Source organism: Osmia lignaria, unplaced genomic scaffold (assembly GCF_051020975.1).
Source record: "Osmia lignaria lignaria isolate PbOS001 unplaced genomic scaffold, iyOsmLign1 scaffold0006, whole genome shotgun sequence".
Classification (NCBI taxonomy): Eukaryota; Metazoa; Arthropoda; class Insecta; order Hymenoptera; family Megachilidae; genus Osmia; species Osmia lignaria.
The window spans coordinates 20,087,468-20,159,556 of NW_027478163.1; positions in this window are offsets into that span (position 1 = coordinate 20,087,468).

Below are 72,089 nucleotides of genomic sequence, written 5' to 3' on the forward strand. Positions count from 1 at the left end.
TACGCATCTGATCAAAAAATATCATAGAACATAAAACGTAGGACACTTAATTCTCTACAAAAAAGGTCTCTTAACATTTTGCCATAGCGCGCTTCGTTTCCGAGATATTTGCCGATTTATCTCAAGGGAAGGGGCCTGACGGACATATTTCGAGATATTTCTTCTTCTTGTTGTTCTTCTTCTGCACAGCTAAGCTGGAAGTGGCATTTGCAGCTCGCAATAGTGCAGAGTTATCTCAAAGAAAGGGGCCACGGTGTTTCTGTATCTCTATTATGTTGGTGCGGCTTCGGAACTTTTAAATATCTTGATATATCTCGAGAACTACGCATCTGATCAAAAAATATCATAGAAGATAAAAAGTAGGAAACTTAATTCTCTACAAAAGAGGTCTCTTAACATTTTGCCATAGCTCGCTTCGTTTCCGAGATATTTGCAGATTTATCTCAAGGGAAGGGGTCTGACGGACATATTTCGAGATATTTCTTCTTCTTGTTGTTCTTCTTCTGCACAGCTAAGCTGGAAGTGGCATTTGCGGCTCGCACTAGTGCAGAGTTATCTCAAAGAAAGGGGCCACGGTGTTTCTGTATCTCTATTATGTTGGTGCGGCTTCGGAACTTTTAAATATCTCGACATATCTCGAAAACTACGCTTCTGATCAAAAAATATCATAGAACATAAATTGTAGGAAACATAATTCTCTACAAAAAAGGTCTCTTAACATTTTGCCATAGCTCGCTTCGTTTCCGAGATATTTGCAGATTTATCTCAAGGGAAGGGGCCTGACGGACATATTTCGAGATATTTCTTCTTCTTGTTGTTCTTCTTCTGCACAGCTAAGCTGGAAGTGGCATTTGCAGCTCGCAATAGTGCAGAGTTATCTCAAAGAAAGGGGCCACGGTGATTCTGTATCTCTATTATGTTGGTGCGGCTTCGGAACTTTTAAATATCTTGATATATCTCGAGAACTACGCATCTGATCAAAAAATATCATAGAACATAAAAAGTAGGAAACATAATTCTCTACAAAAAAGGTCTCTTAACATTTTGCCATAGCTCGCTTCGTTTCCGAGATATTTGCAGATATATCTCAAGGGAAGGGGCCTGACGGACATATTTCGTGATATTTCTTCTTCTTGTTGTTCTTCTTCTGCACAGCTAACCTGGAAGTGGCATTTGCAGCTCGCAATAGTGCAGAGTTATCTCAAAGAAAGGGGCCACGGTGTTTCTGTATCTCTATTATGTTGGTGCGGCTTCGGAACTTTTAAATATCTTGATATATCTCGAGAACTATGCATCTGATCAAAAAATATCATAGAACATAAAAAGTAGGAAACTTAATTCTCTACAAATAAAGTCTCTTAACATTTTGCCATAGCTCGCTTCGTTTCCGAGATATTTGCAGATATATCTCAAGGGAAGGGGCCTGACGGACATATTTCGAGATATTTCTTCTTCTTGTTGTTCTTCTTCTGCACAGCTAACCTGGAAGTGGCATTTGCAGCTCGCAATAGTGCAGAGTTATCTCAAAGAAAGGGGCCACGGTGTTTCTGTATCTCTATTATGTTGGTGCGGCTTCGGAACTTTTAAATATCTTGATATATCTCGAGAACTATGCATCTGATCAAAAAATATCATAGAACATAAAAAGTAGGAAACTTAATTCTCTACAAATAAAGTCTCTTAACATTTTGCCATAGCTCGCTTCGTTTCCGAGATATTTGCAGATTTATCTCAAGGGAAGGGGCCTGACGGACATATTTCGAGATATTTCTTCTTCTTGTTGCTCTTCTTCTGCACAGCTAAGCTGGAAGTGGCATTTGCAGCTCGCAATAGTGCAGAGTTATCTCAAAGAAAGGGGCCACGGTGTTTCTGTATCTCTATTATGTTGGTGCGGCTTCGGAACTTTTAAATATCTTGGTATATCTCGAGAACTACGCATCTGATCAAAAAATATCATACAACATAAATAGTAGGAAACTTAATTCTCTACAAAAAAGGTCTCTTAACATTTTGCCATAGCTCGCTTCGTTTCCGAGATATTTGCAGATTTATCTCAAGGGAAGGGGCCTGACGGACATATTTCGAGATATTTCTTCTTCGTGTTGTTCTTCTTCTGCACAGCTAAGCTGGAAGTGGCATTTGCAGCTCGCAATAGTGCAGAGTTATCTCAAAGAAAGGGGCCACGGTGATTCTGTATCTCTATTATGTTGGTGCGGCTTCGGAACTTTTAAATATCTTGATATATCTCGAGAACTACGCATCTGACCAAAAAATATCATAGAACATAAAAAGTAGGAAACTTAATTCTCTACAAAAAAGGTCTCTTAACATTTTGCCATAGCTCGCTTCGTTTCCGAGATATTTGCAGATATATCTCAAGGGAAGGGGCCTGACGGACATATTTCGAGATATTTCTTCTTCTTGTCGTTCTTCTTCTGCACAGCTAAACTGGAAGTGGCATTTCCAGCTCGCAATAGTGCAGAGTTATCTCAAAGAAAGGGGCCACGGTGTTTCTGTATCTCTATTATGTTTGTGCGGCTTCGGAACTTTTAAATATCTTGATATATCTCGAGAACTACGCATCTGATCAAAAAATATCATAGAACATAAAAAGTAGGAAACCTAATTCTCTACAAAAAAGGTCTCTTAACATTTTGCCATAGCTCGCTTCGTTTCCGAGATATTTGCAGATTTATCTCAAGGGAAGGGGCCTGACGGACATATTTCGAGATATTTCTTCTTCTTGTTGTTCTTCTTCTGCACAGCTAAGCTGGAAGTGGCATTTGCAGCTCGCAATAGTGCAGAGTTATCTCAAAGAAAGGGGCCACGGTGTTTCTGTATCTCTATTATGTTGGTGCGGCTTCGGAACTTTTAAATATCTTGATATATCTCGAGAACTACGCATCTGATCAAAAAATATCATAGAACATAAAAAGGAGGAAACCTAATTCTCTACAAAAAAGGTCTCTTAACATTTTGCCATAGCTCGCTTCGTTTCCGAGATATTTGCAGATTTATCTCAAGGGAAGGGGCCTGACGGACATATTTCGAGATATTTCTTCTTGTTGTTCTTCTTCTGCACAGCTAAGCTGGAAGTGGCATTTGCGGCTCGCACTAGTGCAGAGTTATCTCAAAGAAAGGGGCCACGGTGTTTCTGTATCTCTATTATGTTGGTGCGGCTTCGGAACTTTTAAATATCTCGATATATCTCGAAAACTACGCTTCTGATCAAAAAATATCATAGAACATAAATTGTAGGAAACATAATTCTCTACAAAAAAGGTCTCTTAACATTTTGCCATAGCTCGCTTCGTTTCCGAGATATTTGCAGATATATCTCAAGGGAAGGGGCCTGACGGACATATTTCGAGATATTCCTTCTTCTTGTTGTTCTTCTTCTGCACAGCTAACCTGGAAGTGGCATTTGCAGCTCGCAATAGTGCAGAGTTATCTCAAGGAAAGGGGCCACGGTGTTTCTGTATCTCTATTATGTTGGTGCGGCTTCGGAACTTTTAAATATCTTGATATATCTCGAGAACTATGCATCTGATCAAAAAATATCATAGAACATAAAAAGTAGGAAACTTAATTCTCTACAAATAAAGTCTCTTAACATTTTGCCATAGCTCGCTTCGTTTCCGAGATATTTGCAGATTTATCTCAAGGGAAGGTGCCTGACGGACATATTTCGAGATATTTCTTCTTCTTGTTGCTCTTCTTCTGCACAGCTAAGCTGGAAGTGGCATTTGCAGCTCGCAATAGTGCAGAGTTATCTCAAAGAAAGGGGCCACGGTGTTTCTGTATTTCTATTATGTTGGTGCGGCTTCGGAAGTTTTAAATATCTTGATATATCTCGAGAACTACGCATCTGATCAAAAAATATCATAGAACATAAAACGTAGGACACTTAATTCTCTACAAAAAAGGTCTCTTAACATTTTGCCATAGCGCGCTTCGTTTCCGAGATATTTGCCGATTTATCTCAAGGGAAGGGGCCTGACGGACATATTTCGAGATATTTCTTCTTCTTGTTGTTCTTCTTCTGCACAGCTAAGCTGGAAGTGGCATTTGCAGCTCGCAATAGTGCAGAGTTATCTCAAAGAAAGGGGCCACGGTGTTTCTGTATCTCTATTATGTTGGTGCGGCTTCGGAACTTTTAAATATCTTGATATATCTCGAGAACTACGCATCTGATCAAAAAATATCATAGAAGATAAAAAGTAGGAAACTTAATTCTCTACAAAAGAGGTCTCTTAACATTTTGCCATAGCTCGCTTCGTTTCCGAGATATTTGCAGATTTATCTCAAGGGAAGGGGTCTGACGGACATATTTCGAGATATTTCTTCTTCTTGTTGTTCTTCTTCTGCACAGCTAAGCTGGAAGTGGCATTTGCGGCTCGCACTAGTGCAGAGTTATCTCAAAGAAAGGGGCCACGGTGTTTCTGTATCTCTATTATGTTGGTGCGGCTTCGGAACTTTTAAATATCTCGACATATCTCGAAAACTACGCTTCTGATCAAAAAATATCATAGAACATAAATTGTAGGAAACATAATTCTCTACAAAAAAGGTCTCTTAACATTTTGCCATAGCTCGCTTCGTTTCCGAGATATTTGCAGATTTATCTCAAGGGAAGGGGCCTGACGGACATATTTCGAGATATTTCTTCTTCTTGTTGTTCTTCTTCTGCACAGCTAAGCTGGAAGTGGCATTTGCAGCTCGCAATAGTGCAGAGTTATCTCAAAGAAAGGGGCCACGGTGATTCTGTATCTCTATTATGTTGGTGCGGCTTCGGAACTTTTAAATATCTTGATATATCTCGAGAACTACGCATCTGATCAAAAAATATCATAGAACATAAAAAGTAGGAAACATAATTCTCTACAAAAAAGGTCTCTTAACATTTTGCCATAGCTCGCTTCGTTTCCGAGATATTTGCAGATATATCTCAAGGGAAGGGGCCTGACGGACATATTTCGTGATATTTCTTCTTCTTGTTGTTCTTCTTCTGCACAGCTAACCTGGAAGTGGCATTTGCAGCTCGCAATAGTGCAGAGTTATCTCAAAGAAAGGGGCCACGGTGTTTCTGTATCTCTATTATGTTGGTGCGGCTTCGGAACTTTTAAATATCTTGATATATCTCGAGAACTATGCATCTGATCAAAAAATATCATAGAACATAAAAAGTAGGAAACTTAATTCTCTACAAATAAAGTCTCTTAACATTTTGCCATAGCTCGCTTCGTTTCCGAGATATTTGCAGATATATCTCAAGGGAAGGGGCCTGACGGACATATTTCGAGATATTTCTTCTTCTTGTTGTTCTTCTTCTGCACAGCTAACCTGGAAGTGGCATTTGCAGCTCGCAATAGTGCAGAGTTATCTCAAAGAAAGGGGCCACGGTGTTTCTGTATCTCTATTATGTTGGTGCGGCTTCGGAACTTTTAAATATCTTGATATATCTCGAGAACTATGCATCTGATCAAAAAATATCATAGAACATAAAAAGTAGGAAACTTAATTCTCTACAAATAAAGTCTCTTAACATTTTGCCATAGCTCGCTTCGTTTCCGAGATATTTGCAGATTTATCTCAAGGGAAGGGGCCTGACGGACATATTTCGAGATATTTCTTCTTCTTGTTGCTCTTCTTCTGCACAGCTAAGCTGGAAGTGGCATTTGCAGCTCGCAATAGTGCAGAGTTATCTCAAAGAAAGGGGCCACGGTGTTTCTGTATCTCTATTATGTTGGTGCGGCTTCGGAACTTTTAAATATCTTGGTATATCTCGAGAACTACGCATCTGATCAAAAAATATCATACAACATAAATAGTAGGAAACTTAATTCTCTACAAAAAAGGTCTCTTAACATTTTGCCATAGCTCGCTTCGTTTCCGAGATATTTGCAGATTTATCTCAAGGGAAGGGGCCTGACGGACATATTTCGAGATATTTCTTCTTCGTGTTGTTCTTCTTCTGCACAGCTAAGCTGGAAGTGGCATTTGCAGCTCGCAATAGTGCAGAGTTATCTCAAAGAAAGGGGCCACGGTGATTCTGTATCTCTATTATGTTGGTGCGGCTTCGGAACTTTTAAATATCTTGATATATCTCGAGAACTACGCATCTGACCAAAAAATATCATAGAACATAAAAAGTAGGAAACTTAATTCTCTACAAAAAAGGTCTCTTAACATTTTCCCATAGCTCGCTTCGTTTCCGAGATATTTGCAGATATATCTCAAGGGAAGGGGCCTGACGGACATATTTCGAGATATTTCTTCTTCTTGTCGTTCTTCTTCTGCACAGCTAAACTGGAAGTGGCATTTCCAGCTCGCAATAGTGCAGAGTTATCTCAAAGAAAGGGGCCACGGTGTTTCTGTATCTCTATTATGTTTGTGCGGCTTCGGAACTTTTAAATATCTTGATATATCTCGAGAACTACGCATCTGATCAAAAAATATCATAGAACATAAAAAGTAGGAAACCTAATTCTCTACAAAAAAGGTCTCTTAACATTTTGCCATAGCTCGCTTCGTTTCCGAGATATTTGCAGATTTATCTCAAGGGAAGGGGCCTGACGGACATATTTCGAGATATTTCTTCTTCTTGTTGTTCTTCTTCTGCACAGCTAAGCTGGAAGTGGCATTTGCAGCTCGCAATAGTGCAGAGTTATCTCAAAGAAAGGGGCCACGGTGTTTCTGTATCTCTATTATGTTGGTGCGGCTTCGGAACTTTTAAATATCTTGATATATCTCGAGAACTACGCATCTGATCAAAAAATATCATAGAACATAAAAAGGAGGAAACCTAATTCTCTACAAAAAAGGTCTCTTAACATTTTGCCATAGCTCGCTTCGTTTCCGAGATATTTGCAGATTTATCTCAAGGGAAGGGGCCTGACGGACATATTTCGAGATATTTCTTCTTGTTGTTCTTCTTCTGCACAGCTAAGCTGGAAGTGGCATTTGCGGCTCGCACTAGTGCAGAGTTATCTCAAAGAAAGGGGCCACGGTGTTTCTGTATCTCTATTATGTTGGTGCGGCTTCGGAACTTTTAAATATCTCGATATATCTCGAAAACTACGCTCCTGATCAAAAAATATCATAGAACATAAATTGTAGGAAACATAATTCTCTACAAAAAACGTCTCTTAACATTTTGCCATAGCTCGCTTCGTTTTCGAGATATTTGCAGATTCAGCTCAAAGTAACGGGCCTGACGGACATATTTCGAGATATTTCTTCTTCTTGTTGTTCTTCTTCTGCACAGCTAAACTGGAAGTGGCATTTCCAGCTCGCAATAGTGCAGAGTTATCTCAAAGAAAGGGGCCACGGTGTTTCTGTATCTCTATTATGTTGGTGCGGCTTCGGAACTTTTAAATATCTTGATATATCTCGAGAACTACGCATCTGATCGAAAAATATCATAGAACATAAAAAGTAGGAAACTTAATTCTCTACAAATAAAGTCTCTTAACATTTTGCCATAGCTCGCTTCGTTTCCGAGATATTTGCAGATTTATCTCAAGGGAAGGGGCGTGACGGACATATTTCGAAATATTTCTTCTTCTTGTTGTTCTTCTTCTGCACAGCTAAGCTGGAAGTGGCATTTGCGGCTCGCAGTAGAGCAGAGTTATCTCAAAGAAAGGGGCCACGGTGTTTCTGTACCTCTATTATGTTGGTGCGGCTTCGGAACTTTTAAATATCTTGATATATCTCGAGAACTACGCATCTGATCAAAAAATATCATAGAACATAAAAAGTGGGAAACTTAATTCTCTACAAAAAAGGTCTCAACATTTTGCCATAGCTCGCTTCGTTTCCGAGATATTTGTAGATTTATCTCAAGGGAAGGGGCCTGACGGACATATTTCGAGATATTTCCTCTTCTTGTTGTTCTTCTTCTGCACAGCTAAACTGGAAGTGGCATTTCCAGCTCGCAATAGCGCAGAGTTATCTCAAAGAAAGGGGCCACGGTGTTTCTGTATCTCTATTATGTTGGTGCGGCTTCGGAACTTTTAAATATCTTAATATATCTCGAGAACTACGCATCTGATCAAAAAATATCATAGAACATAAAAAGTAGGAAACTTAATTCTCTACAAATAAAGTCTCTTACCATTTTGCCATAGCTCGCTTCGTTTCCGAGATATTTGCAGATTTATCTCAAGGGAAGGGGCCTGACGGACATATTTCGAGATATTTCTTCTTCTTGTTGTTCTTCTTCTGCACAGCTAAGCTGGAAGTGGCATTTGCGGCTCGCACTAGTGCAGAGTTATCTCAAAGAAAGGGGCCACGGTGTTTCTGTATCTCTATTATGTTGGTGCGGCTTCCGAACTTTTAAATATCTCGATATATCTCGAAAACTACGCTTCTGATCTAAAAATATCATAGAACATAAATTGTAGGAAACATAATTCTCTACAAAAAACGTCTCTTAACATTTTGCCATAGCTCGCTTCGTTTCCGAGATATTTGCAGATATATCTCAAGGGCATGGGGCCTGACGGACATATTTCGAGATATTTCTTCTTCTTGTTGTTCTTCTTCTGCACAGCTAAGCTGGAAGTGGCATTTACAGCTCGCAATAGGGCAGAGTTATCTCAAAGAAAGGGGCCACGATGTTTCTGTATCTCTATTATATTGGTGCGGCTACGGTACTTTTAAATATCTTGATATATCTCGAGAACTACGCATCTGATCAAAAAATATCATAGAACATAAAAAGTAGGAAACTTAATTCTCTACAAAAAAGGTCTCTTAACGTTTTGCCATAGCTCGCTTCGTTTCCGAGATATTTGCAGATTTATCTCAAGGGAAGGGGCCTGACGGACATATTTCGAGATATTTCTTCTTCTTGTTGTTCTTCTTCTGCACAGCTAAGCTGGAAGTGGCATTTGCGGCTCGCACTAGTGCAGAGTTATCTCAAAGAAAGGGGCCACGGTGTTTCTGTATCTCTATTATGTTGGTGCGGCTTCGTAACTTTTAAATATCTCGATATATCTCGAAAACTACGCTTCTGATCAAAAAATATCATAGAACATAAATTGTAGGAAACATAATTCTCTACAAAAAACGTATCTTAACATTTTGCCATAGCTCGCTTCGTTTCCGAGATATTTGCAGATTCAGCTCAAAGGAACGGGCCTGATGGACATATTTCGAGATATTTCTTCTTCTTGTTGTTCTTCTTCTGCACAGCTAAGCTGGAAGTGGCATTTGCAGCTCGCAATAGTGCAGAGTTATCTCAAAGAAAGGGGCCACGGTGTTTCTGTATCTCTATTATGCTGGTGCGGCTTCGGAACTTTTAAATATCTTGATATATCTCGAGAACTACGCATCTGATCAGTAAATATCATAGAACGTAAAAAGTAGGAAACTTAATTCTCTACAAAAAAGGTCTCTTAACATTTTGCCATAGCTCGCTTCGTTTCCGAGATATTTGCAGATTTATCTCAAGGGAAGGGGCCTGACGGACATATTTCGAGATATTTCTTCTTCTTGTTGTTCTTCTTCTGCACAGCTAAACTGGATGTGGCATTTCCAGCTCGCAATAGTGCAGAGTTATCTCAAAGAAAGGGGCCACGGTGTTTCTGTATCTCTATTATGTTGGTGCGGCTTCGGAACTTTTAAATATCTTGATATATCTCGAGAACTACGCATCTGATCAAAAAATATCATAGAACATAAAAAGTAGGAAACATAATTCGCTACAAAAAACGTCTCTTAACATTTTGCCATAGCTCGCTTCGTTTCCGAGATATTTGCAGATTCAGCTCAAAGGAACGGGCCTGATGGACATATTTCGAGATATTTCTTCTTCTTGTTGTTCTTCTTCTGCACAGCTAAGCTGGAAGTGGCATTTGCAGCTCGCAATAGTGCAGAGTTATCTCAAAGAAAGGGGCCACGGTGTTTCTGTATCTCTATTATGTTGGTGCGGCTTCGGAACTTTTAAATATCTTGATATATCTCGAGAACTACGCATCTGATCAAAAAATATCATAGAACATAAAAAGTAGGAAACTTAATTCTCTACAAATAAAGTCTCTTAACATTTTGCCATAGCTCGCTTCGTTTCCGAGATATTTGCAGATTTATCTCAAGGGAAGGGGCCTGACGGACATATTTCGAGATATTTCTTCTTCTTGTTGTTCTTCTTCTGCACAGCTAAACTGGAAGTGGCATTTCCAGGTCGCAATAGTGCATAGTTATCTCAAAGAAAGGGGCCACGGTGTTTCTGTATCTCTATTATGTTGGTGCGGCTGCGGAACTTTTAAATATCTTGATATATCTCGAGAACTACGCATCTGATCAAAAAATATCATAGAACATAAAAAGTAGGAAACTTAATTCTCTACAAATAAAGTCTCTTAACATTTTGCCATAGCTCGCTTCGTTTCCGAGATATTTGCAGATTTATCTCAAGGGAAGGGGCCTGAGGGACATATTTCGAGATATTTCTTCTTCTTGTTGTTCTTCTTCTGCACAGCTAAGCTGGAAGTGGCATTTGCGGCTCGCACTAGTGCAGAGTTATCTCAAAGAAAGGGGCCACGGTGTTTCTGTATCTCTATTATGTTGGTGCGGCTTCGGAACTTTTAAATATCTCGATATATCTCGAAAACTACACTTCTGATCAAAAATATCATAGAACAAAAATTGTAGGAAACATAATTCTCTACAAAAAAGGTCTCTTAACATTTTGCCATAGCTCGCTTCGTTTCCGAGATATTTGCAGATATATCTCAAGGGCATGGGGCCTGACGGACATATTTCGAGATATTTCTTCTTCTTGTTGTTCTTCTTCTGCACAGCTAAGCTGGAAGTGGCATTTACAGCTCGCAATAGGGCAGAGTTATCTCAAAGAAAGGGGCCACGATGTTTCTGTATCTCTATTATATTGGTGCGGCTACGGTACTTTTAAATATCTTGATATATCTCGAGAACTACGCATCTGATCAAAAAATATCATAGAACATAAAAAGTAGGAAACTTAATTCTCTACAAAAAAGGTCTCTTAACGTTTTGCCATAGCTCGCTTCGTTTCCGAGATATTTGCAGATTTATCTCAAGGGAAGGGGCCTGACGGACATATTTCGAGATATTTCTTCTTCTTGTTGTTCTTCTTCTGCACAGCTAAGCTGGAAGTGGCATTTGCGGCTCGCACTAGTGCAGAGTTATCTCAAAGAAAGGGGCCACGGTGTTTCTGTATCTCTATTATGTTGGTGCGGCTTCGTAACTTTTAAATATCTCGATATATCTCGAAAACTACGCTTCTGATCAAAAAATATCATAGAACATAAATTGTAGGAAACATAATTCTCTACAAAAAACGTATCTTAACATTTTGCCATAGCTCGCTTCGTTTCCGAGATATTTGCAGATTCAGCTCAAAGGAACGGGCCTGATGGACATATTTCGAGATATTTCTTCTTCTTGTTGTTCTTCTTCTGCACAGCTAAGCTGGAAGTGGCATTTGCAGCTCGCAATAGTGCAGAGTTATCTCAAAGAAAGGGGCCACGGTGTTTCTGTATCTCTATTATGCTGGTGCGGCTTCGGAACTTTTAAATATCTTGATATATCTCGAGAACTACGCATCTGATCAGTAAATATCATAGAACGTAAAAAGTAGGAAACTTAATTCTCTACAAAAAAGGTCTCTTAACATTTTGCCATAGCTCGCTTCGTTTCCGAGATATTTGCAGATTTATCTCAAGGGAAGGGGCCTGACGGACATATTTCGAGATATTTCTTCTTCTTGTTGTTCTTCTTCTGCACAGCTAAACTGGATGTGGCATTTCCAGCTCGCAATAGTGCAGAGTTATCTCAAAGAAAGGGGCCACGGTGTTTCTGTATCTCTATTATGTTGGTGCGGCTTCGGAACTTTTAAATATCTTGATATATCTCGAGAACTACGCATCTGATCAAAAAATATCATAGAACATAAAAAGTAGGAAACATAATTCGCTACAAAAAACGTCTCTTAACATTTTGCCATAGCTCGCTTCGTTTCCGAGATATTTGCAGATTCAGCTCAAAGGAACGGGCCTGATGGACATATTTCGAGATATTTCTTCTTCTTGTTGTTCTTCTTCTGCACAGCTAAGCTGGAAGTGGCATTTGCAGCTCGCAATAGTGCAGAGTTATCTCAAAGAAAGGGGCCACGGTGTTTCTGTATCTCTATTATGTTGGTGCGGCTTCGGAACTTTTAAATATCTTGATATATCTCGAGAACTACGCATCTGATCAAAAAATATCATAGAACATAAAAAGTAGGAAACTTAATTCTCTACAAATAAAGTCTCTTAACATTTTGCCATAGCTCGCTTCGTTTCCGAGATATTTGCAGATTTATCTCAAGGGAAGGGGCCTGACGGACATATTTCGAGATATTTCTTCTTCTTGTTGTTCTTCTTCTGCACAGCTAAACTGGAAGTGGCATTTCCAGGTCGCAATAGTGCATAGTTATCTCAAAGAAAGGGGCCACGGTGTTTCTGTATCTCTATTATGTTGGTGCGGCTGCGGAACTTTTAAATATCTTGATATATCTCGAGAACTACGCATCTGATCAAAAAATATCATAGAACATAAAAAGTAGGAAACTTAATTCTCTACAAATAAAGTCTCTTAACATTTTGCCATAGCTCGCTTCGTTTCCGAGATATTTGCAGATTTATCTCAAGGGAAGGGGCCTGAGGGACATATTTCGAGATATTTCTTCTTCTTGTTGTTCTTCTTCTGCACAGCTAAGCTGGAAGTGGCATTTGCGGCTCGCACTAGTGCAGACTTATCTCAAAGAAAGGGGCCACGGTGTTTCTGTATCTCTTTTATGTTGGTGCGGCTTCGGAACTTTTAAATATCTCGATATATCTCGAAAACTACGCTTCTGATCAAAAAATATCATAGAACATAAATTGTAGGAAACATAATTCGCTACAAAAAACGTCTCTTAACATTTTGCCATAGCTCGCTTCGTTTCCGAGATATTTGCAGATTCAGCTCAAAGGAACGGGCCTGATGGACATATTTCGAGATATTTCTTCTTCTTGTTGTTCTTCTTCTGCACAGCTAAGCTGGAAGTGGCATTTGCAGCTCGCAATAGTGCGGAGTTATCTCAAAGAAAGGGGCCACGGTGTTTCTGTATCTCTATTATGTTGGTGCGGCTTCGGAACTTTTGAATATCTTGATATATCTCGAGAACTACGCATCTGATCAAAAAATATCATAGAACATAAAAAGTAGGAAACTTAATTCTCTACAAATAAAGTCTCTTAACATTTTGCCATAGCTCGCTTCGTTTCCGAGATATTTGCAGATTTATCTCAAGGGAAGGGGCCTGACGGACATATTTCGAGATATTTCTTCTTCCTGTTGTTCTTCTTCTGCACAGCTAAGCTGGAAGTGGCATTTGCGGCTCGCAGTAGTGCAGAGTTATCTCAAAGAAAGGGGCCACGGTGTTTCTGTATCTCTATTATGTTGGAGCGGCTTCGGAACTTTTAAATATCTCGATATATCTCGAAAACTACGCTTCTGATCAAAAAATATCATAGAACGTAAATTTTAGGAAACATAATTCTCTACAAAAAAGGTCTCTTAACATTTTGCCATTGCTCGCTTCGTTTCCGAGATATTTGCAGATTTATCTCAAGGGAAGGGGTCTGACGGACATATTTCGAGATATTTCTTCTTCTTGTTGTTCTTCTTCTGCACAGCTAAGCTGGAAGTGGCATTTGCAGCTCGCAATTGTGCAGAGTTATCTCAAAGAGAGGGGCCACGGTGTTTCCGTATCTCTATTATGCTGGTGCGGCTTCGGAACTTTTAAATATCTTGATATATCTCGAGAACTACGCTTCTGATCAAAAAATATCATAGAAGATAAAAAGTAGGAAACTTAATTCTCTACAAAAAAGGTCTCTTAACATTTTCCCATAGCTAGCATCGTTTCCGAGATATTTGCAGATGTAGCTCAAGGGAAGGGGCCTGACGGACATATTCCGAGATATTTCTTCTTGTTGTTGTTCCTCTTCTGCACAGCTAAGCTGGAAGTGGCATTTGCAGCTCGCAATAGTGCAGAGTTATCCCAAAGAAAGGGGCCACGGTGTTTCTGTATCTCCATTATGTTGGTGCGGCTTCGGAACTTTTAAATATCTCGATATATCTCGAAAACTACGCTTCTGATCAAAAAATATCATAGAACATAAAAAGTAGGAAACTTAATTCTCTACAAAAAAGGTCTCTTAACATTTTGCCATAGCTCGCTTCGTTTCCGAGATATTTGCAGATTTATCTCAAGGGAAGGGGCCTAACGGACATATTTCGAGATATTTCTTCTTCTTGTTGTTCTTCTTCTGCACAGCTAAGCTGGAAGTGGCATTTGCAGCTCGCAATAGTGCAGAGTTATCTCAAAGAAAGAGGCAACGGTGTTTCTGTACCTGTATTATGTTGGTGCAGCTTCGGAACTTTTAAATATCTTGATATATCTCGGGAACTACGCATCTGATCAAAAAATATCATAGAACATAAAAAGTAGGAAACTTAATTCTCTACAAAAAAGGTCTCTTAACATTTTGCCATAGCTCGCTTCGTTTCCGAGATATTTGCAGATTTATCTCAAGGGAAGGGGCCTGACGGACATATTTCGAGATATTTCTTCTTCTTGTTGTTCTTCTTCTGCACAGCTAAGCTGGAAGTGGCATTTGCAGCTCGCAATAGTGCAGAGTTATCTCAAAGAAAGAGGCAACGGTGTTTCTGTACCTGTATTATGTTGGTGCAGCTTCGGAACTTTTAAATATCTTGATATATCTCGGGAACCACGCATCTGATCAAAAAATATCATAGAACATAAAAAGTAGGAAACTTAATTCTCTACAAAAAACGTCTCTTAACATTTTGCCATAGATCGCTTCGTTTCCGAGATATTTGCAGATTTATCTCAAGGGAAGGGGCCTGACGGACATATTTCGAGATATTTCTTCTTCTTGTTGTTCTTCTTCTGCACAGCTAAGCTGGAAGTGGCATTTGCAGCTCGCAATAGTGCAGAGTTATCTCAAAGAAAGAGGCCACGTCGTTTCTGTACCTCTATTATGTTGGTGCAGCTTCGGAACTTTTAAATATCTTGATATATCTCGAGAACTACGCATCTGATCAAAAAATATCATAGAACATAAAAAGTAGGAAACTTAATTCTCTACAAAAAAGGTCTCTTAACATTTTGCCGTAGCTCGCTTCGTTTCCGAGATATTTGCAGATTTATCTCAAGGGAAGGGGCCTGACGGACATATTTCGAAATATTTCTTATTCTTGTTGTTCTTCTTCTGCACAGCTAAGCTGGAAGTGGCATTTGCAGGTCGCAATAGTGCAGAGTAATCTCAAAGAAAGGGGCCACGGTGTTTCTGTATCTCTATTATGTTGGTGCGGCTTCGGAACTTTTAAATATCTCGATATATCTCGAAAACTACGCTTCTGATCAAAAAATATCATAGAACGTCAATTGTAGGAAACATAATTCTCTATAAAAAAAGGTCTCTTAACATTTTGCCATAGCTCGCTTCGTTTCCGGGATATTTGCAGATTTATCTCAAGGGAAGGGGTCTGACGGACATATTTCGAGATATTTCTTCTTGTTGTTGTTCTTCTTCTGCACAGCTAAGCTCGAAGTGGCATTTGCAGCTCGCAATAGTGCAGAGTTATCTCAAAGAAAGAGGCCACGGTGTTTCTGTACCTCTATTATGTTGGTGCGGCTTCGGAACTTTTAAATATCTCGATATATCTCGGAAACTACGCTTCTGATCAAAAAATATCATAGAACGTAAAAAGTAGGAAACTTAATTCTCTACAAAAAAGGTCTCTTAACATTTTGCCATAGCTCGCTTCGTTTCCGAGATATTTGCAGATTTATCTCAAGGGAAGGGGCCTGACGGACATATTTCGAGATATTTCTTCTTCTTGTTGTTCTTCTTCTGCACAGCTAAGCTGGAAGAGGCATTTGCAGGTCGCAGTAGTGCAGAGGTACCTCAAAGAAAGGGGCCTCGGTGTTTCTGTATCTCTATTATGTTGGTGCGGCTTCGGAACTTTTAAATATCTGGATATATCTCGAGAACTACGCATCTGATCAAAAAATATCATAGAACATAAAAAGTAGGAAACTTAATTCTCTACAAAAAGGGTCTCTTAACATTTTGCCATAGCTCGCTTCGTTTCCGAGATATTTGCAAATTTATCTCAAGGGAAGGGGCCTGACGGACATATTTCGAGATATTTCTTCTTCTTGTTGTTCTTCTTCTGCACAGCTAGGCTGGAAGTGGCATTTGCAGGTCGCAATAGTGCAGAGTTATCTCAAAGAAAGGGGCCACGGTGTTTCTGTATCTCTATTATGTTGGTGCGGCTTCGGAACTTTTAAATATCTTGATATATCTCGAGAACTACGCATCTGATCAAAAAATATCATACAACATAAAAAGTAGGAAACTTAATTCTCTACAAAAAAGGTCTCTTAACATTTTGCCATAGCTCGCTTCGTTTCCGAGATATTTGCAGATTTATCTCAAGGGAAGGTGCCTGACGGACATATTTCGAGATATTTCTTCTTCTTGTTGTTCTTCTTCTGCACAGCTAAGCTGGAAGAGGCATTTGCAGCTCGCAGTAGTGCAGAGGTACCTCAAAGAAAGGGGCCACGGTGTTTCTGTATCTCTATTATGTTGGTGCGGCTTCGGAACTTTTAAATATCTGGATATATCTCGAGAACTACGCATCTGATCAAAAAATATCATAGAACATAAAAAGTAGGAAACTTAATTCTCTACAAAAAAGGAATCTTAAGATTTTGCCATAGCTTGCTTGGTTTCCGAGATATTTGCAGATTTATCTCAAGGGAAGGGGCCTGACGGACATATTTCGAGATATTTCTTCTTCTTGTTGTTCTTCTTCTGCACAGCTAAGCTGGAAGTGGCATTTGCAGCTTGCAATAGTGCAGAGTTACCTCAAAGAAAGGGGCCACGGTGTTTCTGTATCTCTATTATGTTGGTGCGGCTTCGGAACTTTTAAATATCTGGATATATCTCGAGAACTACGCATCTGATCAAAAAATATCATAGAACATAAAAAGTAGGAAACTTAATTCTCTACAAAAAGGGTCTCTCAACATTTTGCCATAGCTCGCTTCGTTTCCGAGATATTTGCAGATTTATCTCAAGGGAAGGGGCCTGACGGACATATTTCGAGATATTTCTTCTTCTTGTTGTTCTTCTTCTGCACAGCTAAGCTGGAAGTGGCATTTGCAGCTCGCAATAGTGCAGAGTTATCTCAAAGAAAGGGGCCACGGTGTTTCTGTATATCTATTATGTTGGTGCAGCTTCGGAACTTTTAAATATCTTGATATATCTCGAGAACTACGCATCTGATCAAAAAATATCATAGAACGTAAAAAGTAGGAAACATAATTCTCTACAAAAAAGGTCTCTTAACATTTTGCCATAGCTCGCTTCGTTTCCGAGATATTTGCAGATTTATCTCAAGGGAAGGGGCCTGACGGACATATTTCGAGATATTTCTTCTTCTTGTTGTTCTTCTTCTGCACAGATAAACTGGAAGTGGCATTTCCAGCTCGCAATAGTGCAGAGTTATCTCAAAGAAAGGGGCCACGGTGTTTCTGTATCTCTATTATGTTGGTGCGGCTTCGGAACTTTTAAATATCTTGATATATCTCGAGAACTACGCATCTGATCAAAAAATATCATACAACATAAAAAGTAGGAAACTTAATTCTCTACAAAAAAGGTCTCTTAACATTTTGCCATAGCTCGCTTCGTTTCCGAGATATTTGCAGATTTATCTCAAGGGAAGGTGCCTGACGGACATATTTCGAGATATTTCTTCTTCTTGTTGTTCTTCTTCTGCACAGCTAAGCTGGAAGTGGCACTTGCAGCTCGTAATAGTGCAGAGTTATCTCAAAGAAAGGGGCCACGGTGTTTCTGTACCTCTATTATGTTGGTGCGGCTTCGGAACTTTCAAATGTCTTGATATATCTCGAGAGCTACGCGTCTGATCCAAAAATATCATAGAACATAAAAAGTAGCAAACTTAATTCTCTACAAAAAAGGTCTCTTAACAGTTTGCCATAGCTCGCTTCGTTTCCGAGATATATGCAGATTTATCTCAAGGGAAGGGGCCTGACGGACATATTTCTAGATATTTCTTCTTCTTGTTGTTCTTCTTCTGCACAGCTAAGCTGGAAGTGGCATTTGCGGCTCGCACTAGTGCAGAGTTATCTCAAAGAAAGGGGCCACGGTGTTTCTGTATCTCTATTATGTTGGTGCGGCTTCGGAACTTTTAAATATCTCGATATATCTCGAAAACTACGCTTCTGATCAAAAAATATCATAGAACATAAATTGTAGGAAACATAATTCTCTACAAAAAAGGTCTCTTAACATTTTGCCATAGCTCGCTTCGTTTCCGAGATATTTGCAGATATATCTCAAGGGAAGGGGCCTGACGGACATATTTCGAGATATTTCTTCTTCTTGTTGTTCTTCTTCTGCACAGCTAAGCTGGAAGTGGCATTTGCAGCTCGCAATAGTGCAGAGTTATCTCAAAGAAAGGGGCCACGGTGTTTCTGTATCTCTATTATGTTGGTGCGGCTTCGGAACTTTTAAATATCTTGATATATCTCGAGAAGTACGCATCTGATCAAAGAATATCATAGAACATAGAACGTAGGAAACTTAATTCTCTACAAAAAAGGTCTCTTAACATTTTGCCATAGCTCGCTTCGTTTCCGAGATATTTGCAGATATATCTCAAGGGAAGGGGCCTGACGGACATATTTCGAGATATTTCTTCTTCTTGTTGTTCTTCTTCAGCACAGCTAAGCTGGAAGTGGCATTTGCGGCTCGCACTAGTGCAGAGTTATCTCAAAGAAAGGGGCCACGGTGTTTCTGTATCTCTATTATGTTGGTGCGGTTTCGGAACTTTTAAATATCTCGATATATCTCGAAAACTACGCTTCTGATCAAAAAATATCATAGAACATAAAGTGTAGGAAACATAATTCTCTACAAAAAATGTCTCTTAATATTTTGCCATAGCTCGCTTCGTTTCCGAGATATTTGCAGATATATCTCAAGGGAAGGGGCCTGACGGACATATTTCGAGATATTTCTTCTTCTTGTTGTTCTTCTTCTGCACAGCTAAGCTGGAAGTGGCATTTGCAGCTCGCAATAGTGCAGAGTTATCTCAAAGAAAGGGGCCACGGTGTTTCTGTATCTCTATTATGTTGGTGCAGCTTCGGAACTTTTAAATATCTTGATATATCTCGAGAACTATGCATCTGATCAAAAAATACCATGGAACATAAAAAGTAGAAAACTTAATTCTCTACAAAAAAGGTCTCTTGACATTTTGCCATAGCTCGCTTCGTTTCCGAGATATTTGCAGATTTATCTCAAGGGAAGGGGCCTGACGGACATATTTCGAGATATTTCTTCTTCTTGTTGTTCTTCTTCTGCACAGCTAAGCTGGAAGTGGCATTTGCAGCTCGTAATAGTGCAGAGTTATCTCAGAGAAAGGGGCCACGGTGTTTCTGTATCTCTATTATGTTGGTGCGGCTTCGGAACTTTTAAATATCTTGATATATCTCGAGAACTACGCATCTGATCAAAAAATATCATAGAACATAAAAAGTAGGAAACTTAATTCTCTACAAAAAAGGTCTCTTAACATTTTGCCATAGCTCGCTTCGTTTCCGAGATATTTGCAGATATATCTCAAGGGAAGGGGCCTGACGGACATATTTCGAGATATTTTTTCTTCTTGTTGTTCTTCTTCTGCACAGCTAAGCTGGAAGTGGCATTTGCAGATCGCAACCGTGCAGAGTTATCTCAAAGAAAGGGGCCACGGTGTTTCTGTATCACTATTATGTTGGTGCGGCTTCGGAACTTTTAAATATCTTGATATATCTCGAGAACTACGCATCTGATCAAAAAATATCATAGAACATAAAAAGTAGGAAACTTAATTCTCTACAAAAAAGGTCTCTTAACATTTTGCCATAGCTCGCTTCGTTTCCGAGATATTTGCATATTTATCTCAAGGGAAGGGGCCTGACGGACATATTTCGAGATATTTCTTCTTCTTGTTGTTCTTCTTCTGCACAGCTAAACTGGAAGTGGCATTTCCAGCTCGCAATAGTGCAGAGTTATCTCAAAGAAAGGGGCCACGGTGTTTCTGTATCTCTATTATGTTGGTGCGGCTTCGGAACTTTTAAATATGTTGATATATCTCGAGAACTACGCATCTGATCAAAAAATATCGTAGCACATAAAAAGTAGGAAACTTAATTCTCTACAAATAAAGTCTCATAACATTTTGCCATAGCTCGCTTCGTTTCCGAGATATTTGCAGATTTATCTCAAGGGAAGGGGCCTGACGGACATGTTTCGAGATATTTCTTCTTCTTGTTGTTCTTCTTCTGCACAGCTAAGCTGGAAGTGGCATTTGCAGCTCGCAATAGTGCAGAGTTATCTCAAAGAAAGGGGCCACGGTGTTTCTGTATCTCTATTATGTTGGTGCGGCTTCGGAACTTTTAAATATCTTGATATATCTCGAGAACTACGCATCTGATCAAAAAATGTCCTAGAACATAAAAAGTAGGAAACTTAATTCTCTACAAATAAAGTCTCATAACATTTTGCCATAGCTCGCTTCGTTTCCGAGATATTTGCAGATTTATCTCAAGGGAAGGGGCCTGACGGACATATTTCGAGATATTTTTTCTTCTTGTTGTTCTTCTTCTGCACAGCTAAGCTGGAAGTGGCATTTGCAGCTCGCAATAGTGCAGAGTTATCTCAAAGAAAGGGGCCACGGTGTTTCTGTATCTCTATTATGTTGGTGCGGCTTCGGAACTTTTAAATATCTTGATATATCTCGAGAACTACGCATCTGATCAAAGAATATCATAGAACATAAAAAGTAGGAAACCTAATTCTCTACAAAAAAGGTCTCTTAACATTTTGCCATAGCTCGCTTCGTTTCCGAGATATTTGCAGATTTATCTCAAGGGAAGGGGCCTGACGGACATGTTTCGAGATATTTCTTCTTCTTGTTGTTCTTCTTCTGCACAGCTAAGCTGGAAGGGGCATTTGCAGCTCGCAATAGTGCAGAGTTATCTCAAGGAAAGGGGCCACGGTGTTTCTGTATCTCTATTATGTTGGTGCGGCTTCGGAACTTTTAAATATCTTGATATATCTCGAGAACTACGCATCTGATCAAAAAATATCATAGAACATAAAAAGTAGGAAACTTAATTCTCTACAAAAAAGGTCTCTTAATATTTTGCCATAGCTCGCTTCGTTTCCGAGATATTTGCAGATTTATCTCAAGGGAAGGGGCCTGACGGACATATTTCGAGATATTTCTTCTTCTTGTTGTTCTTCTTCTGCACAGCTAAACTGGAAGTGGCGTTTCCAGCTCGCAATAGTGCAGAGTTATCTCAAAGAAAGGGGCCACGGTGTTTCTGTATCTGTATTATGTTGGTGCGGCTTCGGAACTTTTAAATATCTCGATATATCTCGAAAACTACGCTTCTGATCAAAAAATATCATAGAACATAAATTGTAGGAAACATAATTCTCTACAAAAAACGTCTCTTAACATTTTGCCATAGCTCGCTTCGTATCCGAGATATTTGCAGATTCAGCTCAAAGTAACGGGCCTGACGGACATATTTCGAGATATTTCTTCTTCTTGTTGTTCTTCTTCTGCACAGCTAAACTGGAAGTGGCGTTTCCAGCTCGCAATAGTGCAGAGTTATCTCAAAGAAAGGGGCCACGGTGTTTCTGTATCTCTATTATGTTGGTGCGGCTTCGGAACTTTTAAATATCTCGATATATCTCGAAAACTACGCTTCTGATCAAAAAATATCATAGAACATAAATTGTAGGAAACATAATTCTCTACAAAAAACGTCTCTCAACATTTTGCCATAACTCGCTTCGTTTCCGAGATATTTGCAGATTCAGCTCAAAGTAACGGGCCTGACGGACATATTTCGAGATATTTCTTCTTCTTGTTGTTCTTCTTCTGCACAGCTAAGCTGGAAGTGGCATTTGCGGCTCGCACTAGTGCAGAGTTATCTCAAAGAAAGGGGCCACGGTGTTTCTGTATCTCTATTATGTTGGTGCGGTTTCGGAACTTTTAAATATCTCGATATATCTCGAAAACTACGCTTCTGATCAAAAAATATCATAGAACATAAATTGTAGGAAACATAATTCTCTACAAAAAAGGTCTCTTAACATTTTGCCATAGCTCGCTTCGTTTCCGAGATATTTGCAGATATATCTCAAGGGAAGGGGCCTGACGGACATATTTCGAGATATTTCTTCTTCTTGTTGTTCTTCTTCTGCACAGCTAAGCTGGAAGTGGCATTTGCGGCTCGCACTAGTGCAGAGTTATCTCAAAGAAAGGGGCCACGGTGTTTCTGTATCTCTATTATGTTGGTGCGGCTTCGGAACTTTTAAATATCTCGATATATCTCGAAAACTACGCTTCTGATCAAAAAATATCGTAGAACATAAATTGTAGGAAACATAATTCTCTACAAAAAATGTCTCTTAACATTTTGCCATAGCTCGCTTCGTTTCCGAGATATTTGCAGATATATCTCAAGGGAAGGGGCCTGACGGACATATTTCGAGATATTTCTTCTTCTTGTTGTTCTTCTTCTGCACAGCTAAGCTGGAAGTGGCATTTGCAGCTCGCAATAGTGCAGAGTTATCTCAAAGAAAGGGGCCACGGTGTTTCTGTATCTCTATTATGTTGGTGCAGCTTCGGAACTTTTAAATATCTTGATATATCTCGAGAACTATGCATCTGATCAAAAAATACCATGGAACATAAAAAGTAGAAAACTTAATTCTCTACAAAAAAGGTCTCTTAACATTTTGCCATAGCTCGCTTCGTTTCCGAGATATTTGCAGATTTATCTCAAGGGAAGGGGCCTGACGGACATATTTCGAGATATTTCTTCTTCTTGTTGTTCTTCTTGTGCACAGCTAAGCTGGAAGTGGCATTTGCAGCTCGTAATAGTGCAGAGTTATCTCAGAGAAAGGGGCCACGGTGTTTCTGTATCTCTATTATGTTGGTGCGGCTTCGGAACTTTTAAATATCTTGATATATCTCGAGAACTACGCATCTGATCAAAAAATATCATAGAACATAAAAAGTAGTAAACTTAATTCTCTACAAAAAAGGTCTCTTAACATTTTGCCATAGCTCGCTTCGTTTCCGAGATATTTGCAGATATATCTCAAGGGAAGGGGCCTGACGGACATATTTCGAGATATTTCTTCTTCTTGTTGTTCTTCTTCAGCACAGCTAAGCTGGAAGTGGCATTTGCGGCTCGCACTAGTGCAGAGTTATCTCAAAGAAAGGGGCCACGGTGTTTCTGTATCTCTATTATGTTGGTGCGGTTTCGGAACTTTTAAATATCTCGATATATCTCGAAAACTACGCTTCTGATCAAAAAATATCATAGAACATAAATTGTAGGAAACATAATTCTCTACAAAAAAGGTCTCTTAACATTTTGCCATAGCTCGCTTCGTTTCCGAGATATTTGCAGATATATCTCAAGGGAAGGGGCCTGACGGACATATTTCGAGATATTTCTTCTTCTTGTTGTTCTTCTTCTGCACAGGTAAGCTGGAAGTGGCATTTGCGGCTCGCACTAGTGCAGAGTTATCTCAAAGAAAGGGGCCACGGTGTTTCTGTATCTCTATTATGTTGGTGCGGCTTCGGAACTTTTAAATATGTTGATATATCTCGAGAACTACGCATCTGATCAAAAAATATGATAGAACATAAAAAGTAGGAAACCTAATTCTCTACAAAAAAGGTCTCTTAACATTTTGCCATAGCTCGCTTCGTTTCCGAGATATTTGCAGATTTATCTCAAGGGAAGGGGCCTGACGGACATATTTCGAGATATTTCTTCTTGTTGTTCTTCTTCTGCACAGCTAAGCTGGAAGTGGCATTTGCGGCTCGCACTAGTGCAGAGTTATCTCAAAGAAAGGGGCCACGGTGTTTCTGTATCTCTATTATGTTGGTGCGGCTTCGGAACTTTTAAATATCTCGATATATCTCGAAAACTACGCTTCTGATCAAAAAATATCATAGAACATAAATTGTAGGAAACATAATTCTCTACAAAAAACGTCTCTTAACATTTTGCCATAGCTCGCTTCGTTTCCGAGATATTTGCAGATTTATCTCAAGGGAAGGGGCCTGACGGACATATTTCGAGATATTTTTTCTTCTTGTTGTTCTTCTTCTGCACAGCTAAGCTGGAAGTGGCATTTGCAGATCGCAACCGTGCAGAGTTATTTCAAAGAAAGGGGCCACGGTGTTTCTGTATCACTATTATGTTGGTGCGGCTTCGGAACTTTTAAATATCTTGATATATCTCGAGAACTACGCATCTGATCAAAAAATGTCGTAGAACATAAAAAGTAGGAAACTTAATTCTCTACAAATAAAGTCTCATAACATTTTGCCATAGCTCGCTTCGTTTCCGAGATATTTGCAGATTTATCTCAAGGGAAGGGGCCTGACGGACATATTTCGAGATATTTTTTCTTCTTGTTGTTCTTCTTCTGCACAGCTAAGCTGGAAGGGGCATTTGCAGCTCGCAATAGTGCAGAGTTATCTCAAGGAAAGGGGCCACGGTGTTTCTGTATCTCTATTATGTTGGTGCGGCTTCGGAACTTTTAAATATCTTGATATATCTCGAGAACTACGCATCTGATCAAAAAATATCATAGAACATAAAAAGTAGGAAACCTAATTCTCTACAAAAAAGGTCTCTTAACATTTTGCGATAGCTCGCTTCGTTTCCGAGATATTTGCAGATTTATCTCAAGGGAAGGGGCCTGACGGACATATTTCGAGATATTTCTTCTTGTTGTTCTTCTTCTGCACAGCTAAGCTGGAAGTGGCATTTGCGGCTCGCACTAGTGCAGAGTTATCTCAAAGAAAGGGGCCACGGTGTTTCTGTATCTCTATTATGTTGGTGCGGCTTCGGAACTTTTAAATATCTCGATATATCTCGAAAACTACGCTTCTGATCAAAAAATATCATAGAACATAAATTGTAGGAAACATAATTCTCTACAAAAAACGTCTCTTAACATTTTGCCATAGCTCGCTTCGTTTCCGAGATATTTGCAGATTTATCTAAAGGGAAGGGGCCTGACGGACATATTTCGAGATATTTCTTCTTCTTGTTGTTCTTCTTCTGCACAGCTAAACTGGAAGTGGCATTTCCAGCTCGCAATAGTGCAGAGTTATCTCAAAGAAAGGGGCCACGGTGTTTCTGTATCTCTATTATGTTGGTGCGGCTTCGGAACTTTTAAATATCTTGATATATCTCGAGAACTACGCATCTGATCAAAAAATATCATAGAACATAAAAAGTAGGAAACTTAATTCTCTACAAAAAAGGTCTCTTAATATTTTGCCATAGCTCGCTTCGTTTCCGAGATATTTGCAGATTTATCTCAAGGGAAGGGGCCTGACGGACATATTTCGAGATATTTCTTCTTCTTGTTGTTCTTCTTCTGCACAGCTAAACTGGAAGTGGCGTTTCCAGCTCGCAATAGTGCAGAGTTATCTCAAAGAAAGGGGCCACGGTGTTTCTGTATCTGTATTATGTTGGTGCGGCTTCGGAACTTTTAAATATCTCGATATATCTCGAAAACTACGCTTCTGATCAAAAAATATCATAGAACATAAATTGTAGGAAACATAATTCTCTACAAAAAACGTCTCTTAACATTTTGCCATAGCTCGCTTCGTTTCCGAGATATTTGCAGATTCAGCTCAAAGTAACGGGCCTGACGGACATATTTCGAGATATTTCTTCTTCTTGTTGTTCTTCTTCTGCACAGCTAAACTGGAAGTGGCGTTTCCAGCTCGCAATAGTGCAGAGTTATCTCAAAGAAAGGGGCCACGGTGTTTCTGTATCTCTATTATGTTGGTGCGGCTTCGGAACTTTTAAATATCTCGATATATCACGAAAACTACGCTCCTGATCAAAAAATATCATAGAACATAAATTGTAGGAAACATAATTCTCTACAAAAAACGTCTCTTAACATTTTGCCATAACTCGCTTCGTTTCCGAGATATTTGCAGATTCAGCTCAAAGTAACGGGCCTGACGGACATATTTCGAGATATTTCTTCTTCTTGTTGTTCTTCTTCTGCACAGCTAAGCTGGAAGTGGCATTTGCGGCTCGCACTAGTGCAGAGTTATCTCAAAGAAAGGGGCCACGGTGTTTCTGTATCTCTATTATGTTGGTGCGGTTTCGGAACTTTTAAATATCTCGATATATCTCGAAAACTACGCTTCTGATCAAAAAATATCATAGAACATAAATTGTAGGAAACATAATTCTCTACAAAAAAGGTCTCTTAACATTTTGCCATAGCTCGCTTCGTTTCCGAGATATTTGCAGATATATCTCAAGGGAAGGGGCCTGACGGACATATTTCGAGATATTTCTTCTTCTTGTTGTTCTTCTTCAGCACAGCTAAGCTGGAAGTGGCATTTGCGGCTCGCACTAGTGCAGAGTTATCTCTAAGAAAGGGGCCACGGTGTTTCTGTATCTCTATTATGTTGGTGCGGTTTCGGAACTTTTAAATATCTCGATATATCTCGAAAACTACGCTTCTGATCAAAAAATATCATAGAACATAAATTGTAGGAAACATAATTCTATACAAAAAAGGTCTCTTAACATTTTGCCATAGCTCGCTTCGTTTCCGAGATATTTGCAGATATATCTCAAGGGAAGGGGCCTGACGGACATATTTCGAGATATTTCTTCTTCTTGTTGTTCTTCTTCTGCACAGCTAAGCTGGAAGTGGCATTTGCGGCTCGCACTAGTGCAGAGTTATCTCAAAGAAAGGGGCCACGGTGTTTCTGTATCTCTATTATGTTGGTGCGGCTTCGGAACTTTTAAATATCTCGATATATCTCGAAAACTACGCTTCTGATCAAAAAATATCGTAGAACATAAATTGTAGGAAACATAATTCTCTACAAAAAATGTCTCTTAACATTTTGCCATAGCTCGCTTCGTTTCCGAGATATTTGCAGATATATCTCAAGGGAAGGCGCCTGACGGACATATTTCGAGATATTTCTTCTTCTTGTTGTTCTTCTTCTGCACAGCTAAGCTGGAAGTGGCATTTGCAGCTCGCAATAGTGCAGAGTTATCTCAAAGAAAGAGGCCACGGTGTTTCTGTATCTCTATTATGTTGGTGCAGCTTCGGAACTTTTAAATATCTTGATATATCTCGAGAACTATGCATCTGATCAAAAAATACCGTGGAACATAAAAAGTAGAAAACTTAATTCTCTACAAAAAAGGTCTCTTAACATTTTGCCATAGCTCGCTTCGTTTCCGAGATATTTGCAGATTTATCTCAAGGGAAGGGGCCTGACGGACATATTTCGAGATATTTTTTCTTCTTGTTGTTCTTCTTCTGCACAGCTAAGCTGGAAGTGGCATTTGCAGATCGCAACCGTGCAGAGTTATCTCAAAGAAAGGGGCCACGGTGTTTCTGTATCACTATTATGTTGGTGCGGCTTCGGAACTTTTAAATATCTTGATATATCTCGAGAACTACGCATCTGATCAAAAAATATCATAGAACATAAAAAGTAGGAAACTTAATTCTCTACAAAAAAGGTCTCTTAACATTTTGCCATAGCTCGCTTCGTTTCCGAGATATTTGCAGATTTATCTCAAGGGAAGGGGCCTGACGGACATGTTTCGAGATATTTCTTCTTCTTGTTGTTCTTCTTCTGCACAGCTAAGCTGGAAGTGGCATTTGCAGCTCGCAATAGTGCAGAGTTATCTCAAAGAAAGGGGCCACGGTGTTTCTGTATCTCTATTATGTTGGTGCGGCTTCGGAACTTTTAAATATCTTGATATATCTCGAGAACTACGCATCTGATCAAAAAATGTCGTAGAACATAAAAATAGGAAACTTAATTCTCTACAAATAAAGTCTCATAACATTTTGCCATAGCTCGCTTCGTTTCCGAGATATTTGCAGATTTATCTCAAGGGAAGGGGCCTGACGGACATATTTCGAGATATTTTTTCTTCTTGTTGTTCTTCTTCTGCACAGCTAAGCTGGAAGGGGCATTTGCAGCTCGCAATAGTGCAGAGTTATCTCATGGAAAGGGGCCACGGTGTTTCTGTATCTCTATTATGTTGGTGCGGCTTCGGAACTTTTAAATATCTTGATATATCTCGAGAACTACGCATCTGATCAAAAAATATCATAGAACATAAAAAGTAGGAAACCTAATTCTCTACAAAAAAGGTCTCTTAACATTTTGCCATAGCTCGCTTCGTTTCCGAGATATTTGCAGATTTATCTCAAGGGAAGGGGCCTGACGGACATATTTCGAGATATTTCTTCTTGTTGTTCCTCTTCTGCACAGCTAAGCTGGAAGTGGCATTTGCGGCTCGCACTAGTGCAGAGTTATCTCAAAGAAAGGGGCCACGGTGTTTCTGTATCTGTATTATGTTGGTGCGGCTTCGGAACTTTTAAATATCTCGATATATCTCGAAAACTACGCTTCTGATCAAAAAATATCATAGAACATAAATTGTAGGAAACATAATTCTCTACAAAAAACGTCTCTTAACATTTTGCCATAGCTCGCTTCGTTTCCGAGATATTTGCAGATTCAGCTCAAAGTAACGGGCCTGACGGACATATTTCGAGATATTTCTTCTTCTTGTTGTTCTTCTTCTGCACAGCTAAACTGGAAGTGGCGTTTCCAGCTCGCAATAGTGCAGAGTTATCTCAAAGAAAGGGGCCACGGTGTTTCTGTATCTCTATTATGTTGGTGCGGCTTCGGAACTTTTAAATATCTCGATATATCTCGAAAACTACGCTTCTGATCAAAAAATATCATAGAACATAAATTGTAGGAAACATAATTCTCTACAAAAAACGTCTCTTAACATTTTGCCATAACTCGCTTCGTTTCCGAGATATTTGCAGATTCAGCTCAAAGTAACGGGCCTGACGGACATATTTCGAGATATTTCTTCTTCTTGTTGTTCTTCTTCTGCACAGCTAAGCTGGAAGTGGCATTTGCGGCTCGCACTAGTGCAGAGTTATCTCAAAGAAAGGGGCCACGGTGTTTCTGTATCTCTATTATGTTGGTGCGGTTTCGGAACTTTTAAATATCTCGATATATCTCGAAAACTACGCTTCTGATCAAAAAATATCATAGAACATAAATTGTAGGAAACATAATTCTCTACAAAAAAGGTCTCTTAACATTTTGCCATAGCTCGCTTCGTTTCCGAGATATTTGCAGATATATCTCAAGGGAAGGGGCCTGACGGACATATTTCGAGATATTTCTTCTTCTTGTTGTTCTTCTTCTGCACAGCTAAGCTGGAAGTGGCATTTGCGGCTCGCACTAGTGCAGAGTTATCTCAAAGAAAGGGGCCACGGTGTTTCTGTATCTCTATTATGTTGGTGCGGCTTCGGAACTTTTAAATATCTCGATATATCTCGAAAACTACGCTTCTGATCAAAAAATATCGTAGAACATAAATTGTAGGAAACATAATTCTCTACAAAAAATGTCTCTTAACATTTTGCCATAGCTCGCTTCGTTTCCGAGATATTTGCAGATATATCTCAAGGGAAGGGGCCTGACGGACATATTTCGAGATATTTCTTCTTCTTGTTGTTCTTCTTCTGCACAGCTAAGCTGGAAGTGGCATTTGCAGCTCGCAATAGTGCAGAGTTATCTCAAAGAAAGGGGCCACGGTGTTTCTGTATCTCTATTATGTTGGTGCAGCTTCGGAACTTTTAAATATCTTGATATATCTCGAGAACTATGCATCTGATCAAAAAATATCGTAGAACATAAATTGTAGGAAACATAATTCTCTACAAAAAATGTCTCTTAACATTTTGCCATAGCTCGCTTCGTTTCCGAGATATTTGCAGATATATCTCAAGGGAAGGGGCCTGACGGACATATTTCGAGATATTTCTTCTTCTTGTTGTTCTTCTTCTGCACAGCTAAGCTGGAAGTGGCATTTGCAGCTCGCAATAGTGCAGAGTTATCTCAAAGAAAGGGGCCACGGTGTTTCTGTATCTCTATTATGTTGGTGCAGCTTCGGAACTTTTAAATATCTTGATATATCTCGAGAACTATGCATCTGATCAAAAAATATCATAGAACATAAAAAGTAGGAAACTGAATTCTCTACAAAAAAGGTCTCTTAACATTTTGCCATAGCTCGCTTCGTTTCCGAGATATTTGCAGATATATCTCAAGGGAAGGGGCCTGACGGACATATTTCGAGATATTTCTTCTTCTTGTTGTTCTTCCTCAGCACAGCTAAGCTGGAAGTGGCATTTGCGGCTCGCACTAGTGCAGAGTTATCTCAAAGAAAGGGGCCACGGTGTTTCTGTATCTCTATTATGTTGGTGCGGTTTCGGAACTTTTAAATATCTCGATATATCTCGAAAACTACGCTTCTGATCAAAAAATATCGTAGAACATAAATTGTAGGAAACATAATTCTCTACAAAAAATGTCTCTTAACATTTTGCCATAGCTCGCTTCGTTTCCGAGATATTTGCAGATATATCTCAAGGGAAGGGGCCTGACGGACATATTTCGAGATATTTCTTCTTCTTGTTGTTCTTCTTCTGCACAGCTAAGCTGGAAGTGGCATTTGCAGCTCGCAATAGTGCAGAGTTATCTCAAAGAAAGGGGCCACGGTGTTTCTGTATCTCTATTATGTTGGTGCAGCTTCGGAACTTTTAAATATCTTGATATATCTCGAGAACTATGCATCTGATCAAAAAATACCATGGAACATAAAAAGTAGAAAACTTAATTCTCTACAAAAAAGGTCTCTTAACATTTTGCCATAGCTCGCTTCGTTTCCGAGATATTTGCAGATTTATCTCAAGGGAAGGGGCCTGACGGACATATTTCGAGATATTTCTTCTTCTTGTTGTTCTTCTTCTGCACAGCTAAGCTGGAAGTGGCATTTGCAGCTCGTAATAGTGCAGAGTTATCTCAGAGAAAGGGGCCACGGTGTTTCTGTATCTCTATTATGTTGGTGCGGCTTCGGAACTTTTAAATATCTTGATATATCTCGAGAACTACGCATCTGATCAAAAAATATCATAGAACATGAAAAGTAGGAAACTTAATTCTCTACAAAAAAGGTCTCTTAACATTTTGCCATAGCTCGCTTCGTTTCCGAGATATTTGCAGATTTATCTCAAGGGAAGGGGCCTGACGGACATATTTCGAGATATTTCTTCTTCTTGTTGTTCTTCTTCTGCACAGCTAAGCTGGAAGTGGCATTTGCAGCTCGTAATAGTGCAGAGTTATCTCAGAGAAAGGGGCCACGGTGTTTCTGTATCTCTATTATGTTGGTGCGGCTTCGGAACTTTTAAATATCTTGATATATCTCGAGAACTACGCATCTGATCAAAAAATATCATAGAACATAAAAAGTAGGAAACTTAATTCTCTACAAAAAAGGTCTCTTAACATTTTGCCATAGCTCGCTTCGTTTCCGAGATATTTGCAGATATATCTCAAGGGAAGGGGCCTGACGGACATATTTCGAGATATTTCTTCTTCTTGTTGTTCTTCTTCTGCACAGCTAAACTGGAAGTGGCATTTCCAGCTCGCAATAGTGCAGAGTTATCTCAAAGAAAGGGGCCACGGTGTTTCTGTATCTCTATTATGTTGGTGCGGCTTCGGAACTTTTAAATATCTTGATATATCTCGAGAACTACGCATCTGATCAAAAAATATCGTAGCACATAAAAAGTAGGAAACTTAATTCTCTACAAATAAAGTCTCATAACATTTTGCCATAGCTCGCTTCGTTTCCGAGATATTTGCAGATTTATCTCAAGGGAAGGGGCCTGACGGACATGTTTCGAGATATTTCTTCTTCTTGTTGTTCTTCTTCTGCACAGCTAAGCTGGAAGTGGCATTTGCAGCTCGCAATAGTGCAGAGTTATCTCAAAGAAAGGGGCCACGGTGTTTCTGTATCTCTATTATGTTGGTGCGGCTTCGGAACTTTTAAATATCTTGACATATCTCGAGAACTACGCATCTGATCAAAAAATGTCGTAGAACATAAAAAGTAGGAAACTTAATTCTCTACAAATAAAGTCTCATAACATTTTGCCATAGCTCGCTTCGTTTCCGAGATATTTGCAGATTTATCTCAAGGGAAGGGGCCTGACGGACATATTTCGAGATATTTTTTCTTCTTGTTGTTCTTCTTCTGCACAGCTAAGCTGGAAGTGGCATTTGCAGCTCGCAATAGTGCAGAGTTATCTCAAAGAAAGGGGCCACGGTGTTTCTGTATCTCTATTATGTTGGTGCGGCTTCGGAACTTTTAAATATCTTGATATATCTCGAGAACTACGCATCTGATCAAAGAATATCATAGAACATAAAAAGTAGGAAACCTAATTCTCTACAAAAAAGGTCTCTTAACATTTTGCCATAGCTCGCTTCGTTTCCGAGATATTTGCAGATTTATCTCAAGGGAAGGGGCCTGACGGACATGTTTCGAGATATTTCTTCTTCTTGTTGTTCTTCTTCTGCACAGCTAAGCTGGAAGTGGCATTTGCAGCTCGCAATAGTGCAGAGTTATCTCAAAGAAAGGGGCCACGGTGTTTCTGTATCTCTATTATGTTGGTGCGGCTTCGGAACTTTTAAATATCTCGATATATCTCGAAAACTACGCTTCTGATCAAAAAATATCGTAGAACATAAATTGTAGGAAACATAATTCTCTACAAAAAATGTCTCTTAACATTTTGCCATAGCTCGCTTCGTTTCCGAGATATTTGCAGATATATCTCAAGGGAAGGGGCCTGACGGACATATTTCGAGATATTTCTTCTTCTTGTTGTTCTTCTTCTGCACAGCTAAGCTGGAAGTGGCATTTGCAGCTCGCAATAGTGCAGAGTTATCTCAAAGAAAGGGGCCACGGTGTTTCTGTATCTCTATTATGTTGGTGCAGCTTCGGAACTTTTAAATATCTTGATATATCTCGAGAACTATGCATCTGATCAAAAAATACCGTGGAACATAAAAAGTAGGAAACTTAATTCTCTACAAAAAAGGTCTCTTAACATTTTGCCATAGCTCGCTACGTTTCCGAGATATTTGCAGATTTATCTCAAGGGAAGGGGCCTGACGGACATATTTCGAGATATTTCTTCTTCTTGTTGTTCTTCTTCTGCACAGCTAAACTGGAAGTGGCATTTCCAGCTCGCAATAGTGCAGAGTTATCTCAAAGAAAGGGGCCACGGTGTTTCTGTATCTCTATTATGTTGGTGCGGCTTCGGAACTTTTAAATATCTTGATATATCTCGAGAACTACGCATCTGATCAAAAAATATCGTAGCACATAAAAAGTAGGAAACTTAATTCTCTACAAATAAAGTCTCATAACATTTTGCCATAGCTCGCTTCGTTTCCGAGATATTTGCAGATTTATCTCAAGGGAAGGGGCCTGACGGACATGTTTCGAGATATTTCTTCTTCTTGTTGTTCTTCTTCTGCACAGCTAAGCTGGAAGTGGCATTTGCAGCTCGCAATAGTGCAGAGTTATCTCAAAGAAAGGGGCCACGGTGTTTCTGTATCTCTATTATGTTGGTGCGGCTTCGGAACTTTTAAATATCTTGATATATCTCGAGAACTACGCATCTGATCAAAAAATGTCGTAGAACATAAAAAGTAGGAAACTTAATTCTCTACAAATAAAGTCTCATAACATTTTGCCATAGCTCGCTTCGTTTCCGAGATATTTGCAGATTTATCTCAAGGGAAGGGGCCTGACGGACATATTTCGAGATATTTTTTCTTCTTGTTGTTCTTCTTCTGCACAGCTAAGCTGGAAGTGACATTTGCAGCTCGCAATAGTGCAGAGTTATCTCAAAGAAAGGGGCCACGGTGTTTCTGTATCTCTATTATGTTGGTGCGGCTTCGGAACTTTTAAATATCTTGATATATCTCGAGAACTACGCATCTGATCAAAGAATATCATAGAACATAAAAAGTAGGAAACCTAATTCTCTACAAAAAAGGTCTCTTAACATTTTGCCATAGCTCGCTTCGTTTCCGAGATATTTGCAGATTTATCTCAAGGGAAGGGGCCTGACGGACATGTTTCGAGATATTTCTTCTTCTTGTTGTTCTTCTTCTGCACAGCTAAGCTGGAAGTGGCATTTGCAGCTCGCAATAGTGCAGAGTTATCTCAAAGAAAGGGGCCACGGTGTTTCTGTATCTCTATTATGTTGGTGCGGCTTCGGAACTTTTAAATATCTTGATATATCTCGAGAACTACGCATCTGATCAAAAAATGTCGTAGAACATAAAAATAGGAAACTTAATTCTCTACAAATAAAGTCTCATAACATTTTGCCATAGCTCGCTTCGTTTCCGAGATATTTGCAGATTTATCTCAAGGGAAGGGGCCTGACGGACATATTTCGAGATATTTTTTCTTCTTGTTGTTCTTCTTCTGCACAGCTAAGCTGGAAGGGGCATTTGCAGCTCGCAATAGTGCAGAGTTATCTCATGGAAAGGGGCCACGGTGTTTCTGTATCTCTATTATGTTGGTGCGGCTTCGGAACTTTTAAATATCTTGATATATCTCGAGAACTACGCATCTGATCAAAAAATATCATAGAACATAAAAAGTAGGAAACCTAATTCTCTACAAAAAAGGTCTCTTAACATTTTGCCATAGCTCGCTTCGTTTCCGAGATATTTGCAGATATATCTCAAGGGAAGGGGCCTGACGGACATATTTCGAGATATTTCTTCTTCTTGTTGTTCTTCTTCTGCACAGCTAAACTGGAAGTGGCATTTCCAGCTCGCAATAGTGCAGAGTTATCTCAAAGAAAGGGGCCACGGTGTTTCTGTATCTCTATTATGTTGGTGCGGCTTCGGAACTTTTAAATATCTTGATATATCTCGAGAACTACGCATCTGATCAAAAAATATCGTAGCACATAAAAAGTAGGAAACTTAATTCTATACAAATAAAGTCTCATAACATTTTGCCATAGCTCGCTTCGTTTCCGAGATATTTGCAGATTTATCTCAAGGGAAGGGGCCTGACGGACATGTTTCGAGATATTTCTTCTTCTTGTTGTTCTTCTTCTGCACAGCTAAGCTGGAAGTGGCATTTGCAGCTCGCAATAGTGCAGAGTTATCTCAAAGAAAGGGGCCACGGTGTTTCTGTATCTCTATTATGTTGGTGCGGCTTCGGAACTTTTAAATATCTTGATATATCTCGAGAACTACGCATCTGATCAAAGAATATCATAGAACATAAAAAGTAGGAAACCTAATTCTCTACAAAAAAGGTCTCTTAACATTTTGCCATAGCTCGCTTCGTTTCCGAGATATTTGCAGATTTATCTCAAGGGAAGGGGCCTGACGGACATGTTTCGAGATATTTCTTCTTCTTGTTGTTCTTCTTCTGCACAGCTAAGCTGGAAGTGGCATTTGCAGCTCGCAATAGTGCAGAGTTATCTCAAAGAAAGGGGCCACGGTGTTTCTGTATCTCTATTATGTTGGTGCGGCTTCGGAACTTTTAAATATCTTCATATATCTCGAGAACTACGCATCTGATCAAAAAATGTCGTAGAACATAAAAAGTAGGAAACTTAATTCTCTACAAATAAAGTCTCATAACATTTTGCCATAGCTCGCTTCGTTTCCGAGATATTTGCAGATTTATCTCAAGGGAAGGGGCCTGACGGACATATTTCGAGATATTTTTTCTTCTTGTTGTTCTTCTTCTGCACAGCTAAGCTGGAAGGGGCATTTGCAGCTCGCAATAGTGCAGAGTTATCTCAAGGAAAGGGGCCACGGTGTTTCTGTATCTCTATTATGTTGGTGCGGCTTCGGAACTTTTAAATATCTTGATATATCTCGAGAACTACGCATCTGATCAAAAAATATCATAGAACATAAAAAGTAGGAAACCTAATTCTCTACAAAAAAGGTCTCTTAACATTTTGCCATAGCTCGCTTCGTTTCCGAGATATTTGCAGATTTATCTCAAGGGAAGGGGCCTGACGGACATATTTCGAGATATTTCTTCTTGTTGTTCTTCTTCTGCACAGCTAAGCTGGAAGTGGCATTTGCGGCTCGCACTAGTGCAGAGTTATCTCAAAGAAAGGGGCCACGGTGTTTCTGTATCTCTATTATGTTGGTGCGGCTTCGGAACTTTTAAATATCTCGATATATCTCGAAAACTACGCTTCTGATCAAAAAATATCATAGAACATAAATTGTAGGAAACATAATTCTCTACAAAAAACGTCTCTTAACATTTTGCCATAACTCGCTTCGTTTCCGAGATATTTGCAGATTCAGCTCAAAGTAACGGGCCTGACGGACATATTTCGAGATATTTCTTCTTCTTGTTGTTCTTCTTCTGCACAGCTAAGCTGGAAGTGGCATTTGCGGCTCGCACTAGTGCAGAGTTATCTCAAAGAAAGGGGCCACGGTGTTTCTGTATCTCTATTATGTTGGTGCGGCTTCGGAACTTTTAAATATCTTGATATATCTCGAGAACTACGCATCTGATCAAAAAATATCGTAGAACATAAAAAGTAGGAAACTTAATTCTCTACAAATAAAGTCTCATAACATTTTGCCATAGCTCGCTTCGTTTCCGAGATATTTGCAGATTTATCTCAAGGGAAGGGGCCTGACGGACATATTTCGAGATATTTCTTCTTCTTGTTGTTCTTCTTCTGCACAGCTAAGCTGGAAGTGGCATTTGCAGCTCGCAATAGTGCAGAGTTATCTCAAAGAAAGGGGCCACGGTGTTTCTGTATCTCTATTATGTTGGTGCGGCTTCGGAACTTTTAAATATCTCGATATATCTCGAAAACTACGCTTCTGATCAAAAAATATCGTAGAACATATATTGTAGGAAACATAATTCTCTACAAAAAATGTCCCTTAACATTTTGCCATAGCTCGCTTCGTTTCCGAGATATTTGCAGATTTATCTCAAGGGAAGGGGCCTGACGGACATATTTCGAGATATTTCTTCTTCTTGTTGTCCTTCTTCTGCACAGCTAAGCTGGAAGTGGCATTTGCAGCTCGCAATAGTGCAGAGTTATCTCAAAGAAAGGGGCCACGGTGTTTCTGTATCTCTATTATGTTGGTGCGGCTTCGGAACTTTTAAATATCTTGATATATCTCGAGAACTACGCATCTGATCAAAAAATATCGTAGAACATAAAAAGTAGGAAACTTAATTCTCTACAAAAAAGGTCTCTTAACATTTTGCCATAGCTCGCTTCGTTTCCGAGATATTTGCAGATTTATCTCAAGGGAAGGGGCCTGACGGACATGTTTCGAGATATTTCTTCTTCTTGTTGTTCTTTTTCTGCACAGCTAAGCTGGAAGTGGCATTTGCAGCTCGCAATAGTGCAGAGTTATCTCAAAGAAAGGGGCCACGGTGTTTCTGTATTTCTATTATGTTGGTGCGGCTTCGGAACTTTTAAATATCTTGATATATCTCGAGAACTACGCATCTGATCAAAAAATATCATAGAACATAAAAAGTAGGAAACTTAATTCTCTACAAAAAAGGTCTCTTAACATTTTGCCATAGCTCGCTTCGTTTCAGAGATATTTGGAGATATATCTCAAGGGAAGGGGCCTGACGGACATATGTCGAGATATTTCTTCTTCTTGTTGTTCTTCTTCTGCACAGCTAAGCTGGAAGTGGCATTTGCAGCTCGCAATAGTGCAGAGTTATCTCAAAGAAAGGGGCCACGGTGTTTCTGTATTTCTATTATGTTGGTGCGGCTTCGGAACTTTTAAATATCTTGATATATCTCGAGAACTACGTATCTGATCAAAAAATATCATAGAACATAAAAAGTAGGAAACTTAATTCTCTACAAAAAAGGTCTCTTAACATTTTGCCATAGCTCGCTTCGTTTCTGAGATATTTGCAGATTCACCTCAAAGGAACGGGCCTGACGGACATATTTCGAGATATTTCTTCTTCTTGTTGTTCTTCTTCTGCACAGCTAAGCTGGAAGTGGCATTTGCAGCTCGCAATAGTGCAGAGTTATCTCAATGAAAGGGGCCACGGTGTTTCTGTATCTCTATTATGTTGGTGCGGCTTCGGAACTTTTAAATATCTTGATATATCGCGAGAACTACGCATCTGATCAAAAAATATCATAGAACATAAAAAGTAGGAAACTTAATTCTCTACAAAAAAGGTCTCTTAACATTTTGCCATAGCTCGCTTCGTTTCCGAGATATTTGCAGATTCAGCTCAAAGGAACGGGCCTGACGGACATATTTCGAGATATTTCTTCTTCTTGTTGTTCTTCTTCTGCACAGCTAAGCTGGAAGTGGCATTTGCAGCTCGCAATAGTGCAGAGTTATCTCAATGAAAGGGGCCACGGTGTTTCTGTATCTCTATTATGTTGGTGCGGCTTCGGAACTTTTAAATATCTTGATATATCTCGAGAACTACGCATCTCATCAAAAAATATCGTAGAACATAAAAAGTAGGAAACTTAATTCTCTACAAATGAAGTCTCATAACATTTTGCCATAGCTCGCTTCGTTTCCGAGATATTTGCAGATTTATCTCAAGGGAAGGGGCCTGACGGACATATTTCGAGATATTTCTTCTTCTTGTTGTTCTTCTTCTGCACAGCTAAGCTGGAAGTGGCATTTGCAGCTCGCAATAGTGCAGAGTTATCTCAAAGAAAGGGGCCACGGTGTTTCTGTATCTCTATTATGTTGGTGCAGCTTCGGAACTTTTAAATATCTTGATATATCTCGAGAACTATGCATCTGATCAAAAAATACCGTGGAACATAAAAAGTAGGAAACTTAATTCTCTACAAAAAAGGTCTCTTAACATTTTGCCATAGCTCGCTACGTTTCCGAGATATTTGCAGATTTATCTCAAGGGAAGGGGCCTGACGGACATATTTCGAGATATTTCTTCTTCTTGTTGTTCTTCTTCTGCACAGCTAAACTGGAAGTGGCATTTCCAGCTCGCAATAGTGCAGAGTTATCTCAAAGAAAGGGGCCACGGTGTTTCTGTATCTCTATTATGTTGGTGCGGCTTCGGAACTTTTAAATATCTTGATATATCTCGAGAACTACGCATCTGATCAAAAAATATCGTAGCACATAAAAAGTAGGAAACTTAATTCTCTACAAATAAAGTCTCATAACATTTTGCCATAGCTCGCTTCGTTTCCGAGATATTTGCAGATTTATCTCAAGGGAAGGGGCCTGACGGACATGTTTCGAGATATTTCTTCTTCTTGTTGTTCTTCTTCTGCACAGCTAAGCTGGAAGTGGCATTTGCAGCTCGCAATAGTGCAGAGTTATCTCAAAGAAAGGGGCCACGGTGTTTCTGTATCTCTATTATGTTGGTGCGGCTTCGGAACTTTTAAATATCTTGATATATCTCGAGAACTACGCATCTGATCAAAAAATGTCGTAGAACATAAAAAGTAGGAAACTTAATTCTCTACAAATAAAGTCTCATAACATTTTGCCATAGCTCGCTTCGTTTCCGAGATATTTGCAGATTTATCTCAAGGGAAGGGGCCTGACGGACATATTTCGAGATATTTTTTCTTCTTGTTGTTCTTCTTCTGCACAGCTAAGCTGGAAGTGACATTTGCAGCTCGCAATAGTGCAGAGTTATCTCAAAGAAAGGGGCCACGGTGTTTCTGTATCTCTATTATGTTGGTGCGGCTTCGGAACTTTTAAATATCTTGATATATCTCGAGAACTACGCATCTGATCAAAGAATATCATAGAACATAAAAAGTAGGAAACCTAATTCTCTACAAAAAAGGTCTCTTAACATTTTGCCATAGCTCGCTTCGTTTCCGAGATATTTGCAGATTTATCTCAAGGGAAGGGGCCTGACGGACATGTTTCGAGATATTTCTTCTTCTTGTTGTTCTTCTTCTGCACAGCTAAGCTGGAAGTGGCATTTGCAGCTCGCAATAGTGCAGAGTTATCTCAAAGAAAGGGGCCACGGTGTTTCTGTATCTCTATTATGTTGGTGCGGCTTCGGAACTTTTAAATATCTTGATATATCTCGAGAACTACGCATCTGATCAAAAAATGTCGTAGAACATAAAAATAGGAAACTTAATTCTCTACAAATAAAGTCTCATAACATTTTGCCATAGCTCGCTTCGTTTCCGAGATATTTGCAGATTTATCTCAAGGGAAGGGGCCTGACGGACATATTTCGAGATATTTTTTCTTCTTGTTGTTCTTCTTCTGCACAGCTAAGCTGGAAGGGGCATTTGCAGCTCGCAATAGTGCAGAGTTATCTCATGGAAAGGGGCCACGGTGTTTCTGTATCTCTATTATGTTGGTGCGGCTTCGGAACTTTTAAATATCTTGATATATCTCGAGAACTACGCATCTGATCAAAAAATATCATAGAACATAAAAAGTAGGAAACCTAATTCTCTACAAAAAAGGTCTCTTAACATTTTGCCATAGCTCGCTTCGTTTCCGAGATATTTGCAGATTTATCTCAAGGGAAGGGGCCTGACGGACATATTTCGAGATATTTCTTCTTGTTGTTCCTCTTCTGCACAGCTAAGCTGGAAGTGGCATTTGCGGCTCGCACTAGTGCAGAGTTATCTCAAAGAAAGGGGCCACGGTGTTTCTGTATCTGTATTATGTTGGTGCGGCTTCGGAACTTTTAAATATCTCGATATATCTCGAAAACTACGCTTCTGATCAAAAAATATCGTAGAACATAAATTGTAGGAAACATAATTCTCTACAAAAAATGTCTCTTAACATTTTGCCATAGCTCGCTTCGTTTCCGAGATATTTGCAGATATATCTCAAGGGAAGGGGCCTGACGGACATATTTCGAGATATTTCTTCTTCTTGTTGTTCTTCTTCTGCACAGGTAAGCTGGAAGTGGCATTTGCGGCTCGCGCTAGTGCAGAGTTATCTCAAAGAAAGGGGCCACGGTGTTTCTGTATCTCTATTATGTTGGTGCGGCTTCGGAACTTTTAAATATCTCGATATATCTCGAAAACTACGCTTCTGATCAAAAAATATCGTAGAACATAAATTGTAGGAAACATAATTCTCTACAAAAAAGTCTCTTAACATTTTGCCATAGCTCGCTTCGTTTCCGAGATATTTGCAGATATATCTCAAGGGAAGGGGCCTGACGGACATATTTCGAGATATTTCTTCTTCTTGTTGTTCTTCTTCTGCACAGCTAAGCTGGAAGTGGCATTTGCAGCTCGCAATAGTGCAGAGTTATCTCAAAGAAAGGGGCCACGGTGTTTCTGTATCTCTATTATGTTGGTGCAGCTTCGGAACTTTTAAATATCTTGATATATCTCGAGAACTATGCATCTGATCAAAAAATACCATGGAACATAAAAAGTAGAAAACTTAATTCTCTACAAAAAAGGTCTCTTAACATTTTGCCATAGCTCGCTTCGTTTCCGAGATATTTGCAGATTTATCTCAAGGGAAGGGGCCTGACGGACATATTTCGAGATATTTCTTCTTCTTGTTGTTCTTCTTCTGCACAGCTAAGCTGGAAGTGGCATTTGCAGCTCGTAATAGTGCAGAGTTATCTCAGAGAAAGGGGCCACGGTGTTTCTGTATCTCTATTATGTTGGTGCGGCTTCGGAACTTTTAAATATCTTGATATATCTCGAGAACTACGCATCTGATCAAAAAATATCATAGAACATAAAAAGTAGGAAACTTAATTCTCTACAAAAAAGGTCTCTTAACATTTTGCCATAGCTCGCTTCGTTTCCGAGATATTTGCAGATATATCTCAAGGGAAGGGGCCTGACGGACATATTTCGAGATATTTCTTCTTCTTGTTGTTCTTCTTCTGCACAGCTAAACTGGAAGTGGCATTTCCAGCTCGCAATAGTGCAGAGTTATCTCAAAGAAAGGGGCCACGGTGTTTCTGTATCTCTATTATGTTGGTGCGGCTTCGGAACTTTTAAATATCTTGATATATCTCGAGAACTACGCATCTGATCAAAAAATATCGTAGCACATAAAAAGTAGGAAACTTAATTCTCTACAAATAAAGTCTCATAACATTTTGCCATAGCTCGCTTCGTTTCCGAGATATTTGCAGATTTATCTCAAGGGAAGGGGCCTGACGGACATGTTTCGAGATATTTCTTCTTCTTGTTGTTCTTCTTCTGCACAGCTAAGCTGGAAGTGGCATTTGCAGCTCGCAATAGTGCAGAGTTATCTCAAAGAAAGGGGCCACGGTGTTTCTGTATCTCTATTATGTTGGTGCGGCTTCGGAACTTTTAAATATCTTGATATATCTCGAGAACTACGCATCTGATCAAAAAATATCATAGAACATAAATTGTAGGAAACATAATTCTCTACAAAAAACGTCTCTTAACATTTTGCCATAACTCGCTTCGTTTCCGAGATATTTGCAGATTCAGCTCAAAGTAACGGGCCTGACGGACATATTTCGAGATATTTCTTCTTCTTGTTGTTCTTCTTCTGCACAGCTAAGCTGGAAGTGGCATTTGCGGCTCGCACTAGTGCAGAGTTATCTCAAAGAAAGGGGCCACGGTGTTTCTGTATCTCTATTATGTTGGTGCGGCTTCGGAACTTTTAAATATCTTGATATATCTCGAGAACTACGCATCTGATCAAAAAATATCGTAGAACATAAAAAGTAGGAAACTTAATTCTCTACAAATAAAGTCTCATAACATTTTGCCATAGCTCGCTTCGTTTCCGAGATATTTGCAGATTTATCTCAAGGGAAGGGGCCTGACGGACATATTTCGAGATATTTCTTCTTCTTGTTGTTCTTCTTCTGCACAGCTAAGCTGGAAGTGGCATTTGCAGCTCGCAATAGTGCAGAGTTATCTCAAAGAAAGGGGCCACGGTGTTTCTGTATCTCTATTATGTTGGTGCGGCTTCGGAACTTTTAAATATCTCGATATATCTCGAAAACTACGCTTCTGATCAAAAAATATCGTAGAACATAAATTGTAGGAAACATAATTCTCTACAAAAAATGTCCCTTAACATTTTGCCATAGCTCGCTTCGTTTCCGAGATATTTGCAGATTTATCTCAAGGGAAGGGGCCTGACGGACATATTTCGAGATATTTCTTCTTCTTGTTGTCCTTCTTCTGCACAGCTAAGCTGGAAGTGGCATTTGCAGCTCGCAATAGTGCAGAGTTATCTCAAAGAAAGGGGCCACGGTGTTTCTGTATCTCTATTATGTTGGTGCGGCTTCGGAACTTTTAAATATCTTGATATATCTCGAGAACTACGCATCTGATCAAAAAATATCGTAGAACATAAAAAGTAGGAAACTTAATTCTCTACAAAAAAGGTCTCTTAACATTTTGCCATAGCTCGCTTCGTTTCCGAGATATTTGCAGATTTATCTCAAGGGAAGGGGCCTGACGGACATGTTTCGAGATATTTCTTCTTCTTGTTGTTCTTTTTCTGCACAGCTAAGCTGGAAGTGGCATTTGCAGCTCGCAATAGTGCAGAGTTATCTCAAAGAAAGGGGCCACGGTGTTTCTGTATTTCTATTATGTTGGTGCGGCTTCGGAACTTTTAAATATCTTGATATATCTCGAGAACTACGCATCTGATCAAAAAATATCATAGAACATAAAAAGTAGGAAACTTAATTCTCTACAAAAAAGGTCTCTTAACATTTTGCCATAGCTCGCTTCGTTTCAGAGATATTTGGAGATATATCTCAAGGGAAGGGGCCTGACGGACATATTTCGAGATATTTCTTCTTCTTGTTGTTCTTCTTCTGCACAGCTAAGCTGGAAGTGGCATTTGCAGCTCGCAATAGTGCAGAGTTATCTCAAAGAAAGGGGCCACGGTGTTTCTGTATTTCTATTATGTTGGTGCGGCTTCGGAACTTTTAAATATCTTGATATATCTCGAGAACTACGTATCTGATCAAAAAATATCATAGAACATAAAAAGTAGGAAACTTAATTCTCTACAAAAAAGGTCTCTTAACATTTTGCCATAGCTCGCTTCGTTTCTGAGATATTTGCAGATTCACCTCAAAGGAACGGGCCTGACGGACATATTTCGAGATATTTCTTCTTCTTGTTGTTCTTCTTCTGCACAGCTAAGCTGGAAGTGGCATTTGCAGCTCGCAATAGTGCAGAGTTATCTCAATGAAAGGGGCCACGGTGTTTCTGTATCTCTATTATGTTGGTGCGGCTTCGGAACTTTTAAATATCTTGATATATCGCGAGAACTACGCATCTGATCAAAAAATATCATAGAACATAAAAAGTAGGAAACTTAATTCTCTACAAAAAAGGTCTCTTAACATTTTGCCATAGCTCGCTTCGTTTCCGAGATATTTGCAGATTCAGCTCAAAGGAACGGGCCTGACGGACATATTTCGAGATATTTCTTCTTCTTGTTGTTCTTCTTCTGCACAGCTAAGCTGGAAGTGGCATTTGCAGCTCGCAATAGTGCAGAGTTATCTCAATGAAAGGGGCCACGGTGTTTCTGTATCTCTATTATGTTGGTGCGGCTTCGGAACTTTTAAATATCTTCATATATCTCGAGAACTACGCATCTGATCAAAAAATATCATAGAACATAAAAAGTAGGAAACTTAATTCTCTACAAAAAAGGTCTCTTAACATTTTGCCATAGCTCGCTTCGTTTCCGAGATATTTGCAGATTTATCTCAAGGGAAGGGGCCTGACGGACATATTTCGAGATATTTCTTCTTCTTGTTGTTCTTCTTCTGCACAGCTAAGCTGGAAGTGGCATTTGCATCTCGCACTAGTGCAGAGTTATCTCAAAGAAAGGGACCACGGTGTTTCTGTATCTCTATTATGTTGGTGCGGCTTCGGAACTTTTAAATATCTTGATATATCTCGAGAACTACGCATCTCATCAAAAAATATCGTAGAACATAAAAAGTAGGAAACTTAATTCTCTACAAATGAAGTCTCATAACATTTTGCCATAGCTCGCTTCGTTTCCGAGATATTTGCAGATTTATCTCAAGGGAAGGGGCCTGACGGACATATTTCGAGATATTTCTTCTTCTTGTTGTTCTTCTTCTGCACAGCTAAGCTGGAAGTGGCATTTGCAGCTCGCAATAGTGCAGAGTTATCTCAAAGAAAGGGGCCACGGTGTTTCTGTATCTCTATTATGTTGGTGCGGCTTCGGAACTTTTAAATATCTCGATATATCTCGAAAACTACGCTTCTGATCAAAAAATATCGTAGAACATAAATTGTAGGAAACATAATTCTCTACAAAAAAGGTCTCTTAACATTTTGCCATAGCTCGCTTCGTTTCCGAGATATTTGCAGATTTATCTCAAGGGAAGGGGCCTGACGGACGTTTCGAGATATTTCTTCCTCTTGTTGTTCTTCTTCTGCACAGCTAAGCTGGAAGTGGCATTTGCGGCTCGCGCTAGTGCAGAGTTATCTCAAAGAAAGGGGCCACGGTGTTTCTGTATCTCTATTATGTTGGTGCGGCTTCGGAACTTTTAAATATCTCGATATATCTCGAAAACTACGCTTCTGATCAAAAAATATCATAGAACATAAATTGTAGGAAACATAATTCTCTACAAAAAAGGTCTCTTAACATGTTGCCATAGCTCGCTTCGTTTCCGAGATATTTGCAGATATATCTCAAGGGAAGGGGCCTGACGGACATATTTCGAGATATTTCTTCTTCTTGTTGTTCTTCTTCTGCACAGCTAAGCTGTAAGTGGCATTTGCGGCTCGCACTAGTGCAGAGTTATCTCAAAGAAAGGGGCCACGGTGTTTCTGTATCTCTATTATGTTGGTGCGGCTTCGGAACTTTAAAATATCTCGATATATCTCGAAAACTACGCTTCTGATCAAAAAATATCGTAGAACATAAATTGTAGGAAACATAATTCTCTACAAAAAATGTCCCTTAACATTTTGCCATAGCTCGCTTCGTTTCCGAGATATTTGCAGATTTATCTCAAGGGAAGGGGCCTGACGGACATATTTCGAGATATTTCTTCTTCTTGTTGTCCTTCTTCTGCACAGCTAAGCTGGAAGTGGCATTTGCAGCTCGCAATAGTGCAGAGTTATCTCAAAGAAAGGGGCCACGGTGTTTCTGTATCTCTATTATGTTGGTGCGGCTTCGGAACTTTTAAATATCTTGATATATCTCGAGAACTACGCATCTGATCAAAAAATATCGTAGAACATAAAAAGTAGGAAACTTAATTCTCTACAAAAAACGTCTCTTAACATTTTGCCATAGCTCGCTTCGTTTCCGAGATATTTGCAGATTTATCTCAAGGGAAGGGGCCTGACGGACATATTTCGAGATATTTCTTCTTCTTGTTGTTCTTCTTCTGCACAGCTAAACTGGAAGTGGCATTTCCAGCTCGCAATAGTGCAGAGTTATCTCAAAGAAAGGGGCCACGGTGTTTCTGTATCTCTATTATGTTGGTGCGGCTTCGGAACTTTTAAATATCTTGATATATCTCGAGAACTACGCATCTGATCAAAAAATATCATAGAACATAAAAAGTAGGAAACTTAATTCTCTACAAAAAAGGTCTCTTAACATTTTGCCATAGCTCGCTTCGTTTCCGAGATATTTGCAGATTTATCTCAAGGGAAGGGGCCTGACGGACATATTTCGAGATATTTCTTCTTCTTGTTGTTCTTCTTCTGCACAGCTAAACTGGAAGTGGCGTTTCCAGCTCGCAATAGTGCAGAGTTATCTCAAAGAAAGGGGCCACGGTGTTTCTGTATCTCTATTATGTTGGTGCGGCTTCGGAACTTTTAAATATCTTGATATATCTCGAGAACTACGCATCTGATCAAAAAATATCGTAGAACATAAAAAGTAGGAAACTTAATTCTCTACAAATAAAGTCTCATAACATTTTGCCATAGCTCGCTTCGTTTCCGAGATATTTGCAGATTTATCTCAAGGGAAGGGGCCTGACGGACATATTTCGAGATATTTCTTCTTCTTGTTGTTCTTCTTCTGCACAGCTAAGCTGGAAGTGGCATTTGCAGCTCGCAATAGTGCAGAGTTATCTCAAAGAAAGGGGCCACGGTGTTTCTGTATCTCTATTATGTTGGTGCGGCTTCGGAACTTTTAAATATCTCGATATATCTCGAAAACTACGCTTCTGATCAAAAAATATCGTAGAACATAAATTGTAGGAAACATAATTCTCTACAAAAAATGTCCCTTAACATTTTGCCATAGCTCGCTTCGTTTCCGAGATATTTGCAGATTTATCTCAAGGGAAGGGGCCTGACGGACACATTTCGAGATATTTCTTCTTCTTGTTGTCCTTCTTCTGCACAGCTAAGCTGGAAGTGGCATTTGCAGCTCGCAATAGTGCAGAGTTATCTCAAAGAAAGGGGCCACGGTGTTTCTGTATCTCTATTATGTTGGTGCGGCTTCGGAACTTTTAAATATCTTGATATATCTCGAGAACTACGCATCTGATCAAAAAATATCGTAGAACATAAAAAGTAGGAAACTTAATTCTCTACAAAAAAGGTCTCTTAACATTTTGCCATAGCTCGCTTCGTTTCCGAGATATTTGCAGATTTATCTCAAGGGAAGGGGCCTGACGGACATATTTCGAGATATTTCTTCTTGTTGTTCTTCTTCTGCACAGCTAAGCTGGAAGTGGCATTTGCGGCTCGCAATAGTGGAGAGTTATCTCAAAGAAAGGGGCCACGGTGTTTCTGTATCTCTATTATGTTGGTGCGGCTTCGGAACTTTTAAATATCTTGATATATCTCGAGAACTACGCATCTGATCAAAAAATATCATAGAACATAAAAAGTAGGAAACTTAATTCTCTACAAAAAAGGTCTGTTAACATTTTGCCATAGCTCGCTTCGTTTCCGAGATATTTGCAGATTTATCTCAAGGGAAGGGGCCTGACGGACATATTTCGAGATATTTCTTCTTCTTGTTGTTCTTCTTCTGCACAGCTAAGCTGGAAGTGGCATTTGCATCTCGCACTAGTGCAGAGTTATCTCAAAGAAAGGGGCCACGGTGTTTCTGTATCTCTATTATGTTGGTGCGGCTTCGGAACTTTTAAATATCTTGATATATCTCGAGAACTACGCATCTCATCAAAAAATATCGTAGAACATAAAAAGTAGGAAACTTAATTCTCTACAAATGAAGTCTCATAACATTTTGCCATAGCTCGCTTCGTTTCCGAGATATTTGCAGATTTATCTCAAGGGAAGGGGCCTGACGGACATATTTCGAGATATTTCTTCTTCTTGTTGTTCTTCTTCTGCACAGCTAAGCTGGAAGTGGCATTTGCAGCTCGCAATAGTGCAGAGTTATCTCAAAGAAAGGGGCCACGGTGTTTCTGTATCTCTATTATGTTGGTGCGGCTTCGGAACTTTTAAATATCCTGATATATCTCGAAAACTACGCTTCTGATCAAAAAATATCGTAGAACATAAATTGTAGGAAACATAATTCTCTACAAAAAAGGTCTCTTAACATTTTGCCATAGCTCGCTTCGTTTCCGAGATATTTGCAGATTTATCTCAAGGGAAGGGGCCTGACGGACGTTTCGAGATATTTCTTCCTCTTGTTGTTCTTCTTCTGCACAGCTAAGCTGGAAGTGGCATTTGCGGCTCGCACTAGTGCAGAGTTATCTCAAAGAAAGGGGCCACGGTGTTTCTGTATCTCTATTATGTTGGTAGACTTCGGAACTTTTAAATATCTCGATATATCTCGAAAACTACGCTTCTGATCAAAAAATATCATAGAACATAAATTGTAGGAAACATAATTCTCTACAAAAAAGGTCTCTTAACATGTTGCCATAGCTCGCTTCGTTTCCGAGATATTTGCAGATATATCTCAAGGGAAGGGGCCTGACGGACATATTTCGAGATATTTCTTCTTCTTGTTGTTCTTCTTCTGCACAGCTAAGCTGTAAGTGGCATTTGCGGCTCGCACTAGTGCAGAGTTATCTCAAAGAAAGGGGCCACGGTGTTTCTGTATCTCTATTATGTTGGTGCGGCTTCGGAACTTTTAAATATCTCGATATATCTCGAAAACTACGCTTCTGATCAAAAAATATCGTAGAACATAAATTGTAGGAAACATAATTCTCTACAAAAAATGTCCCTTAACATTTTGCCATAGCTCGCTTCGTTTCCGAGATATTTGCAGATATATCTCAAGGGAAGGGGCCTGACGGACATATTTCGAGATATTTCTTCTTCTTGTTGTTCTTCTTCTGCACAGCTAAGCTGTAAGTGGCATTTGCGGCTCGCACTAGTGCAGAGTTATCTCAAAGAAAGGGGCCACGGTGTTTCTGTATCTCTATTATGTTGGTGCGGCTTCGGAACTTTTAAATATCTCGATATATCTCGAAAACTACGCTTCTGATCAAAAAATATCGTAGAACATAAATTGTAGGAAACATAATTCTCTACAAAAAATGTCCCTTAACATTTTGCCATAGCTCGCTTCGTTTCCGAGATATTTGCAGATTTATCTCAAGGGAAGGGGCCTGACGGACATATTTCGAGATATTTCTTCTTCTTGTTGTCCTTCTTCTGCACAGCTAAGCTGGAAGTGGCATTTGCAGCTCGCAATAGTGCAGAGTTATCTCAAAGAAAGGGGCCACGGTGTTTCTGTATCTCTATTATGTTGGTGCGGCTTCGGAACTTTTAAATATCTTGATATATCTCGAGAACTACGCATCTGATCAAAAAATATCGTAGAACATAAAAAGTAGGAAACTTAATTCTCTACAAAAAAGGTCTCTTAACATTTTGCCATAGCTCGTTTCGTTTCCGAGATATTTGCAGATTTATCTCAAGGGAAGGGGCCTGACGGACATGTTTCGAGATATTTCTTCTTCTTGTTGTTCTTCTTCTGCACAGCTAAGCTGGAAGTGGCATTTGCAGCTCGCAATAGTGCAGAGTTATCTCAAAGAAAGGGGCCACGGTGTTTCTGTATTTCTATTATGTTGGTGCGGCTTCGGAACTTTTAAATATCTTGATATATCTCGAGAACTACGCATCTGATCAAAAAATATCATAGAACATAAAAAGTAGGAAACTTAATTCTCTACAAAAAAGGTCTCTTAACATTTTGCCATAGCTCGCTTCGTTTCCGAGATATTTGGAGATATATCTCAAGGGAAGGGGCCTGACGGACATATTTCGAGATATTTCTTCTTCTTGTTGTTCTTCTTCTGCACAGCTAAGCTGGAAGTGGCATTTGCAGCTCGCAATAGTGCAGAGTTATCTCAAAGAAAGGGGCCACGGTGTTTCTGTATTTCTATTATGTTGGTGCGGCTTCGGAACTTTTAAATATCTTGATATATCTCGAGAACTACGCATCTGATCAAAAAATGTCGTAGAACATAAAAAGTAGGAAACTTAATTCTCTACAAATAAAGTCTCATAACATTTTGCCATAGCTCGCTTCGTTTCCGAGATATTTGCAGATTTATCTCAAGGGAAGGGGCCTGACGGACATGTTTCGAGATATTTCTTCTTCTTGTTGTTCTTCTTCTGCACAGCTAAGCTGGAAGTGGCATTTGCAGCTCGCAATAGTGCAGAGTTATCTCAAAGAAAGGGGCCACGGTGTTTCTGTATCTCTATTATGTTGGTGCGGCTTCGGAACTTTTAAATATCTTGATATATCTCGAGAACTACGCATCTGATCAAAAAATGTCGTAGAACATAAAAAGTAGGAAACTTAATTCTCTACAAATAAGGTCTCATAACATTTTGCCATAGCTCGCTTCGTTTCCGAGATATTTGCAGATTTATCTCAAGGGAAGGGGCCTGACGGACATGTTTCGAGATATTTCTTCTTCTTGTTGTTCTTCTTCTGCACAGCTAAGCTGGAAGTGGCATTTGCAGCTCGCAATAGTGCAGAGTTATCTCAAAGAAAGGGGCCACGGTGTTTCTGTATCTCTATTATGTTGGTGCGGCTTCGGAACTTTTAAATATCTTGATATATCTCGAGAACTACGCATCTGATCAAAAAATATCATAGAACATAAAACGTAGTAAACTTAATTCTCTACAAAAAAGGTCTCTTGACATTTTACCATAGCTCGCTTCGTTTCCGAGATATTTGCAGATTTATCTCTAGGGAAGGGGCCTGACGGACATATTTCGAGATATTTTTTCTTCTTGTTGTTCTTCTTCTGCACAGCTAAGCTGGAAGGGGCATTTGCAGCTCGCAATAGTGCAGAGTTATCTCAAAGAAAGGGGCCACGGTGTTTCTGTATCTCTATTGTGTTGGTGCGGCTTCGGAACTTTTAAATATCTTGATATATCTCGAGAACTACGCATCTGATCAAAAAATATCATAGAACATAAAAAGTAGGAAACCTAATTCTCTACAAAAAAGGTCTCTTAACATTTTGCCATAGCTCGCTTCGTTTCCGAGATATTTGCAGATTTATCTCAAGGGAAGGGGCCTGACGGACATATTTCGAGATATTTCTTCTTGTAGTTCTTCTTCTGCACAGCTAAGCTGGAAGTGGCATTTGCGGCTCGCACTAGTGCAGAGTTATCTCAAAGAAAGGGGCCACGGTGTTTCTGTATCTCTATTATGTTGGTGCGGCTTCGGAACTTTTAAATATCTCGATATATCTCGAAAACTACGCTTCTGATCAAAAAATATCATAGAACATAAATTGTAGGAAACATAATTCTCTACAAAAAACGTCTCTTAACATTTTGCCATAGCTCGCTTCGTTTCCGAGATATTTGCAGATTTATCTCAAGGGAAGGGGCCTGACGGACATATTTCGAGATATTTCTTCTTCTTGTTGTTCTTCTTCTGCACAGCTAAACTGGAAGTGGCATTTCCAGCTCGCAATAGTGCAGAGTTATCTCAAAGAAAGGGGCCACGGTGTTTCTGTATCTCTATTATGTTGGTGCGGCTTCGGAACTTTTAAATATCTTGATATATCTCGAGAACTACGCATCTGATCAAAAAATATCATAGAACATAAAAAGTAGGAAACTTAATTCTCTACAAAAAAGGTCTCTTAACATTTTGCCATAGCTCGCTTCGTTTCCGAGATATTTGCAGATTTATCTCAAGGGAAGGGGCCTGACGGACATATTTCGAGATATTTCTTCTTCTTGTTGTTCTTCTTCTGCACAGCTAAACTGGAAGTGGCGTTTCCAGCTCGCAATAGTGCAGAGTTATCTCAAAGAAAGGGGCCACGGTGTTTCTGTATCTCTATTATGTTGGTGCGGCTTCGGAACTTTTAAATATCTTGATATATCTCGAGAACTACGCATCTGATCAAAAAATATCGTAGAACATAAAAAGTAGGAAACTTAATTCTCTACAAATAAAGTCTCATAACATTTTGCCATAGCTCGCTTCGTTTCCGAGATATTTGCAGATTTATCTCAAGGGAAGGGGCCTGACGGACATATTTCGAGATATTTCTTCTTCTTGTTGTTCTTCTTCTGCACAGCTAAGCTGGAAGTGGCATTTGCAGCACGCAATAGTGCAGAGTTATCTCAAAGAAAGGGGCCACGGTGTTTCTGTATCTCTATTATGTTGGTGCGGCTTCGGAACTTTTAAATATCTCGATATATCTCGAAAACTACGCTTCTGATCAAAAAATATCGTAGAACATAAATTGTAGGAAACATAATTCTCTACAAAAAATGTCCCTTAACATTTTGCCATAGCTCGCTTCGTTTCCGAGATATTTGCAGATTTATCTCAAGGGAAGGGGCCTGACGGACATATTTCGAGATATTTCTTCTTCTTGTTGTCCTTCTTCTGCACAGCTAAGCTGGAAGTGGCATTTGCAGCTCGCAATAGTGCAGAGTTATCTCAAAGAAAGGGGCCACGGTGTTTCTGTATCTCTATTATGTTGGTGCGGCTTCGGAACTTTTAAATATCTTGATATATCTCGAGAACTACGCATCTGATCAAAAAATATCATAGAACATAAAAAGTAGCAAACTTAATTCTCTACAAAAAAGGTCTCTTAACATTTTGCCATAGCTCGCTTCGTTTCCGAAATATTTGCAGATTTATCTCAAGGGAAGGGGCCTGACGGACATATTTCGAGATATTTCTTCTTCTTGTTGTTCTTCTTCTGCACAGCAAAACTGGAAGTGGCATTTGCAGCTCGCAATAGTGCAGAGTTATCTCAAAGAAAGGGGCCACGGTGTTTCTGTATCTCTATTATGTTGGTGCGGCTTCGGAACTTTTAAATATCTCGATATATCTCGAAAACTACGCTTCTGATCAAAAAATATCATAGAAGATAAAAAGTAGGAAACTTAATTCTCTACAAAAAAGGTCTCTTAACATTTTGCCATTGCTCGCTTCGTTTCCCAGATATTTGCAGATTTATCTCAAGGGAAGGGGCCTGACGGACATATTTCGAGATATTTCTTCTTCTTGTTGTTCTTCTTCTGCACAGCTAAGCTGGAAGTGGCATTTGCGGCTCGCACTAGTGCAGAGTTATCTCAAAGAAAGGGGCCACGGTGTTTCTGCATCTCTATTATGTTGGTGCCGCTTCGGAACTTTTAAATATCTGGATATATCTCGAGAACTACGGATCTGATTAAAAAATATCATAGAACATAAAAAGTAGGAAACTTAATTCTCTACAAAAAAGGTCTCTTAACATTTTCCCATAGCTGGCATCGTTTCCGAGATATTTGCAGATTTAGCTCAAGGGAAGGGGCCTGACGGACATATTTCGAGATATATCTTCTTCTTGTTGTTCTTCTTCTGCACAGCTAAGCTGGAAGTGGGATTTGCAGGTCGCAATAGTGCAGAGTTATCTCAAAGAAAGGGGCCACGGTGTTTCTGTATCTCTATTATGTTGGTGCGGCTTCGGAACTTTTAAATATCTTGATATATCTCGAGTACTACGCATCTGATCAAAAAATATCATAGAACATAAAAAGTAGGAAACTTAATTCTCTACAAAAAAGGTCTCTTAACATTTTGCCATAGCTCGCTTGGTTTCCGAGATATTTGCAGATTTATCTCAAGGGAAGGGGCCTGACGGACATATTTCGAGATATTTCTTCTTCTTGTTGTTCTTCTTCTGCACAGCTAAGCTGGAAGTGGCATTTGCAGCTCGCAATAGTGCAGAGTTATCTCAAAGAAAGGGTCCACGGTGTTTCTGTATCTCTATTATGTTGGTGCGGCTTCGGAACTTTTAAATATCTTGATATATCTCCAGAACTACGCATCTGATCAAAAAATATCATAGAACATAAAAAGTGGGAAACTTAATTCTCTACAAAAAAGGTCTCTTAACATTTTGCCATAGCTCGCTTCGTTTCCGAGATATTTGCAGATATATCTCAAGGGAAGGGGCCTGACGGACATATTTCGAGATATTTCGTCTTCTTGTTGTTCTTCTTCTGCACAGCTAAGCTGGAAGTGGCATTTGCAGCTCGCAATAGTGCAGAGTTATCTCAAAGAAAGGGGCCACGGTGTTTCTGTATCTCTATTATGTTGGTGCGGCTTCGGAACTTTTAAATATCTTGATATATCTCGAGAACTACGCATCTCATCAAAAAATATCATAGAACATAAAACGTAGGAAACTTAATTCTCTACAAAAAAGGTCTCTTAACATTTTGCCATAGCTCGCTTCGTTTTCGAGATATTTGCAGATTTATCTCAAGGGAAGGGGCCTGACGGACATATTTCGAGATATTTCTTCTTCTTGTTGTTCTTCTTCTGCACAGCTAAGCTGGAAGTGGCATTTGCAGCTCGCAATAGTGGAGAGTTATCTCAGAGAAAGGGGCCACGGTGTTTCTGTATCTCTATTATGTTGGTGCGGCTTCGGAACTTTTAAATATCTTGATATATCTCGAGAACTACGCATCTCATCAAAAAATATCATAGAACATAAAAAGTGGGAAACTTAATTCTCTACAAAAAAGGTCTCTTAACATTTTGCCATAGCTCGCTTCGTTTCCGAGATATTTGCAGATTTATCTCAAGGGAAGGGGCCTGACGGACATATTTCGAGATATTTCTTCTTCTTGTTGTTCTTCTTCTGCACAGCTAAGCTGGAAGTGGCATTTGCAGCTCGCAATAGTGCAGAGTTATCTCAGAGAAAGGGGCCACGGTGTTTCTGTATCTCTATTATGTTGGTGCGGCTTCGGAACTTTTAAATATCTTGATATATCTCGAGAACTACGCATCTGATCAAAAAATATCATAGAACATAAAAAGTAGGAAACTTAATTCTCTACAAAAAAGGTCTCTTAACATTTTGCCATAGCTCGCTTCGTTTTCGAGATATTTGCAGATTTATCTCAAGGGAAGGGGCCTGACGGACATATTTCGAGATATTTCTTCTTCTTGTTGTTCTTCTTCTGCACAGCTAAGCTGGAAGTGGCATTTGCAGCTCGCAATAGTGCAGAGTTATCTCAGAGAAAGGGGCCACGGTGTTTCTGTATCTCTATTACGTTGGTGCGGCTTCGGAACTTTTAAATATCTTGATATATCTCGAGAACTACGCATCTGATCAAAAAATATCATAGAACATAAAAAGTGGGAAACTTAATTCTCTACAAAAAAGGTCTCTTAACATTTTGCCATAGCTCGCTTCGTTTCCGAGATATTTGCAGATATATCTCAAGGGAAGGGGCCTGACGGACATATTTCGAGATATTTCTTCTTCTTGTTGTTCTTCTTCTGCACAGCTAAGCTGGAAGTGGCATTTGCCGCTCGCAATAGTGCAGAGTTATCTCAAAGAAAGGGGCCACGGTGTTTCTGAATCTCTATTATGTTGGTGCGGCTTCGGAACTTTTAAATATCTTGATATATCTCGAGAACTACGCATCTGATCAAAAAATATCATAGAAGATAAAAAGTAGGAAACTTAATTCTCTACAAAAAAGGTCTCTTAACATTTTGCCATAGCTCGCTTCGTTTTCGAGATATTTGCAGATTTATCTCAAGGGAAGGGGCCTGACGGACATATTTCGAGATATTTCTTCTTCTTGTTGTTCTTCTTCTGCACAGCTAAGCTGGAAGTGGCATTTGCAGCTCGCAATAGTGCAGAGTTATCTCAGAGAAAGGGGCCACGGTGTTTCTGTATCTCTATTATGTTGGTGCGGCTTCGGAACTTTTAAATATCTTGATATATCTCGAGAACTACGCTTCTGATGAAAAAATATCATAGAACATAAAAAGTAGGAAACTTAATTCTCTACAAAAAAGGTCTCTTAACATTTTGCCATAGCTCGCTTCGTTTTCGAGATATTTGCAGATTTATCTCAAGGGAAGGGGCCTGACGGACATATTTCGAGATATTTCTTCTTCTTGTTGTTCTTCTTCTGCACAGCTAAGCTGGAAGTGGCATTTGCCGCTCGCAATAGTGCAGAGTTATCTCAAAGAAAGGGGCCACGGTGTTTCTGAATCTCTATTATGTTGGTGCGGCTTCGGAACTTTTAAATATCTTGATATATCTCGAGAACTACGCATCTGATCAAAAAATATCATAGAACATAAAAAGTGGGAAACTTAATTCTCTACAAAAAAGGTCTCTTAACATTTTGCCATAGCTCGCTTCGTTTCTGAGATATTTGCAGATATATCTCAAGGGAAGGGGCCTGACGGACATATTTCGAGATATTTCTTCTTCTTGTTGTTCTTCTTCTGCACAGCTAAGCTGGAAGTGGCATTTGCCGCTCGCAACAGTGCAGAGTTATCTCAAAGAAAGGGGCCACGGTGTTTCTGAATCTCTATTATGTTGGTGCGGCTTCGGAACTTTTAAATATCTTGATATATCTCGAGAACTACGCATCTGATCAAAAAATATCATAGAAGATAAAAAGTAGGAAACTTAATTCTCTACAAAAAAGGTCTCTTAACATTTTGCCATAGCTCGCTTCGTTTTCGAGATATTTGCAGATTTATCTCAAGGGAAGGGGCCTGACGGACATATTTCGAGATATTTCTTCTTCTTGTTGTTCTTCTTCTGCACAGCTAAGCTGGAAGTGGCATTTGCAGCTCGCAATAGTGCAGAGTTATCTCAGAGAAAGGGGCCACGGTGTTTCTGTATCTCTATTATGTTGGTGCGGCTTCGGAACTTTTAAATATCTTGATATATCTCGAGAACTACGGATCTGATCAAAAAATATCATAGAACATAAAAAGTAGGAAACTTAATTCTCTACAAAAAAGGTCTCTTAACATTTTGCCATAGCTCGCTTCGTTTTCGAGATATTTGCAGATTTATCTCAAGGGAAGGGGCCTGACGGACATATTTCGAGATATTTCTTCTTCTTGTTGTTCTTCTTCTGCACAGCTAAGCTGGAAGTGGCATTTGCAGCTCGCAATAGTGCAGAGTTATCTCAAAGAAAGGGGCCACGGTGTTTCTGTATCTCTATTATGTTGGTGCGGCTTCGGAACTCTTAAATATCTTGATATATCTCCAGAACTACGCATCTGATCAAAAAATATCATAGAACATAAAAAGTAGGAAACTTAATTCTCTACAAAAAAGGTCTCTTAACATTTTGCCATAGCTCGCTTCGTTTTCGAGATATTTGCAGATATATCTCAAGGGAAGGGGCCTGACGGACATATTTCGAGATATTTCTTCTTCTTGTTGTTCTTCTTCTGCACAGCTAAGCTGGAAGTGGCATTTGCGGCTCGCACTAGTGCAGAGTTATCTCAAAGAAAGGGGCCACGGTGTTTCTGTATCTCTATTATGTTGGTGCGGCTTCGGATCTTTTAAATATCTCGATATATCTCGAGAACTACGCATCTGATCAAAAAATATCATAGAAGATAGAAAGTAGGAAACTTAATTCTCTACAAAAAAGGTCTCTTAACATTTTGCCATAGCTCGCTTCGTTTTCGAGATATTTGCAGATTTATCTCAAGGGAAGGGGCCTGACGGACATATTTCGAGATATTTCTTCTTCTTGTTGTTCTTCTTCTGCACAGCTAAGCTGGAAGTGGCATTTGCAGCTCGCAATAGTGCAGAGTTATCTCAGAGAAAGGGGCCACGGTGTTTCTGTATCTCTATTATGTTGGTGCGGCTTCGGAACTTTTAAATATCTTGATATATCTCGAGAACTACGGATCTGATCAAAAAATATCATAGAACATAAAAAGTAGGAAACTTAATTCTCTACAAAAAAGGTCTCTTAACATTTTGCCATAGCTCGCTTCGTTTTCGAGATATTTGCAGATTTATCTCAAGGGAAGGGGCCTGACGGACATATTTCGAGATATTTCTTCTTCTTGTTGTTCTTCTTCTGCACAGCTAAGCTGGAAGTGGCATTTGCAGCTCGCAATAGTGCAGAGTTATCTCAAAGAAAGGGGCTACGGTGTTTCTGTATCTCTATTATGTTGGTGCGGCTTCGGAACTCTTAAATATCTTGATATATCTCCAGAACTACGCATCTGATCAAAAAATATCATAGAACATAAAAAGTAGGAAACTTAATTCTCTACAAAAAAGGTCTCTTAACATTTTGCCATAGCTCGCTTCGTTTTCGAGATATTTGCAGATATATCTCAAGGGAAGGGGCCTGACGGACATATTTCGAGATATTTCTTCTTCTTGTTGTTCTTCTTCTGCACAGCTAAGCTGGAAGTGGCATTTGCGGCTCGCACTAGTGCAGAGTTATCTCAAAGAAAGGGGCCACGGTGTTTCTGTATCTCTATTATGTTGGTGCGGCTTCGGATCTTTTAAATATCTCGATATATCTCGAGAACTACGCATCTGATCAAAAAATATCATAGAAGATAAAAAGTAGGAAACTTAATTCTCTACAAAAAAGGTCTCTTAACATTTTGCCATAGCTCGCTTCGTTTTCGAGATATTTGCAGATTTATCTCAAGGGAAGGGGCCTGACGGACATATTTCGAGATATTTCTTCTTCTTGTTGTTCTTCTTCTGCACAGCTAAGCTGGAAGTGGCATTTGCAGCTCGCAATAGTGCAGAGTTATCTCAGAGAAAGGGGCCACGGTGTTTCTGTATCTCTATTATGTTGGTGCGGCTTCGGAACTTTTAAATATCTTGATATATATCGAGAACTACGCATCTGATCAAAAAATATCATAGAACATAAAAAGTAGGAAACTTAATTCTCTACAAAAAAGGTCTCTTAACATTTTGCCATAGCTCGCTTCGTTTTCGAGATATTTGCAGATTTATCTCAAGGGAAGGGGCCTGACGGACATATTTCGAGATATTTCTTCTTCTTGTTGTTCTTATTCTGCACAGCTAAGCTGGAAGTGGCATTTGCAGCTCGCAATAGTGCAGAGTTATCTCAAAGAAAGGGGCCACGGTGTTTCTGTATCTCTATTATGTTGGTGCGGCTTCGGAACTCTTAAATATCTTGATATATCTCCAGAACTACGCATCTGATCAAAAAATATCATAGAACATAAAAAGTAGGAAACTTAATTCTCTACAAAAAAGGTCTCTTAACATTTTGCCATAGCTCGCTTCGTTTTCGAGATATTTGCAGATATATCTCAAGGGAAGGGGCCTGACGGACATATTTCGAGATATTTCTTCTTCTTGTTGTTCTTCTTCTGCACAGCTAAGCTGGAAGTGGCATTTGCGGCTCGCACTAGTGCAGAGTTATCTCAAAGAAAGGGGCCACGGTGTTTCTGTATCTCTATTATGTTGGTGCGGCTTCGGATCTTTTAAATATCTCGATATATCTCGAGAACTACGCATCTGATCAAAAAATATCATAGAACATAAAAAGTAGGAAACTTAATTCTCTACAAAAAAGGTCTCTTAACATTTTGTCATAGCTCGCTTCGTTTCCGAGATATTTGCAGATTTATCTCAAGGGAAGGGGCCTGACGGGCATATTTCGAGATATTTCTTCTTCTTGTTGTTCTTCTTCTGCACAGCTAAACTGGAAGTGGCATTTCCAGCTCGCAATAGTGCAGAGTTATCTCAAAGAAAGGGGCCACGGTGTTTCTGAATCTCTATTATGTTGGTGCGGCTTCGGAACTATTAAATATCTTGATATATCTCGAGAACTACGCATCTGATCAAAAAATATCATAGAAGATAAAAAGTAGGAAACTTAATTCTCTACAAAAAAGGTCTCTTAACATTTTGCCATAGCTCGCTTCGTTTTCGAGATATTTGCAGATTTATCTCAAGGGAAGGGGCCTGACGGACATATTTCGAGATATTTCTTCTTCTTGTTGTTCTTCTTCTGCACAGCTAAGCTGGAAGTGGCATTTGCAGCTCGCAATAGTGCAGAGTTATCTCAGAGAAAGGGGCCACGGTGTTTCTGTATCTCTATTATGTTGGTGCGGCTTCGGAACTTTTAAATATCTTGATATATATCGAGAACTACGCATCTGATCAAAAAATATCATAGAACATAAAAAGTAGGAAACTTAATTCTCTACAAAAAAGGTCTCTTAACATTTTGCCATAGCTCGCTTCGTTTTCGAGATATTTGCAGATTTATCTCAAGGGAAGGGGCCTGACGGACATATTTCGAGATATTTCTTCTTCTTGTTGTTCTTCTTCTGCACAGCTAAGCTGGAAGTGGCATTTGCAGCTCGCAATAGTGCAGAGGTATCTCAAAGAAAGGGGCCACGGTGTTTCTGTATCTCTATTATGTTGGTGCGGCTTCGGAACTCTTAAATATCTTGATATATCTCCAGAACTACGCATCTGATCAAAAAATATCATAGAACATAAAAAGTAGGAAACTTAATTCTCTACAAAAAAGGTCTCTTAACATTTTGCCATAGCTCGCTTCGTTTTCGAGATATTTGCAGATATATCTCAAGGGAAGGGGCCTGACGGACATATTTCGAGATATTTCTTCTTCTTGTTGTTCTTCTTCTGCACAGCTAAGCTGGAAGTGGCATTTGCGGCTCGCACTAGTGCAGAGTTATCTCAAAGAAAGGGGCCACGGTGTTTCTGTATCTCTATTATGTTGGTGCGGCTTCGGATCTTTTAAATATCTCGATATATCTCGAGAACTACGCATCTGATCAAAAATATCATACAACATAAAAAGGAGGAAACTTAATTCTCTACAAAAAAGGTCTCTTAACATTTTGTCATAGCTCGCTTCGTTTCCGAGATATTTGCAGATTTATCTCAAGGGAAGGGGCCTGACGGGCATATTTCGAGATATTTCTTCTTCTTGTTGTTCTTCTTCTGCACAGCTAAACTGGAAGTGGCATTTCCAGCTCGCAATAGTGCAGAGTTATCTCAAAGAAAGGGGCCACGGTGTTTCTGAACCTCTATTATGTTGGTGCGGCTTCGGAACTTTTAAATATCTCGATATATCTCGAAAACTACGCTTCTGATCAAAAAATATCATAGAACATAAATTGTAGGAAACATAATTCTCTACAAAAAAGGTCTCTTAACGTTTTGCCATAGCTCGCTTCGTTTCCGAGATATTTGCAGATTTATCTCAAGGGAAGGGGCCTGACGGACATATTTCGAGATATTTCTTCTTCTTGTTGTTCTTCTTCTGCACAGCTAAGCTGGAAGTGGCATTTGCAGCTCGCAATAGTGCAGAGTTATCTCAAAGAAAGGGGCCACGGTGTTTCTGTATCTCTATTATGTTGGTGCGGCTTCGGAACTTTTAAATATCTTGATATATCTCCAGAACTACGCATCTGATCAAAAAATATCATAGAACATAAAAAGTAGGAAACTTAATTCTCTACAAAAAAGGTCTCTTAACATTTTGCCATAGCTCGCTTCGTTTTCGAGATATTTGCAGATTTATCTCAAGGGAAGGGGCCTGACGGACATATTTCGAGATATTTCTTCTTCTTGTTGTTCTTCTTCTGCACAGCTAAGCTGGAAGTGGCATTTGCAGCTCGCAATAGTGCAGAGGTATCTCAAAGAAAGGGGCCACGGTGTTTCTGTATCTCTATTATGTTGGTGCGGCTTCGGAACTCTTAAATATCTTGATATATCTCCAGAACTACGCATCTGATCAAAAAATATCATAGAACATAAAAAGTAGGAAACTTAATTCTCTACAAAAAAGGTCTCTTAACATTTTGCCATAGCTCGCTTCGTTTTCGAGATATTTGCAGATATATCTCAAGGGAAGGGGCCTGACGGACATATTTCGAGATATTTCTTCTTCTTGTTGTTCTTCTTCTGCACAGCTAAGCTGGAAGTGGCATTTGCGGCTCGCACTAGTGCAGAGTTATCTCAAAGAAAGGGGCCACGGTGTTTCTGTATCTCTATTATGTTGGTGCGGCTTCGGATCTTTTAAATATCTCGATATATCTCGAGAACTACGCATCTGATCAAAAATATCATACAACATAAAAAGGAGGAAACTTAATTCTCTACAAAAAAGGTCTCTTAACATTTTGTCATAGCTCGCTTCGTTTCCGAGATATTTGCAGATTTATCTCAAGGGAAGGGGCCTGACGGGCATATTTCGAGATATTTCTTCTTCTTGTTGTTCTTCTTCTGCACAGCTAAACTGGAAGTGGCATTTCCAGCTCGCAATAGTGCAGAGTTATCTCAAAGAAAGGGGCCACGGTGTTTCTGAACCTCTATTATGTTGGTGCGGCTTCGGAACTTTTAAATATCTCGATATATCTCGAAAACTACGCTTCTGATCAAAAAATATCATAGAACATAAATTGTAGGAAACATAATTCTCTACAAAAAAGGTCTCTTAACGTTTTGCCATAGCTCGCTTCGTTTCCGAGATATTTGCAGATTTATCTCAAGGGAAGGGGCCTGACGGACATATTTCGAGATATTTCTTCTTCTTGTTGTTCTTCTTCTGCACAGCTAAGCTGGAAGTGGCATTTGCAGCTCGCAATAGTGCAGAGTTATCTCAAAGAAAGGGGCCACGGTGTTTCTGTATCTCTATTATGTTGGTGCGGCTTCGGAACTTTTAAATATCTTGATATATCTCCAGAACTACGCATCTGATCAAAAAATATCATAGAACATAAAAAGTAGGAAACTTAATTCTCTACAAAAAAGGTCTCTTAACATTTTGCCATAGCTCGCTTCGTTTCCGAGATATTTGCAGATATATCTCAAGGGAAGGGGCCTGACGGACATATTTCGAGATATTTCTTCTTCTTGTTGTTCTTCTTCTGCACAGCTAAGCTGGAAGTGGCATTTGCGGCTCGCACTAGTGCAGAGTTATCTCAAAGAAAGGGGCCACGGTGTTTCTGAATCTCTATTATGTTGGTGCGGCTTCGGAATTTTTAAATATCTTGATATATCTCGAGAACTACGCATCTGATCAAAAAATATCATAGATGATAAAAAGTAGGAAACTTAATTCTCTACAAAAAAGGTCTCTTAACATTTTGCCATAGCTCGCTTCGTTTTCGAGATATTTGCAGATTTATCTCAAGGGAAGGGGCCTGACGGACATATTTCGAGATATTTCTTCTTCTTGTTGTTCTTCTTCTGCACAGCTAAGCTGGAAGTGGCATTTGCAGCTCGCAATAGTGCAGAGTTATCTCAGAGAAAGGGGCCACGGTGTTTCTGTATCTCTATTATGTTGGTGCGGCTTCGGAACTTTTAAATATCTTGATATATCTCGAGAACTACGCATCTGATCAAAAAATATCATAGAACATAAAAAGTAGGAAACTTAATTCTCTACAAAAAAGGTCTCTTAACATTTTGCCATGGCTCGCTTCGTTTTCGAGATATTTGCAGATTTATCTCAAGGGAAGGGGCCTGACGGACATATTTCGAGATATTTCTTCTTCTTGTTGTTCTTCTTCTGCACAGCTAAGCTGGAAGTGGCATTTGCAGCTCGCAATAGTGCAGAGTTATCTCAAAGAAAGGGGCCACGGTGTTTCTGTATCTCTATTATGTTGGTGCGGCTTCGGAACTCTTAAATATCTTGATATATCTCCAGAACTACGCATCTGATCAAAAAATATCATACAACATAAAAAGTAGGAAACTTAATTCTCTACAAAAAAGGTCTCTTAACATTTTGCCATAGCTCGCTTCGTTTTCGAGATATTTGCAGATATATCTCAAGGGAAGGGGCCTGACGGACATATTTCGAGATATTTCTTCTTCTTGTTGTTCTTCTTCTGCACAGCTAAGCTGGAAGTGGCATTTGCGGCTCGCACTAGTGCAGAGTTATCTCAAAGAAAGGGGCCACGGTGTTTCTGTATCTCTATTATGTTGGTGCGGCTTCGGATCTTTTAAATATCTCGATATATCTCGAGAACTACGCATCTGATCAAAAAATATCATAGAACATAAAAAGTAGGAAACTTAATTCTCTACAAAAAAGGTCTCTTAACATTTTGTCATAGCTCGCTTCGTTTCCGAGATATTTGCAGATTTATCTCAAGGGAAGGGGCCTGACGGGCATATTTCGAGATATTTCTTCTTCTTGTTGTTCTTCTTCTGCACAGCTAAACTGGAAGTGGCATTTCCAGCTCGCAATAGTGCAGAGTTATCTCAAAGAAAGGGGCCACGGTGTTTCTGAATCTCTATTATGTTGGTGCGGCTTCGGAACTTTTAAATATCTCGATATATCTCGAAAACTACGCTTCTGATCAAAAAATATCATAGAACATAAATTGTAGGAAACATAATTCTCTACAAAAAAGGTCTCTTAACATTTTGCCATAGCTCGCTCCGTTTCCGAGATATTTGCAGATTTATCTCAAGGGAAGGGGCCTGACGGACATATTTCGAGATATTTCTTCTTCTTGTTGTTCTTCTTCTGCACAGCTAAGCTGGAAGTGGCATTTGCAGCTCGCAATAGTGCAGAGTTATCACAAAGAGAGGGGCCACGGTGTTTCTGTATCTCTATTATGTTGGTGCGGCTTCGGAACTGTTAAATATCTTGATATATCTCGAGAACTACGAATCTGATCAAAAAATATCATAGAACATAAAAAGTAGGAAACTTAATTCTCTACAAAAAAGTGCTCTTAACATTTTGCCATAGCTCGCTTCGTTTCCGAGATATTTGCAGATTTATCTCAAGGGAAGGGGCCTGACGGACATATTTCGAGATATTTCTTCTTCTTGTTGTTCTTCTTCTGCACAGCTAAACTGGAAGTGGCATTTCCAGCTCGCAATAGTGCAGAGTTATCTCAAAGAAAGGGGCCACGGTGTTTCTGTATCTCTATTATGTTGGTGCGGCTTCGGAACTTTTAAATATCTCGATATATCTCGAAAACTACGCTTCTGATCAAAAAATATCATAGAACATAAATTGTAGGAAACATAATTCTCTACAAAAAAGGTCTCTTAACATTTTGCCATAGCTCGCTTCGTTTCCGAGATATTTGCAGATATATCTCAAGGGAAGGGGCCTGACGGACATATTTCGAGATATTTCTTCTTCTTGTTGTTCTTCTTCTGCACAGCTAAGCTGGAAGTGGCATTTGCAGCTCGCAATAGTGCAGAGTTATCTCAAAGAAAGGGGCCACGGTGTTTCTGTATCTCTATTATGTTGGTGCGGCTTCGGAACTTTTAAATATCTTGATATATCTCGGGAACTACGCACCTGATCAAAAAATATCATAGAACATAAAAAGTAGGAAACTTAATTCTCTACAAAAAAGGTCTCTTAACATTTTGCCATAGCTCTCTTCGTTTCCGAGATATTTGCAGATTTATCTCAAGGGAAGGGGCCTGACGGACATATTTCGAGATATTTCTTCTTCTTGTTGTTCTTCTTCTGCACAGCTAAGCTGGAAGTGGCATTTGCAGCTCGCAATAGTGCAGAGTTATCTCAAAGAAAGGGGCCACGGTGTTACTGTATCTCTATTATGTTGGTGCGGCTTCGGAACTTTTAAATATCTTGATATATCTCGAGAACTACGCATCTTATCAAAAAATATCATAGAACATAAAAAGTAGGAAACTTAATTCTCTACAAAAAAGGTCTCTTAACATTTTGCCATAGCTCTCTTCGTTTCCGAGATATTTGCAGATTTATCTCAAGGGAAGGGGCCTGACGGACATATTTCGAGATATTTCTTCTTCTTGTTGTTCTTCTTCTGCACAGCTAAGCTGGAAGTGGCATTTGCAGCTCGCAATAGTGCAGAGTTATCTCAAAGAAAGAGGCCACGGTGTTTCTGTATCTCTATTATGTTGGTGCGGCTTCGGAACTTTTAAATATCTCGATATATCTCGAAAACTACGCTTCTGATCAAAAAATATCATACAACATAAATTGTAGGAAACATAATTCTCTACAAAAAAGGTCTCTTAACATTTTGCCATAGCTCGCTTCGTTTCCGAGATATTTGCAGATTTATCTCAAGGGAAGGGGCCTAACGGACATATTTCGAGATATTTCTTCTTCTTGTTGTTCTTCTTCTGCACAGCTAAACTGGAAGTGGCATTTCCAGCTCGCAATAGTGCAGAGTTATCTCAAAGAAAGGGGCCACGGTGTTTCTGTATCTCTATTATGTTGGTGCGGCTTCGGAACTTTTAAATATCTTGATATATCTCGAGAACTACGCATCTGATCAAAAAATATCATAGAACATAAAAAGTAGGAAACTTAATTCTCTACAAATAAGGTCTCTTAACATTTTGCCATAGCTCGCTTCGTTTCCGAGATATTTGCAGATTTATCTCAAGGGATGGGGCCTGACGGACATATTTCGAGATATTTCTTCTTCTTGTTGTTCTTCTTCTGCACAGCTAAGCTGGAAGTGGCATTTGCAGCTCGCAATAGTGCAGAGTTATCTCAAAGAGAGGGGCCACGGTGTTTCTGTATCTCTATTATGTTGGTGCGGCTTCGGAACTTTTAAATATCTTGATATATCTCGAGAACTACGCATCTGATCAAAAAATATCATACTACATAAAAAGTAGGAAACTTAATTCTCTACAAGAAAGGTCTCTAAACATTTTGCCATAGCTCGCTTCGTTTCCGAGATATTTGCAGATTTATCTCAAGGGAAGGGGCCTGACGGACATATTTCTAGATATTTCTTCTTCTTGTTGTTCTTCTTCTGCACAGCTAAGCTGGAAGTGGCATTTGCAGCTCGCAATAGTGCAGAGTTATCTCAAAGAAAGAGGCCACGGTGTTTCTGTATCTCTATTATGTTGGTGCGGCTTCGGAACTTTTAAATATCTCGATATATCTCGAAAACTACGCTTCTGATCAAAAAATATCATACAACATAAATTGTAGGAAACATAATTCTCTACAAAAAAGGGCTCTTAACATTTTGCCATAGCTCGCTTCGTTTCCGAGATATTTGCAGATTTATCTCAAGGGAAGGGGCCTGACGGACATATTTCGAGATATTTCTTCTTCTTGTTGTTCTTCTTCTGCACAGCTAAGCTGGAAGTGGCATTTGCGGCTCGCCCTAGTGCAGAGTTATCTCAAAGAAAGAGGCCACGGTGTTTCTGTATCTCTATTATGTTGGTGCGGCTTCGGAACTTTCAAATATCTCGATATATCTCGAAAACTACGCTTCTGATCAAAAAATATCATAGAACATAAATTGTAGGAAACATAATTGTCTACAAAAAAGGTCTCTTAACATTTTGCCATACCTCGCTTCGTTTCCGAGATATTTGCAGATATATCTCAAGGGAAGGGGCCTGACGGACATATTTCGAGATATTTCTTCTTCTTGTTGTTCTTCTTCTGCACAGCTAAGCTGGAAGTGGCATTTGCAGCTCGCAATAGTGCAGAGTTATCTCAAAGAGAGGGGCCACGGTGTTTCAGTATCTCTATTATGTTGGTGCGGCTTCGGAATTTTTAAATATCTCGATATATCTCGAAAACTACGCTTATGATCACAAAATATCATAGAACATAAATTGTAGGAAACATGATTCTCTACAAAAAAGGTCTCTTAACATTTTGCCATAGCTCGCTTCGTTTCCGAGATATTTGCAGATTTATCTCAACGGAAGGGGCCTGACGGACATATTTCGAGATATTTCTTCTTCTTGTTGTTCTTCTTCTGCACAGCTAAGCTGGAAGTGGCATTTGCAGCTCGCAATAGTGCAGAGTTATCACAAAGAGAGGGGCCACGGTGTTTCTGTATCTCTATTATGTTGGTGCGGCTTCGGAACTGTTAAATATCTTGATATATCTCGAGAACTACGAATCTGATCAAAAAATATCATAGAACATAAAAAGTAGGAAACTTAATTCTCTACAAAAAAGTGCTCTTAACATTTTGCCATAGCTCGCTTCGTTTCCGAGATATTTGCAGATTTATCTCAAGGGAAGGGGCCTGACGGACATATTTCGAGATATTTCTTCTTCTTGTTGTTCTTCTTCTGCACAGCTAAACTGGAAGTGGCATTTCCAGCTCGCAATAGTGCAGAGTTATCTCAAAGAAAGGGGCCACGGTGTTTCTGTATCTCTATTATGTTGGTGCGGCTTCGGAACTTTTAAATATCTCGATATATCTCGAAAACTACGCTTCTGATCAAAAAATGTCATAGAACATAAATTGTAGGAAACATAATTCTCTACAAAAAAGGTCTCTTAACATTTTGCCATAGCTCGCTTCGTTTCCGAGATATTTGCAGATATATCTCAAGGGAAGGGGCCTGACGGACATATTTCGAGATATTTCTTCTTCTTGTTGTTCTTCTTCTGCACAGCTAAGCTGGAAGTGGCATTTGCAGCTCGCAATAGTGCAGAGTTATCTCAAAGAAAGGAGCCACGGTGTTTCTGTATCTCTATTATGTTGGTGCGGCTTCGGAACTTTTAAATATCTCGATATATCTCGAAAACTACGCATCTGATCAAAAAATATCATAGAACATAAATTGTAGGAAACATAATTCTCTACAAAAAAGGTCTCTTAACATTTTGCCATAGCTCGCTTCGTTTCCGAGATATTTGCAGATTTATCTCAAGGGAAGGGGCCTAACGGACATATTTCGAGATATTTCTTCTTCTTGTTGTTCTTCTTCTGCACAGCTAAACTGGAAGTGGCATTTCCAGCTCGCAATAGTGCAGAGTTATCTCAAAGAAAGGGGCCACGGTGTTTCTGTATCTCTATTATGTTGGTGCGGCTTCGGAACTTTTAAATATCTTGATATATCTCGAGAACTACGCATCTGATCAAAAAATATCATAGAACATAAAAAGTAGGAAACTTAATTCTCTACAAATAAGGTCTCTTAACATTTTGCCATAGCTCGCTTCGTTTCCGAGATATTTGCAGATTTATCTCAAGGGATGGGGCCTGACGGACATATTTCGAGATATTTCTTCTTCTTGTTGTTCTTCTTCTGCACAGCTAAGCTGGAAGTGGCATTTGCAGCTCGCAATAGTGCAGAGTTATCTCAAAGAGAGGGGCCACGGCGTTTCTGTATCTCTATTATGTTGGTGCGGCTTCGGAACTTTTAAATATCTTGATATATCTCGAGAACTACGCATCTGATCAAAAAATATCATACTACATAAAAAGTAGGAAACTTAATTCTCTACAAGAAAGGTCTCTAAACATTTTGCCATAGCTCGCTTCGTTTCCGAGATATTTGCAGATTTATCTCAAGGGAAGGGGCCTGACGGACATATTTCTAGATATTTCTTCTTCTTGTTGTTCTTCTTCTGCACAGCTAAGCTGGAAGTGGCATTTGCAGCTCGCAATAGTGCAGAGTTATCTCAAAGAGAGAGGCCACGGTGTTTCTGTATCTCTATTATGTTGGTGCGGCTTCGGAACTGTTAAATATCTTGATATATCTCGAGAACTACGAATCTGATCAAAAAATATCATAGAACATAAAAAGTAGGAAACTTAATTCTCTACAAAAAAGGGCTCTTAGCATTTTGCCATAGCTCGCTTCGTTTCCGAGATATTTGCAGATATATCTCAAGGGAAGGGGCCTGACGGACATATTTCGAGATATTTCTTCTTCTTGTTGTTCTTCTTCTGCGCAGCTAAGCTGGAAGTGGCATTTGCAGCTCGCAATAGTGCAGAGTTATCTCAAAGAAAGGGGCCACGGTGTTTCTGTATCTCTATTATGTTGGTGCGGCTTCGGAACTTTTAAATATCTTGATATATCTCGAGAACTACGCATCTGATCAAAAAATATCATACTACATAAAAAGTAGGAAACTTAATTCTCTACAAGAAAGGTCTCTAAACATTTTGCCATAGCTCGCTTCGTTTCCGAGATATTTGCAGATTTATCTCAAGGGAAGGGGCCTGACGGACATATTTCTAGATATTTCTTCTTCTTGTTGTTCTTCTTCTGCACAGCTAAGCTGGAAGTGGCATTTGCAGCTCGCAATAGTGCAGAGTTATCTCAAAGAAAGAGGCCACGGTGTTTCTGTATCTCTATTATGTTGGTGCGGCTTCGGAACTTTTAAATATCTCGATATATCTCGAAAACTACGCTTCTGATCAAAAAATATCATACAACATAAATTGTAGGAAACATAATTCTCTACAAAAAAGGTCTCTTAACATTTTGCCATAGCTCGCTTCGTTTCCGAGATATTTGCAGATTTATCTCAAGGGAAGGGGCCTAACGGACATATTTCGAGATATTTCTTCTTCTTGTTGTTCTTCTTCTGCAGAGCTAAACTGGAAGTGGCATTTCCAGCTCGCAATAGTGCAGAGTTATCTCAAAGAAAGGGGCCACGGTGTTTCTGTATCTCTATTATGTTGGTGCGGCTTCGGAACTTTTAAATATCTTGATATATCTCGAGAACTACGCATCTGATCAAAAAATATCATAGAACATAAAAAGTAGGAAACTTAATTCTCTACAAATAAGGTCTCTTAACATTTTGCCATAGCTCGCTTCGTTTCCGAGATATTTGCAGATTTATCTCAAGGGATGGGGCCTGACGGACATATTTCGAGATATTTCTTCTTCTTGTTGTTCTTCTTCTGCACAGCTAAGCTGGAAGTGGCATTTGCAGCTCGCAATAGTGCAGAGTTATCTCAAAGAGAGGGGCCACGGCGTTTCTGTATCTCTATTATGTTGGTGCGGCTTCGGAACTTTTAAATATCTTGATATATCTCGAGAACTACGCATCTGATCAAAAAATATCATACTACATAAAAAGTAGGAAACTTAATTCTCTACAAGAAAGGTCTCTAAACATTTTGCCATAGCTCGCTTCGTTTCCGAGATATTTGCAGATTTATCTCAAGGGAAGGGGCCTGACGGACATATTTCTAGATATTTCTTCTTCTTGTTGTTCTTCTTCTGCACAGCTAAGCTGGAAGTGGCATTTGCAGCTCGCAATAGTGCAGAGTTATCTCAAAGAGAGAGGCCACGGTGTTTCTGTATCTCTATTATGTTGGTGCGGCTTCGGAACTTTTAAATATCTTGATATATCTCGGGAACTACGCACCTGATCAAAAAATATCATAGAACATAAAAAGTAGGAAACTTAGTTCTCTACAAAAAAGGTCTCTTAACATTTTGCCATAGCTCGCTTCGTTTCCGAGATATTTGCAGATATATCTCAAGGGAAGGGGCCTGACGGACATATTTCGAGATATTTCTTCTTCTTGTTGTTCTTCTTCTGCACAGCTAAGCTGGAAGTGGCATTTGCAGCTCGCAATAGTGCAGCGTTATCTGAAAGAAAGAGGCCACGGTGTTTCTGTATCTCTATTATGTTGGTGCGGCTCCGGAACTTTTAAATATCTCGATATATCTCGAAAACTACGCTTCTGATCAAAAAATATCATACAACATAAATTGTAGGAAACATAATTCTCTACAAAAAAGGTCTCTTAACATTTTGCCATAGCTCGCTTCGTTTCCGAGATATTTGCAGATTTATCTCAAGGGAAGGGGCCTAACGGACATATTTCGAGATATTTCTTCTTCTTGTTGTTCTTCTTCTGCACAGCTAAACTGGAAGTGGCATTTCCAGCTCGCAATAGTGCAGAGTTATCTCAAAGAAAGGGGCCACGGTGTTTCTGTATCTCTATTATGTTGGTGCGGCTTCGGAACTTTTAAATATCTTGATATATCTCGAGAA